At 42.7% G+C, this 72089-nt stretch overlaps 1 protein-coding gene across 1 annotated transcript; it reads left to right on the top strand.

The window, feature by feature from the left end:
• The first annotated feature begins 13008 nt into the window (after positions 1-13008).
• LOC124606107 (aminopeptidase N-like) lies at positions 13009-70115 on the top strand. The gene is made up of 10 exons (XM_047138072.1): positions 13009-13145; positions 21695-21890; positions 28210-28316; positions 38379-38528; positions 43412-43723; positions 55319-55502; positions 61362-61494; positions 69579-69597; positions 69640-69847; positions 70083-70115. The coding sequence occupies exons 1-10, from the start codon at positions 13009-13011 to the stop codon at positions 70113-70115; spliced, it is 1479 nt and encodes a 492-aa protein (XP_046994028.1).
• Positions 70116-72089: the final 1974 nt, after the last annotated feature.

Raw genomic sequence — 72089 nt, 5'->3', positions numbered from 1 at the left:
GGTTACCTTTTCCACATGCCCTTGCTACGATGGTGACAGCGAGGGAGCCCTCAGACACTCTCGAAGCAGGTTGTGCATGACACAGGAGAGCTGACGATCCCTCACCATCTCACCATCTCACCATCCACCCCCCCCCCCCCCTCCCTCCCCAAAACTATCACCATCACCGGCCCCCTCTAACGTAGGATTTAATGCTTTTGCTGCTGATTTTGATGATGATAATTCTACATATATGACCATCGACGGCATGGAAAAAATAAGATACGATTTCTGAAGTTCAGAAACGGCTCACAAACTAAAACTGAGAGACTGGAATGTGTGGGATATGTTCAAAAGCGAATGGTAGCCAGACTTCTCAGATTGAAGAAAGAAATGAAAGATAAGAAATTAGAAGATGGAAAGGCACTGACATTCTGACATATCACACTGCAAAGATCTTGTAGCAGAAGGCAGTTGAAAGCCGTACACCCACAAATATGATTTGCCACTTGCTATTTTAGATGTTATAAAACCAACTCTCAGGTACCCAACCAATCCTGAAATGCTGAAAAAATATGTACATGGGAAAAAAAACAGAATAAAAGTGAGAGATGCAATCAACTTATATGGGCTCGTTGTCCTAAAAATTATTTGTCTCCTCAGTTGTTGTGAAGATAGCTGCCTGATGACTGTCTAATGTTCAAAATAGTGTAAATGTAGATAGGATTAAGCACCTGTAGAGACTAGGATTCCATCCAGCTGCATTCCCACTGGAGATACTCAGAAGCATCGATGAAGTGCGACTGGACAAAGCTCAGCCAGCAGAAAAAAAAAAATTACAAAAGCTGGCTAGGCAAAGAGTACAGGGGAAGAGATCACTCCTGGAAGACGAGGAAGAGAATAAAGATTATGGATACGGAAAGCATTAGTCACTAGAGGCACAGCAAATACTGTCAAATATTGAAATAAAAACTTTAAATGCGAATTGATATAAACAGAGTTTTGTAGCTGTAATGTATCTTTTCTCAAGAACTGTAAGAGATAGCAACTTGAAACTTGGCATAGTTCTTAAGAATTACTTACTAGATAATCTTGTGCAGCACTTTACCATTATCTTTTATCTGAGAAAAGTCTCCTTCAAAATCTTATAAAAATAGAGCAGTCCCAGGAAACTGAAAACTGAAAAATTAATTTCAGAGAAACTTTAAACAAAAATCTGTTCCACGCGTTTTATTAGTCTCTTATGCAGATATGAACTGTGAAACTGCAGCTTTATCGCTTGATTAGTTTACAAGAAAAAATACATTACAGAAACAATGGTAATTAAAAATTCAGATCCTTATAAAATGTATGTTGATGCGCATTTCCAGACAAAAATTGCTCAGAACATCAAGCATTATGTTGTAGATAATAGTCTCAAGTCTTACTAGTTTAGCAGTTTTATGTTTGGTGATATGTATGTTTAAGTACAAGAATGCATTTTGCCCTGCGTCTGTCCTTAATGAAGTGATATCATAATAGCAGTATGCCAGTTTCAACTTTCCCTGTTATTTCCCTTTAACTTTATTCCTCCTACTTTTCAGAAACGTTTGTGAATCTTTGTCTAAAATATGTGCTTCCATGGGACTTAATATGGAAACTACTGTTCCAGCGAACGAATAGTCTGTGTCTTCCATGGTACGACTTGTAAGGTTGTTACCTGGTCAGTGACATGATAGGAATAACGGTTGCGATCTCCTTGGGTTCCTTGCATAGAGACGTGGGTATACAGGGATGGGCAAAAATGTTGAAACACTGCGAGAAATGCATACTTGAACATAAATGAAGATTCTCGCTAAGCCTCAAGGTTGCGTTGTTGTGTTTCATCACTAACGGCATCTGTGCAATGTCCTCAATATGCTGCCGGTGTCAGTCTTCGTCAGAACACAGTTATGTATGATTGTTAATGCATTATATCCGAGCTAAGGAATTCTGACGTAGGCAAATTGTTGGTGCTCATATGGTGTGTGCTTTCTGAACCAAGACAGCTGTAGTGTTTGATGTTTCAAGGAGCACTGTGTCGAAGATTTATACCACATACAAGGAAAGCGAAAAACATCATCCACTAAGTCACAATGCGGACGACATTCTGTCGAGTGATCGTGACGAAAGCTCGTTGAAGAGGACTATTAGAAAAATAAGAGGACGGCAGCTGCAAAAGTCACTGCAGTACTAAATGTCTCCCTTGCGAATGCTACCAGCACGGAAACAACTCTGAGGGTCTCCATGAGCTGGGAATAGCACGGCGAGCCGGAACTGCAAAACCACTCATCCACTCATCAGTGATGCAAATTCCCGTAACTGGAAAACATGCTGCCGAAGCCATAGAACTTGGACCACGGAGCAATGGGAGAACGTCTTTTGGTCAGATGTGTCTTGTTTCCCACTGTTTCCCACTTCTGACCGACATTACGTCGCAAGAATGAAACATGGCGGCGGTACAGTGGTGATTTAAGTAGCCATGTTGTGATGACCTATCGGCCCCATGAGTACACTGCAAGGCTTCATTACTACCAAGGATTGTGTGACCATTTTAGTTGATCAGGTCCACCTCATTGTACAACATTTGTGCTCCAAGACGTCAGGCTCCTGTTCACACACCTCGCATTGTCCAGGATTGGTTTTGTAAACTCAAGGATGAAATGTCGCGTCTCCCCTGACCACCACAGCGACGATATCTCAATGTTATTGAGCTTCTAGGTCTACTTTTGAGGCAAAGGTGTATGATTGTTATCGACCTGCATAACCCCTACCTAAACAAGCCACTGTCCTGCGGAAATAATGGTATAAGACTCCCTTGAAAACCATGCAGTATCCGTAGTTATCCATTCCGTGACGACTGGAAACGATTTTGAATGCCAACGGTTTTGCCTGCACTGTATTAGGCATGTTAATGTGTTATGTTTTTGGTGTTTCTACATTTTTATCCACACCGCGTAGTTCATGGGTAGTTGTTACATTGTGTAAGCGCTCAGAGTAGCCCAATTTCTGAGTTCTTTGCGAGAAACAGGTGTTTTCCATCACGATTAATATTCAGTCGCTATTGTTACTGTCTGATCAGGACGATGTTATCATTAGATCAGTCAGTAATGTTTTATTGTCAACAGTTGCTGATAAGGTATTTGACAGATCTTATTTCAACCGGAAGCAATCCAGATCGCTTCTTTTTTGTGGATTAATCTTGGTTGTCACACGTGACACTAGAGCTCTGTGGCCTTGTAAGTACTTCAGACGAAATTATCGGTTGCTTCTAGCGACTAATGTCTTGTTGTGTGTGACAGTGTACTGTTTTCTCACAAGTTCACTTCTTATCGATGTCAAGTGCAATCCCTTTGTGTATCACGGCACTTGCCCGTGATCATTGTAGGGCGTGTTTTGACTAGTGACTGATAGGTGTGTTCTCACAGGGGATAAAAAGTGGCCTGAAACGGACGAACGCTCATTCGTTCAGTGTCCAGACAATAGCAAAGGTGAGTTCCATCTTTAGAAGCTGAAGATTTCAGTAGTGTTGGGGTCTCCCTGAAGTGTATCTTAGAATTTTCTTCTCATCCAATCTGGCCGCTATCAGCAGTTACGTAGAGTTGTCTACACCGTTCACAGTGCCATAATCATGAGCTAATGAAACGTTTTCATTTATACGCTGCTAAGATATGGCACGAATTTTGCTTAAGTGTTAGACAAACAAAGGAAATTTGGCTTGCTGAAGCGACGCCGTAAATTTGAGCGAACTCTTTTTATAATTTCGAATTTATTCTACATTAACAGTTCCATAATTTGTTTATTCATAGAAATGCTTTTAACACTGCGCCCTCCACTACTCTATATCAGAATACTACCAAATATATCTGTCACTTTCTGCAAATATTTTTTAAGTTTTTGAAATGTCTTAAGCGTTTACCTTGACTCGTCGCTTCTTCTTATTCAATATGTATTTTTTATCGTACAACACAGATTTTTACTGAGTCACGTTAGACTTACTTGCAGCGGATTTAACACAATTATGGGTTTCAGTCTTATTTATTTGTTCTGTTACTTTATTTTGCAGACGTTGCAGTCTCAGTAGTAGGTATTCTTCTCTATGTCAGTCTGCTTTAAGTTATCACTTGTTCGGTAACACTTATGAAGGTGATAGTTTTGCCACGAGCTAAACTGAATAATGTTGAAGTCGTAGTGCTCCTGAAGTAATAACAACGCGTGCCTCTGGAAACATACAAACATTAGGGCATAGTGAAATCCTGACTTATCTAAAACATAAAAACTTATCTGATACATCATGACCCAAGCCTCAAACAGTTAGACAAAATGTGATGCTACCTAAATCATTGTACAACTGCTTTCGAAACCATACGACAAGACTCCTCTTACTTGCCTTACGTACATATCTTTAAAAATGCGTAACACTGTGTTGTCTGTAATAATGTTATTTTTATTTTGCTACCTGTTTCGGTTCTGAACCATGAAGGTGTCAATGTACCATCATATTTTAATCTTGTAACAGTTTATATTTTTTCTTGGCAGTTATGGTTTTCTGTGATAACTTACGTTAAAACATGTATGACATGTGATACATCTGTGAGAATTTTTTGCTGTTGATGATGGTCTAGAACCTAAATCGATTGCAAAATAAAAAATAACATTATTGCAGAGAGCACAGTGCTATGCATTTTTTAAAGTTTGTGCATGCTTTTGACCGTCGCCTAAGCAACATGCTTAAGTATATAATTTGTGTACAATACTACATTTCGGATGAGATTTAATAACAAAAATTAATGTATTAGTCTTTCTACCACTACTCATTCTATTACTGAAACATACTTTAAAAATCAACAAAAAAAATTATTTTAGTTATTTTATGCTGAACATGATAATGGAATGGTATTGAACTAAACAACAGTAGTAAACAAAAATACCTTCCACGCTACGGTTTCTACTCGTTTACTAATTAAAAACATCTGAAGAGAATATAAAAACCTGCCTGCAAAAAATAATTTTTATTTTGGTTAAACCGTTGTTAGATGCTTTATATTGTTAGGCAAATGATCAGTTGTTAGCACAACCTGAACATCCTTCTCAGCTCACAGTAGATTTAGTGATATTAATTGAAGGTAAGTTTTGAGCAGACTTTGTTCTCACTAATTGTTTTGTGCGATAAATTCTTATTTATAGGTTGCACTCTACCATGAGACAAAAGTGGGTGGAAATATGAGCTAATTTTTATTCGTTTCCTGAGTAACAGTGACCCGAAAATCATGAGTTGGTGAATTTATCTGTTTGAGAAGCTCAATATTATGTTCCTTCCAGTTCATTCAGCAATATGTAGGCCGAAAACGGTTGAAACTTATTGCTTTATTTACAGAGTCAGTTTCTTGTGCCAAATTAATTGTTGATGTCAGTTCATTTGTAGTACATAACTGAATATACTATTTTACTTGAAAATTAAGGAAGAATTTGATTGCATATCGACAATATGATAATTTGTTAAACAACACTGACAGTTTCTTTCAGTGCTCTTCCTATAACAGAGTTCTTCTTTGTGCTATCCGCAAAAAGTACTAAGTCGGCCTGATGTTCTTTGAACGGAGGGTCATTCACAGTCGAGGGTACTTCAGATAGTAAGTTATGCTTTATTATGGCAGGCCAAATAACTTTTATCGAATGCTGCACTATACTTCAGAAGGACACAGATACATAACACTATTTTTGAATATAGTCACCAGCTGTCTGTAAACAACGGCCGGAACGTTTGATCAATCGTTCAATTTCACAACGATAGAAAACCACTGTTTGGTCGCGTATCCGTTCTAGAACCGCTGTGGGAACACCCTCATATTTAGAAAAATCTCTTTCTGTCCCAGACGTTCTTTCAGCTTACAGAAAAGATGGAAATCGCGTGGCACAAGGTCTGGACTACCCGACCAGCAACACCCACGTCTAGGTCGATTGCACCAGTTCACTACAGCTGGACGCGACATTGCATTCCGCAGAATTTCACAGTGAGTCTATTTGGCATAATTGTACTGTCCTGCATATTTCAACTTCGAAGTACATTTTCAGTTGCCGCGCCATTTCGACCGCTCAATTTGATGCACTTGTTACCCGCACCGCAACAAAAGCATACCTGCAAGAAATGCGGAACACGTACTCCCTTCTCAGAATGCGTCACTCTCTTGGAACATTGGCTTTAGCGTAGGGCAACATTTGTAACATACAGTGATAAGACAAAACATTACGACCACTGCCCCACCGTTGGCTGCCGCCTGGTGGCGTTGCGGGCACATGGCGCGATAACGAAAGGACGTAAGCGGTTCAAATGGCTCTGAGCACTATGGGATTTAACTTCTAAGGTCATCAGTCCCCTAGAATTTAGAGCTACTTAAACCTAATTAACCTAAGGACATCACACACATCCATGCCCGAGGCAGGATTCGAACCTGCGACCGTAGCGGTCGCGCGGTTCCAGACTGTAGCGCCTAGAACCGCTCAGACACCCCGGCCGGCGACGTAAGCGGGGCAGACATGGACAGGAGATCACCCTAGCGAAGATATGGGCTGCAAATGGGGAAATGCATTGAGATAAGCGACTTTCAGAGAGGGTAGCCGGTGAACGAATATCTCGGAAACGGTGAAGCTGGTCGAATGTTCACGTGCTACTATCGTGAGCATCTACGGGCAGGGGCAGGACGGTGAAACTACCACTAGGCGCTAAATGGTCGGACGTCCACGACTCTTCACAGAACGTGTGTTTCGGAGGTTTCCCTGCTCTGTGGAGCAGGATAGATGGTGACCTGTGGAATCTCTGCCGAAAGAGCACAATGCTGGAGCACGCACAAATGTTTCGCAGCACACCGTTCATCGTACAGTGTTGAACATGGAGCTCCGCAGCAGACGACCCCTACATGTTTACATGTTGACCCGACGACATCGTCAGTTACGACTGCAGTGGGGTCGAAACCATAGGGAGCCGACCGTCGATCAATGGAAACATGTCGGTTGTTCGGGTGAATCACATTTTTACTACACTACGTCGATGGTTGTCTCCACAAACGCCCTCATCGAGGTGCACGGCACCTCGAAACTTGCAGCGGGATAAGGATTAAGGCTGGTGGGAGCGGTGTTATACTATAGGAGACATTTGCGTGGGAGCTGTGGTAGTAATCAAGACTCGCTGACATCTCCAAACCACCTGCATCCCTTCATTCTTGATGTCTTCCCAGACGGCGATGTCATCTTTCAGCGGTATAAATGTCGGCGTCTCGGAACCAGAGCCGAACTATCGTGGTTTGGCGTTGATGTCTCGGCGGCCAGACTCGGCTCGTGTAAATGCTGTGGGACCCATCTGGATCGCCATCGAGCGCCATCATCGCGTACTCAAATCAGCGGCCCGCTATTTACGCGAATTTCATGACTGTTTCCCTGTAGACCACCTGCTTTTATTTTTCCTAACAGATAAAAATCCTGAGGTGTTAACACTGATGAGCGTACAGTTAATTTTGCGATCTCATGATTTACAACTTTCTATTAATAATATTTGTAATTATCTGTATGGAATGGGCAGAACTCCAGTCATGTTGCCTTATGTTCCTTGGAATGTCTTCCAATATATTTTCAACACGACAGTAAGTCGTTCATGAGGCTTGTGACCACGTTGAAATATGTGAAATTCATAACCAGCGGTAGTAGGTCTCTAATAACAGTAAACAGTTATTTGATCTTCTTTATTACATTACGCGTTTCGAGCGTAGCCCATCATCAAATGATCCGTAAAAAAATATTTTATAAAACTATCATACGCACATAGTAATCCAGATCAAGACTTGATAGAGAAATAAATACACGTCACGCATTAGCACATAGATTCTACAAATGATATGTACCAAGTAACAAAGATGATGTAATAATTTTAAAAACGTTTAATGTGGCAGGTATAAAATCACAATTGTAAAGCACTAGTGCCAAGTGAACACGAGCAATGTCAATATGTCAGTGCGGATTTGAAGGAAATAGTACCTCCAAAAGTAAGACTAGTTTGTTTAGATTTACTCGTTTCATTTAATTGCGGAATGGCCTTATTAATTACGAAGAAAAAATCACACAAGGGTAATTGGCAAACAATAGATGAAAAAAATAACAAAAGTGGTAAACACACTGTTATATAAGCCACTACCGGATGAAGTTAAAAGCAAATGGCCTAATATAAAATGTAAAAACTTTTACGTAAAAATACACAGCAAAGTGATAAAAAGCAATAAACCGATGAAACATCATGATTCTGCTGAACATAAACGAACACAGTCGTATGTTGCCTCTGCATATGCACGGAGATGCGTTACAGCTAAACAGCTGAAGCATAATGCACGTTCAGAATAACAGTAACAATAACGACTGATGTAGGTGCATACCAGAAGGAATACTAGTAACAACAAAAGCAATAAATTACCAAACAGGATAGATAAACTGAGCAGACATTTTTATTAAAACTTAAACAATGCTATTAAAATATGATTTGCAACAGAACGGAAAGATTAATAAAGCTGAAATAAAAATTTCTTTCGTGGGATTATGCAGCGGTAGCGGCATTAGTCAGCATGCCATCTGTTGTGAGCAGTTCTTAATCTTAATTTCTGGAGGCAATATTTCCTTTAAATGTGTGACGTTGTTCTTGTTAACTTGATAGTAGTAGCTAATAACTGCGATTTTGTACCTGCAGTATAATGTGTGACATATATTTCTGTATGACGTTTGATCTGGAATACCATTTGCTTATGATTGTTGTATAAAATATTTTTTGATAGCTCATTTGATGACACGCTATGCCCGAAAGGCCTGATGTAATAAAGAACTTCAGTTAACATCTGTTGATATTTTTAGCGACCTACCAGCATTGGTTATAGTTTTCATGTCCTCCAATAGTTGCAGCAGCATGTCAGGTACGTACTGTAGGTACTTGCGGCTATTGAGAATTCCATCACTAAAACAGGGGCCAATGACGTGATTTTTGCACAGTGCACGCTACACTTTGACAGATCGGCGACGTTTCTTTATCAAAGTCTCTCAGCCAGAGTGGATTTTCTGCTAAACAGTGCTTATTATTTCGATGGATTTCCCCATGTTTTCTAATCGATGCTTCACCCGTTAGCAAAATCTTACATAGAAACAACTGATCATTTTGCTTTTTCCGCAGACAATATTCCGAGAACTATAACAGATTTTGAAAGTCTTTGCCACGGAGATGCTGATCGAGTGAAAAGTGGAGTTCAGTGCGGTACTCGCAAACGTTTCTTCGACTGATCTCACCAGCGCGTTGAAGCTGGCTCGTAAGGACATGTGAATTGTGTGTTACTGCTGCTAAAACTTTACTTACGTATCTGTCATAAGTTGCTGTTCATACGTCCAGTTTTTTGAATTTTTGTTTACAATGTTGCAAAGACAGATCCTAAGGGCTTCGCTAGACCAGGATATCTTTCGGCATACAACCGCACCACCTGTCTGAACAGTTAAAATCACCATCTTTGCATGCAACGCAATTTGCCCACGACTGAAGCAGAACTTTGGAAATGATAATCGCTATTCTGTTTACATGTAAGGCCACAACTGATTTGATAGCCCAATCCAGTACTGGTTCCCCGAGGATCAGTTTTTTTGTACAAGTTGTGTCTTATAGCAGCTATTGTGATTTCGTCAGCACTATGAAAATTATCAGTACCCTCTTAATACTTTCAGTGCTTTTAATAGAGAGAACAATATCGATTTCCTTATGGATTTTAATGATCCCTTAACGAAGAGGTGAGGGAAATTTCTTAAGAAAATATATTTGAAAATCTTAACCTCGTCAATTAATAAGTGCGAAGTTGTTTTATTGTAACCACTTCCAAGTTCCCCATTGTGGAAAAAGTATGAAGTGACAGCTGGTTGAACGTTATTACCGTTTTCGAGGCTTGGAACGGCTAGAAAATTTTCTAATTACCCTTAACCCTGTGCATGTGATTAGAAAATATTTTATCACGCTGTATCGAGAGTCTTTACCAGTAAAAGTAAGAGCGAGTGTAGCTACGTTGTGTATACAGGGTTCTTGCCAATCCGTTCTATTCTGTTAATTCAGTAAATATATCAGCACTCATGTATCTCTTTCCACATCACAAAAAAATACTTCTCCTCAGTTTAATTAAAGAAATTGTAACTTCCTGGTAAGTCCAGTACTTGCTCTTGTGCTTTATTTCACACAGGTTTACTTCGTTTACATGAACCATTCTAAAACTGCAACATGACAACCCAATCGTGAGTCAAATGAAGTAGAGCTTTTACGTGGACCTGAAAACCGATTGTGGTACATGAAATCCTGCAGCGAGAGCTGCATTCCAGTGTCTACTGTATGTTGGAGTACATGACCAAACAAACTCGTAATCGGTAAACTGGTATCCGAAATCCGAATTTAAGAGCTCCGAAACGACGCATAAAAATACATAAGTCGTGTTCCATGGATTCCGTGGAGAACAGTCTCTGTAACACGGAGGAAGTCAAGGGTATAAATTTTTAGATGCTGTACAATGAACATGTTCAACTTCATTTGATATCACAGAATAAAATTGCTAATGTTAATTAATATATAATCTAACACTATTTTAGGAGTTCTTGTGAATATACTCTTTAACGGAATAAGAGGAGTTGCTGATTCTTGTCTCCTAACTAATTCCTCTAATCTTCATTGCCTCGTTGCTTACGACTTCCTTTGTAAAAAGCTATTTCTTTGCTGTATTTTCTTTCTTCGAATTTTTAGTTATGCTACTCCTTTTTGTTTTTCGTTTTTAACTGTCGTGATATTGGTCTTATTTACATCAGACCATAACTGATAGTCTTCTAAAGTAATTGACAACTTATTCACCATTTTCTGCAGATTATTTTCGACGTCAGCAAGGCTGCACCGGCAACACTTTCCCTTCCACTGCGTACTCGTCATAAAAGAGCAGATGAAAAGGCAATATTTGATCAATAAAAATGTTGAAATAATCATCCTGGTCCATATTCACAGTATACTGAACGAGTGGGATGAAGTCCTAGTACAAAAAAAGCATCACAGAATCATCTCCAACTAGAACTACAGTCCCGACACAGTGCAGGTTAAACCCCACAATAGGACGCTGTTGCGCTGCACGCCTTATGTTATTTGAGAAACGGCAAAATCTTAACTCGTCCAACTACGTTACACACCTCCAGTCAGGTACTTTCCAGTTTCAGTGTTGTTTGGCCCACTGTGCAGCTGTGAGGGATGGCCTTTTAGGTTACCGGACTCCAGATGTCCATTGTTTGTAATTCATTTCGCAATGTTCGCTCGCAAACTGTTTGAGACGGACCTGCACTCATTGACAGCAACAATTCCTGTCGGTTGTGAAACAGGTAGTCATTTACAAGGCGCGGCACTGGAATCTGGCCCCTATTGATCCTTTTCGCAACCACTGTTCTTAATCTGTGTTGCATGATTGCTAATGATAAACCGTTCTTTGTAGCTACATGGAACAGTCCTCGCTGATGCACCAACCTATCGGGCAACTACATTCGCTATGTTGTCATGAGCACGTCCAAACACGATATTTCCTTTCTGCCATTGTGCTATGTCTCAACGTCGACCCATGTCACTGTTCTGATTCTATACACCCGATTTGTACATACACTATCTGATCAAAATATCCGGGCACCACTGTGTAACGCGGAACTGACCACTAGATGTCACGAGAAGCGGACCAGCCAGTATAAAAGTAGGCGTAAAGTGTAGTAGTATCAGCAAAGAAGCAATAACAGTAGAATGGTCGGTTATGACAGCTCAGTTACTTCGAAAGTGGGGTATGCATTTGATATCGCTTGAGTAACAAATCCATCAGGGACATTCAAACCTATCTAATGCTGCTCTAGTCGACTGTTGGTGAGGTGACTGTGAAACGCAAACGAGAAGAAACCACCGCAGGTAAACAAAGACCAGGCAGACCTCATATACTGACGGACAGTGACACTGTAGCACTGCGGAGGCTGGGTGAACAAAATCACATGATATCAGCAGATGGAATCACTCGCGAGGTCCAAAGTGCTACCACCAGTCTGGTGCGTAAAGAAGTAAAAGGAAGAACTAGAATGGTCGAGCAGCTACTTAGAAGCCACACATTTTGGCAGTCAGTTGCTAAACAGTGGGTGACTGGAAACGAGTGATTCGGAGTGAGGAGTCGCGCTCTATTGTCTAACAATCCGATAGTAGGGTTTAGGTTGGCGAATGCTAGGAGAACGTTACCTGCCATCTTGTGTGGTGCCAATGGTTAAGTGCTGAGGAGGAGACATTGTGGACGGGGGTGTTTCCCGTTGTTACTGTGTGGTCCTCTTATTCTGCTTGTTTGTACCAGATTGACAGTGCATTCTGTCGTAAAGCAGCATCCGTGAGCCAATGATTTGTGGACACTAACATTCTTGAAATGGACCAGCCTGCTCAGAGTCCCAGTCTGAATCCAATGGAACACCTTTTGAATGAGTTAGGATATCGAATTGGCTCCAGACCCCAGTGTCAACATCATTACTTTCTGTTGTTTTGGATCTTGAGGAATAACGGGCTGCCATTACGTCACAGACATTCAGACATCTCACTGGAAGTGTGCCCAGAAGTGTTCAAGACCTCATACAGGTTTATGGTAGACACATCTCATATTAATGTTCGCTAATAAGTGCCCAGATTTTTGTTATATGTGCGCACCAGCCCACAGCAGTGACTTAAGTTACCTTTGGAAACTCACATGACCGTCTCGTATCAGTTCTACACCATTTAGAGCATTCCTAAGAGATCAGAGTGCTCTTTTAAGGGTTAGGGTAACATTTCGTCCATAAAGCTTATGGTGATAAAGAACATTCGTGCCTTACCACTCTCCTCATTTTTGCTTTTTACTTATGCTTTCATTAGTTTACACAGGTATTGGTTGGTTTCCGAGTTTCTACATTACATCTCACCTTGGTGTCCAGATGAAAACAGTAGCGACAGCAGCTGCCGTGGCGCTGCTGGTGGCGCTGGCGTCGTCGCCAACGGACGCGCAGAGGCTGCCGGGAGAGAGTTTGCCTCGCTCCTACAAGGTCACGTTCGCGCCTAACCTCAACGAGGGGTAAGTTCTTGGCACTGTCGGTTTTCTTTTAAACTTCCTGACATGCTGGTTTTGGAAAGGAGTGAGCTTCCTGGATAAATTCCACTTTATTATTGGAGGTGCACATGCGTTTCTCTGCAGCTAATTCACATAAATATCCCATGTTTTCATTAGCTGGAAGTATTTAATTCATAGAACAGTCTTTCCTTAATTAGTCTGAGATACACTCTAAGATGAGGAAACCTACGTATCAGAAAGGAGTCATCCAAACAGGACAATAATCCGTAGATGTCGTGTACATTTAAGAACAAACAATGATTACAATTTTAGAAAAAATTGGATGATTTACTGAAGAGAAAAAGCTTCAGAAATTAAGCGATTCAATAATGAGTTGGTCCTTCTCCAGCCCTTGACAAAGAATTTATTCGTCTTGGCACTGATTGATAGATTTGTTGTCCTTCTGAGGGACACTGTGCCAACTTCTGTCCAATTGGCGAGTTAGATCGTCAAAATCTCGAGCTGGTTGGAGGGCCCTGCATATGATGCTCTAAAACTTCTGAATAGCGGAGAGATCTGGCGATCTTGCTGGCCAACACAGAGCAGTAGAAACTCTCGCCCTATCTGAGTGGGCATTATCTTACTGAACTGTAAGCCCAGGATAACTTGACATGAAGGGAAACAAAATGGGGTGTAGAATATCGTCGACACAGCACTGTGCTGTAAGGGTGATGCAAATGACAACCAAATGAGGCCTAACATGAAAAAAATGGCACCCCAAACCATCACTCCCGGTTTTTGGGCAGTATGGTGACGACTGACAGTCTGATTGGTAAGGCTGGTATCCCATCTCTGTACGGGGCATCTCCAGACACATCTTCGACCTGGAGTCTCACTGATTGGAATTGAATTGTCTACAGTGTTGAGTCCCACTTCGAAATGAACCCAGATGACCAATGGTGATGTGTCTGGGGATCCCCTGGATGTGTGTGAGTCTGTATGTCTGGGATCTCCTCCCATACCCCTGGATCGATTGCAACAAATTTGGCAAAGAAATAGGAAGCCTTGTGAGGATCATCACTACGGAGTTTATAATCTCTTAGCTTCAATAGGACCAGAAATGAAAACATATGTGTTTTTTTCCAGTGCCTAGCACCTAGGCTGTCCTGTAGGAAAGGTAGATTGAGCAGAAATAGTTTCAGCCCACCTTATCAACTTTCTTTGCAGGGCAGCCTACATGTGAGGGGCAGGATACTGTTTTTCCCATCCCCACATATAGGCTGCCCTGAATGGCAGGCATCCTGTGTTGGTGTAGTATTGGCCTGTCTTATCGATCTGCTTTACATGATGATGAGGACAAGAAATGGTTTTTGAGCCCTAAATAATAATAATAATGTCGCGTGATGAGGGCCTCCCGTTGGGTAGACCACTCGCCTGGTGCAAGTCTTCGGATTTGACGTCACTTCGGCGACTTGCGCGTCGATGGGGATGAAATGATGATGATTAGGACAACACAACACCCAGTCCCTGAGCGGAGAAAATCTCCAACCCAGCTGGGAATCGAACCCAGGCCCCTAGGATTGACAGTCTGTCGCGCTGACCACTCAACTACTGGGGGCGGACTTTGAGCCCTAAAATGTAGACTGCCCTGTATGAGAGATGTGTTGTGCTGGAATAGTATCAGCCTAGATGGAGGGATGGATAGGGAGGTATGGAGGCTGGAGGAGATGGATAGAGAGAAGGGGAAAGGAGATGAGGAGGGAGACATGGGCAGGAGATGGACAGAGAGTGGAGGCGGAGAAGATGGTCATCACGGAGAAGGAGCAGAGGAGATGGACATAGAAAAGGTGGGGCAGGAGTGGGCAGAGAAAGGAGGAGGTGGAGATGTATAGAGAGAGGGGGTGGAGGCTCAATACCATTTCTTCCAAATCCACCAGAAACAAACGCAAAATAATTTTATTTAAAAAAAGCGGATAAAGTGTCACTAGAAGCCTTCCTAAGAGACAATCTCCATTCCTTCCGAACTGACTATGCAAATGTAGACGAGATGTGTCTCAAATTCAAAGATATAGTAGCAACAGCAATTGAGAGATTCATACCTCATAAATTGGTAAGCGATGCAACTGATCCCCCGTGGTACACGAAACAGGTCCGAACTCTGTTGCAGAGGCAACGGAAAAAGCATGCGAAATTCAGAAGAACGCGAAATCCCGAAGATTGGCTAAAATTTACAGACGCGCGAAATTTGGCAAGGACGAGATGCCTTTAATAGGTTCCACAACGAAACATTGTCTCGAAATTTGGTAGAAAATCCGAAGAAATTCTGGTCGTATGTAAAGTACACAAGCGGCAAGACGCAGTCAATACCTTCGCTGCGCAGTGCCGATGGTACTGTTACCGACGACTGTGCCGCTAAAGCGGAGTTATTGAACGCAGTTTTCCGAAATTCCTTCACCAGGGAAGATGATTGGAATATTCCAGAATTTGAAACACGAACAGCTGCTAGCATGAGTTTCTTAGAAGTAGATACCTTAGGGGTTGCGAAGCAACTCAAATCGCTAGACACGGGCAAGTCTTCAGGTCCAGATTGTATACCGATTAGGTTCCTTTCAGATTACGCTGATACAACAGCTCCCTACTTAGCACTCATGTACAACCGCTCGCTCACCGATAGATCTGTACCTACAGATTGGAAAATTGCGCAGGTCGCACCAGTGTTTAAGAAGGGTAGTAGGAGTAATCCATCTAACTACAGACCTATATCATTGACGTCGGTTTGCAGTAGGGTTTTGGAGCATATACTGTATTCAAACATTATGAATCACCTCGAAGGGAACGATCTATTGATACGTAATCAGCATGGTTTCAGAAAACATCGTTCTTGTGCAACGCAGCTAGCTCTTTATTCGCACGAAGTAATGGCCGCTATCGACAGGGGATCTCAAGTTGATTCCGTATTTCTAGATTTCCGGAAAGCTTTTGACACCGTTCCTCACAAGCGGCTTCTAATCAAGCTGCGGGCCTTTGGGGTATCGTCTCAGTTGTGCGACTGGATTCGTGATTTCCTGTCAGGAAGGTCGCAGTTCGTAGTAATAGACGGCAAATCATCGAGTAAAACTGAAGTGATATCAGGTGTTCCCCAGGGAAGCGTCCTGGGACATCTGCTGTTCCTGATCTATATAAATGACCTGTGTGACAATCTGAGCAGTTCTCTTAGGTTGTTCACAGATGATGCTGTAATTTACCGTCTAGTAAGGTCATCCGAAGACCAGTATCAGGTGCAAAGCGATTTAGAGAAGATTGCTGTATGGTGTGGCAGGTGGCAGTTGACGCTAAATAACGAAAAGTGTGAAGTGATCCACATGAGTTCCAAAAGAAATCCGTTGGAATTCGATTACTCGATAAATAGTATAATTCTCAAGGCTGTCAATTCAACTAAGTACCTGGGTGTTAAAATTACGAACAACATCAGTTGGAAAGACCACATAGATAATATTGTGGGGAAGGCGAGCCAAAGGTTGCGTTTCATTGGCAGGGCACTTAGAAGATGCAACAAGTCCACTAAAGAGACAGCTTACACTACACTCGTTCGTCCTCTGTTAGAATATTGCTGCGCGGTGTGGGATGCTTACCAGGTGGGATTGACGGAGGACATCGAAAGGGTGCAAAAAAGGGCAGCTCGTTTTGTATTATCACGTAGTAGGGGAGAGAGTGTGGCAGATATGATACGCGAATTGGGATGGAAGTCATTACAGCAAAGACGTTTTTCGTCGCGGCGAGATCTATTTACGAAATTTCAGTCACCAACTTTCTCTTCCGAATGCGAAAATAGTTTGTTGAGCCCAACCTACATAGGTAGGAATGATCATCAAAATAAAATAAGAGAAATCAGAGCTCGAACAGAAAGGTTTAGGTGTTCGTTTTTCCCGCGCGCTGTTCGAGAGTGGAATAGTAGAGAGATAGTATGATTGTGGTTCGACGAACCCTCTGCCAAGCACTTAAATGTGAATTGCAGAGTAGTCATGTAGATGTAGATGTAGAAAGGGGGAGGAGGAGAGAGGGAGGAGGAGGAGGAGATACAGAGACAGAGGGGAGGAGATAGACGTGGATGGACAGTCATATGGAAGAAGAGGTGGCAATATAGAGGGGAGGGGGAGGAGTTCTTCCTGCATTATGGTCATCAATGATACTCTTTCATGCTCCTATAACATGTTTTCTACTACCATCCACTCACATTCCATTATTTCACATTTTGGTCAGTTGTTTCTTGCCATCCAGTAAATGACTTCATTGGTCCACCCTTCTCCACTGTATTTTCATTACTTTAATTCCAGTCACTTATCTGATTGATTTTTATCTGATTGATTTCTTGGTTTCATATGATTCTTGATAATTTCCAAAATTTTTCTCACCATTTCTGCTGAGCAATCCACGATATTTGAATAGTTTCTGCATTGCAAGTCGATGTCTCATTGACATAAGTCAAAACTTTTAATGATCGAAAACCGCAAATGTTATGTCCACACACATTGAAATCTTCCTTGAAAACTCTATTTAGTTAACGAAAAGTAGAGCAAAACAATTTTAGATTCTAGAATGAAATTTTCACTCTACAGCGGAGTGTGCGCTGATGTGAAACTTCCTGGCAGATTAAAACTGAGTGCCGGACCGAGACTCGAACTCGGGACCTTTACCTTTCGGGAGCAAGTGCTCTACCAACTGAGCTACCCAAGCGCGACTGACGCCCGGTCCTCACAGCTTTACTTCTGCCAGTACCTCGTCTCCTACCTTCCAAACTATACAGAAGCTCTCCTGCGAACCTTGCAGAACTAGCACTCCTGAAAGAAAGGATACTGCGGAGACATGGCTTAGCCACAGCCTGGGGGATGTTTCTAGAATGAAATTTTCACTATACAGCGGAGCGTGCGCTGATATGAAACGGGTGCTTGGGTAGCTCATTTGGTAGAGCACTTGCCCGCGAAAGGCAAAGGTCCCGAGTTCGAGACTCGGTCCGGCACACACTTTTAATCTACCAGGAAGTTTCAATTTTAGATTCCTTTTATTTATTTGCCTGTCCCTCCAGAGATATTCAACTATTTTAGATACAAAAACTCATCAACGTGCTTTATGACTTTCTTATTAATTTGTGTTTTTATAGATGCATTACTTATCAGTTACTTTAGTTCTATTATGATCGATTCTCTGGATTACTTTCAAATTTCATTGTCAAAGTTCATCTGGTGTAAAGCAGAACGTCTGGATACTGATTCGGGAGATTTAATATCTGTATGATTAACTTGTGTTCGGTGTCTGTTGTTGACAAAATGTTGTCTTAAAAATGCGTATGAAACTGCATTAAAAAGACGCAAGAGAGTGTTAAAAGAATCATCTCTGCTATTCAGTATGATACATGACTGTTGAAAGTAGCATAACTGTGGTGTCACCGCCAGACACCACACTTGCTAGGTGGTAGCCTTTAAATCGGCCGCGGTCCGTTAGTATACGTCGGACCCGCGTGTCGCTACTATCAGTGATTGCAGACCGAGCGCCGCCACACGGCAGGTCTAGAGAGACTTCCTAGCACTCGCCCCAGTTGTACAACCGACTTTGCTAGCGATGGTTCACTGACAAAATACGCTCTCATTTGCCGAGACGATAGTTAGCAAAGCGTTCAGCTACGTCATTTGCTACGACCTAGCAAGGCGCCATTATCAGTTGCTATTGATCTTGTGATGCATGTACCCCAGACCGACGTTCACCATTAATGGATTAAAGTTAAGTATTCCACCAGGTACGTCCGTTTTTCTAAATTCTAATTTCCTTGTCCTGTTCCAGACCTCACGCCAGCCTGCGTGAGCTAAAACGCGTGCCTTTCGGCTTCCTCTATTATTTAGGTGTTGGCTCTCCTGCCAACCCACAACAATAACTGATGAAACACACATCAGCGCTGTACAAACAAGAGTACTGAGTGCCATAAGCAGAGACACTGAATGAGATCACTTCTGTTGGAATTACATGATATAAAATTCACAAAAAATTGTAAATATATAGTTTGAGTGGAACATGCCTAAATGCACGTAAATAAGGACCCTATATTCATCTTATTTATTCAGCATTAGTGACAATTTAGGAAAAGTGAGTGTATCATGGTTGTTCATAAAGTAGTGACTAGAAAAAAAACAGTAAGTTTTGTTTCCTTCATGTAATGTTGAATGATTATTTGAATTCGTACAGATAAATTTCTTACATTATAGGATTTTGTGGCATTTTATGACTTTACCCAGTCAACACATTTTGAGATGTATGAACATATGTGTTCCGTCTTGGATGATGTATAGTATGAAGTATTCACTCTTCCCCCAGAAGAGTTATTAAGTTTCTTTAGATCCATGTAAAACGCAGGTCAGTTTTCATATGAAATATTATTAATTATTTTGTTGCTTTTTATTTTTATGTGCCGCTTCTATTATGGACTAGTTGTTGTCCAAGTTTATCAATATGTTATGTGAATGTCGGTCTCCTTTAAAAAGTTGACTGCCTTCTTAACAACATTCCCCAGGTGTGGCATGCTGGTATATTTTATATTTCCGTTACTATTTTCAAATTAGAATGTGTCCTAGGTTATGATATAATGTAGTTACGGAAAATATTATTTGGCTCTGCGACGGAGGAAACCTTGTAAAATGATAGAAAAGCTTAATGTTGTAACCAAAAGAGCTAAAAATGGAGCAACATGGTCGGAATAATACACTTCTTGTTATTTTATACACAATTACAGAATATGTGGATATACATTCATAAATGTTTTCGGATATAGACTGAGGTGACTAAAGTCATGAGATAGCATGTGGACACATCAGGTGACGGTAGTATCGCATACACAAGGTATAAAAGGGCTGTGCAATGGAGGAGCTGTCATATGTGCTCAGGTGATTCACATGAAAAGGTTTTCTACGTAATTGTGGCCGCAAGACGAGAATTAAATGATAGTTGCAGCTAGATGAATGGGACATTCTATTTCGGATATTGTTAGGAATTTAGTTTTCTGAAATCCACAGTGTGAAGAGTGCGCCGAGAATACCACATTTCAGGCATTACCTCCCACCACAGACAACACAGTGGCCGACGGCCTTCACTTAACGAGTGAGAGCAGGATCGTTTGCATAGAGTTTTCGGTTATAACATACTAGCAACACGGCCTGAAATAACCGCAAAAAATCATTGTGGGACGTACGAGGACTGTATACATTAGGACACTACGGCGAAATTTTGTGTTAATGGGCTATCGTAGCAGACGACCGACGTGTGTTCCTTTGCTAGCAGCACTTCGCTTTCAACACCTCTCGTGAGTTACTGACCATATCGGTTACACCCTAGACGACTAGAAAATCGTGGGCTGCCCAGGTGAATACTGACTGCAGTAGGTAATAATTAATGGTCGGGTTCGAGTGCGGCACGGATCCCACGAATTCATGAACCCATGTTGTCAAGAAGGCCCTGTGCAAGCTTGTGGTGGCTCAAAGATGGTGTGGGCTGCCTTTACATGGCACTGGCTGGGTCTTCTGGTCAAACTGATCCGATCACTGACTGGAAACGATAATATTGAGCAACTTGCATGCCGTTTGCAGACATTCATTGGCTTCATGTTCCCAGGCAACGATGGAATTTTTATGGATGACAGTGCTCCATGTCACCGGGCCACAATTGTCGGCGACTGGTTTGAGGAACTTTCTGGACAGTTCAAGCGAATTATTTGGCCACCCAGATCGGCCGACATGAATCCCATAGAACATTTATGGGTCATAATCGAGAGGTCACTTCATGCACAAAATCCTGCACCGGTAACACTTTGGCAATTATGAACAGTTGTACAGGCAGCATGGCCCAATATTTCTGCAGGGGACTTACAGCGACTTGTTGAATACAAACCGCTTCGAGTTGGTACAATGCGCCATGCGAAGGGAGGTCCGACACGATATTAGGAGGTATCCAATGATTTTTGACACCTCATTATACTTTGACCATCTTCCGATCAAATGCGTCACAGGAGGCACTTGGCCAACAACGCATTTACACCATACGTTTTCCTCAACTGAAAAAAAAACTGTTTAATTGCCAGCTGACGCCTACAACATATATAATCTGAAGATAATGACCAAACCACGGTATAACTATAGGCGTATTCCGCGACTGTGTCTAAAATGACAAATGTATGTAATTCATCAAAAACTTTTCTCCACAGGCAGAATGTCATTTTATTTTCAAAATTGTCTGAATCGCCATCATATATGAATGAAACTCAAGTTATTTGTGATGGAAGGTGGAGCTTACATATACTTTACATTAACTTACTACGCAGTGCAGTATTTTTTTCCTGCCTGAATCTATGTTGCTTTTAGAGCAACTACGTTACATGTCCCCGAAACCACTGAGGACGTCACTATGCTCTCAAAAAGAAAAGTTTATATTTTAAAGAATGGAGCTCTTTGTCTGTGCCAATTCACATTAGACGCCCGATTCTTGTTTTTTTTTTTTTTTTTTTTTTTTTTTTTTTTTTTTTTTTTTTTTTTTAGGGAACAACCGTTCAGATTTTACGGCTCTACCTTCATAGAGGTGGAAGTTGTGCGCGACACGCCCACACTCACGATGCACGCAGACGTCGACATAGTGACTGTGTCCGTCATGTTGACCAATGGTACCCTCATCGGCGCCAGTCACGAACCGCTGCAGGACGGCAGCAACTTCCTCGTCATCACCCTCCAAGAGCAGGTGAGTGTCTCCATAGGATTTACAAAAACAAACAGCTCTCTTACCTGTGCAGTTCAGCGAAAATTCAGTCCAGTATAGAAAATATTTGTTACTATGTAATTTCAGTTACTTTTACAGAACTTTAAAAATTTAGTTATTTCTCGTCTTCCATATGTACCCCTGAAGCGTGTTTGATTGGCGGTTTAGTTTGCGAAATAACGACGTAATCCAGGCTTCTATCGAACACCTGCGTTGAATTTTTTGCCTCTGGTATGATAAACAAACCAGCTGAAACATTCGGTGGGAAATTATTTTTAAGTATAGTACAAGTACGTACAGTACAAGGACGAAATTCAAACAACACTCCAAAACACAGACGATGACAAAGTAAGATGAAGTCGTGCGGCATGAATCGCTGGGAGACCCAATATGGCAATTTCAGCCACGTAACTGGAAATTTTTTCGCTATCCTTCGCGCACACAGGCAACTTTCCTTTGTGAAGTATGAGACCTGTGTGCGTACGAGCATCTGTTAGGTATAGGTCACTATAATGTATGTGTGTATGTGTGTGTGTGTGTGTGTGTGTGTGTGTGTGTGTGTGTGTGTGTAGTGTCATGTTCATGCTGGAGATATGTTCATGCTTTAGATGATGAGAGAAGAGAAAGGCTGAAACGCTGTGCCAGCACACAGCCCTCTCCTCTCGAAGAGAACCATGGGGGACCGCCGAACTTGTCGTCCCCGTTCGACGGACGGATCACCATCAAGGTCATATGCCCTCACTTCATGAGACAATGCGGAGAAGTTTGGCATCTAAACCAGGTTACTGGCCCAAAGCCTGATGATAGGGAACTTAACGCCACCACCTCTACTTCCCCCTGCTGGTGAAATACTGGCAGTAAAAATTTCCTCCACCACCAGTATTCGAACCGGTTTACCTGTGGCTCGAGTGCCAATGCGGAGTTTGTTTTTTTTTGTTTTTTTTTTTTTTTGTTATCTCATTTTCGTTCGTTGCATCTGCTTGGGGCGGACGTCGCAAGACACCCGTTTCAGTTCGTCGTTGATCCATTAACTTAGTTTTTCTTACTAAACCGGCACGCTGGGGTGTACAAGAAAATAGACTTCTCAATGGACGAAATATTCTTTCTTTTGCTTACGCCTTTTTCCCGCAGGTACGCAGGGTCGGCATGGTTAATCGGAATTGGCAATGTTAGATTAAAGGTGGCCGGATGCCCTTCCTGCCGCCACCCCGGACCTCCCGGGACGGAATTAGTGTACCCCAAATGACTGCGACTAGTGTAGTCCATGGAATAATGCGAAAGTGTCCATAGGTCTGCATGCCATGTAACTGAGGCGGGATGTGGGGACCAGCCCGGTATTCACCTAGGGGGATGTCGAAAACCGCCTAAAAACCACATCCAGGCTGGCCGGCACATCGACTGTCGCCGTTAATCTGCCGGGCGGATCTCAATGCACGAAATATGCACTGCAATAAAAAACTTAAAAACGGAAAATCTCCAGGGCATGACGGCACAGTTAATGAATTAATAAGATAGGTGGGCAAGAACAATATCAACAACTTAGTACTTTATTTTACAGTATTATGAAGGAAAGTAGTATACCGAGCTAATGGAAAGAAAGCATTGCAATTGCAGTATATAAAAAGGGAGATAAACAATTACCCTGCTGGATACCATCTAAGAACTGGTAACATGAGTAATCAGAGACACATAACAGAATGACATAAAAGTAAACGAAGAACAGCAAGGTTTCAGGAAAAACAGAGGCACAATAGATGATATTTACGTGCCAAGACAGATTGTCGGGAAATCCAGAGTTTGACAACTCTTATACAAGTCTCGCAAAATGGCCACAACGAGAAAATTCGAGAATTTATTCCCGCTTTCCACTCTTGAATGGATCAGGGAAGGGGGGATCAGTTAATGGTATCAGAAGTACCCTAGGCGAACACGATCAGGTGGCAAGCGGGTATTGATGGAGATGTAGAATAATCCAGCCTATAGTGTCAAAAGCCTTTGTTTAGATTAGAAAAAAAGATATAACTCACGTCTTAATCGACAAGACAGTGCGAGAGAGCATGGTCAAAATCATAGAAGATAGGTGCATGATGTACTACAATGAGAATTAAAACATGCGAATGATTGGCAGGTGAAAAATAATAATAGATGAAGGAAGCATGGAAGGAAAGTCATTAAGCCCACCCCAGTTTAATAATAGTTTTTATCATTGATGACGTAATAGAGAAAGCAGAATATTAAATGTATATATTATAGCCGTCCAGAGTAGCCGAGCGGTTCTAGGCGCTACAGTCTGGAACCGCGCGACCGCTACGGTCGCAGGTTCGAATCCTGCCTCGGGCATGGTTGTGTGTGATGTCCTTAGGTTAGATAGGTTTAAGTAGTTCTAAGTTCTAGGGGAGTGATGACCTCATAAGTTAAGTCCAATAGTGCTCAGATCCATTTGAACCATTTTTTTTTTGTATATATTATATACACTGAAGAGCCAAAGAACCTGGTATCCCTGCCCAGTATCGTGTAGGGCCCCCGCGAACACAAAGAAAAGCCGCAGCATGACGTGACATGAACAGAAGTAGTGCTGGAGGGAATTGATACCTTGAATAGTGCAGGGCTGTCCATAAATTCGTAAGAGTACGAGAGAGTGCAGATCTCTTCTGAACAGCACGTCTCAAGGCATCCCAGATATGCTCAATAATGTTCATGTCTGGGGAGTTTGGTGGCCAGCGGAACTGTTTAAATTCAAAGGAGCGTTCTTAGAGCCACTTTGCAGCAATTCTGGAAGTGTGGTGTGTCGCATTGTCCTTCTGTAATTTCCCAAGTCCGTCGGAACGCACAATGGACATGAGTATATGCAGATGATCAGACAGGGTGCTTACGTACGTGTCACCTGTCACAGTCTTATCTAGACGTATCAGGGGTCCGATATCACTCCAACTGCACGCGTCTCGCATAATTACAGAACCTCTACCAGCTTGAACAGTCCCCTGCTGACATGCAGGTCCATGGATTCATGAGGTTGACTCTATAGCCGTACAAGTCCACCCGTTCGATATAATTTGAAACGACACTCGTCCGTCCAGGCAACATGTTCCCAATCATCATTAGTCCAACGTCGGTGTTGACCGGCCCAGGCGAGGCGTGAACCTTTCTGTTATGTAGTCGTCAAGGGAACACGAGTGGGTCTTCGGCTCCGAAAGCCCATATCGATGAAGTTTCATTGAGTGTTTCGCACACTGATACTTGATGGCCCAACATTGAAATCTGCAGCAGTTTACCGAAGGGTTGCACTTCTGTCTCGTTAAACGATGCCGGCCGGAGTGGCCGTGCGGTTCTAGGCGCTACAGTCTGCAACCGAGCGATCGCTACGGTCGCAGGTTCGAATCCTGCCTCGGGCATTGATGTGTGTGATGTCCTTAGGTTAGTTAGGCTTAATTATTTCTATGTTCTAGGCGACTGATGACCTCAGAAATTAAGTCGCATAGTGCTCAGAGCCATTTCGTTAAGCGATTCTCTTCAGTCGTCGTCGTTCCCGGTCTTACATGATCTTTTTTCCGACAGCAGAGATGTCGGAGATCTGATGTTTTACCAGATTCTTTATATTCATGGTACACTCGCGAAATGGTCGTCCGGGAAAATCCTCACTTCATTGCTGCCTCGGAGATGTTGTGTCCCTTCATTCGTGCGCCGACTATAACACCACGTTCAAAGTCACTTAAATCTTGATAACCTACCATTGTAGCAGCAGTATCCGATCTAACAACTGTGCCAGACAATTTTCTTATACAGGCGTTGCCGACCGCAGCACCGTATTTTGCCCGGTTACGTACCCCTGTATTTGAATACCCATGCCTATATCAGTTTATTTGGCGCTTCAGTATATTATTTTAATGATGCTGTACTGATAGCAGATAATATGGATAATTTTCACTGGTTAATTCACCAATTCAGTAAAAGAGCTAAGCAGTATAACATGGAAATCTCATCTAAATATCAAAGAGTATGGTAACATCAAAATCATCTGTAGATTTAAATTAGAAGCACATGAAGTGTCAACTGAATAAGTGATGAGCTTTAATTATGTAGGGAGTTATCACCAGCCATAAAAACGTAACCACGAAAACGATTAAGCATGTGACAGAGGCCGTAAGGGTAGCCGGATGCCTGCAAAATACTGTATGGAGAAACAAATTTGTGCGCAAATGAGGGCAAAATAAAAATATATAAAAGCAATGAGGTGTCCTACTATGACCTATGCAGAAGAAACTACAGCGGAAACGACAAGATAAAAGTTTACAGCAGGGGAAGTGAAGGTACTAAAATACATCCAAGGAGTAACCATGTGAGACCATAGAACAAATATATCGATAAGGGATCTGTTTAAATGATGAAGACAAGATTAGAGGATTGGAAGGTTGATGTGGGAAGGATGGACCCCGAGAAACCAGTTAAAATTTGTAAGCGTGGACGACCGAAGTGGAAACGTCTACCCAAATGATCACTCAAAATATGGGATAACAGTTGGTCCAATACATCAGGGGAAACCCTAATCAGCAGAAGGAGATCCTGCTCCGCATTTAATACGCCTTATGGGTTAACGACGAGGGCTGGTAAGATAGGCAGTCTGGTTGTAGTTTATAGGAGGTTGCCGACAGCCACCTATATGAATACCAGGCTAGTATCGACGTCCTGCCTCAGTTACACGCTACGCAAACAATTGGTAAACGTCCTCACACTTTAATTTCAGATTCACTGTAGACGTAAACAGATGGGATGCACAAATTCGGTGCATGGGGTGGGGAGGGGGAGTGGGGGGGGGGGGCGGTCACGGCATTAGGAATGGCATCTGAATACCAACTGCCATTAAAACAGGCAGTAACACGTGGCTTATGACAAATGCAGGCCCCACTGAAAAACGGAAGCAGATGAGGAAGTGGGAAGAAGACAAATAAAGGAGATTGTGTCATACATGACATTACCAGACAACAACCGAACGAAGTGACGCAGTGGTTAGACACTGGACTCGCATTCGGGAGGACGACGGTTCAATCCCGCGTCCGGCCATCCTGATTTAGGTTTTCCGTGATTTCCCTAAATCGCTCCAGGCAAATGCCGGGATGGTTCCTTTCAAAGGGCACGGCCGACTTCCTTCCCTGTCCTTCCCTAATCCGATGAGACCGATGACCTCGCTGTCTGGCCTCCTTCCCCAAAACAACCAACCAACCAGACAACAGGAACAATACTAGGCGTGACGATGAGCAAAAGACTATTCATATATGATGAACACCATGAGAGCTCACTGCACACGACAACATCCACTCCGTTGTCAGCATCTTGACCTTCGAAACTTCTGAATGGCGTCTGGTGATCAGTCTGCTGTGAGTTATTAAATTACAACAAAAAAATGCGAACTAGAGAAAGATGTGTAAAAAGTGTAAACGTTACATAAAAACTTGAGAAAGAAAAGCTGACCACAGAGAAGCTGCAATATGACTTTATTTAGTATGTGAGTAGTTTCGGTAGTATTATCGTATAATGGTCGACGCAATCAAATTATACTGCTTGATAGTACGAGCCATTGTAATCTTATTCTACGATGGCAGTGTTTTACCCAGCGAAACAGTGTGATTTGATTGTATCGACCAGAAGAACATAATATTATCGAAACAAGTCGTTGAATAAGTGAAGTCTTCCATATTTACGTACTTCGAAGCTCAGAAGAACCAACTACTGAAAATATATGAAACAAATCACATTCATAATTGAGACTTATAATCTGGCAAGTAAGTTAATTTCAATGTCGAAGCACAAGAATAATAATTTACATCACCCTAATGATACAGCTAAGTGTACTTGATAAACTTTAAAATATATTTCAACTCAGTAATTTTTATTCCAAAAACGAATCTGTTTCTTAGCTGTAGACGCTCTCTGTTCTAGACGACACACAAACGGAATATAGCGTGACGCCAATATTTTGAAGTTCAAATTTCCTAATAATCGTTACCAAACGAAGCGACACAGTCATTAAAACGCTATGGTCGTAATCGTGGTACAAATCACTAGGTATCATTTATTTTTAGGTTTCCTGTGATTTCCTTATATAACCTCGGGAAAATGCTCTGATCTCTTGAAATATGCCACAAGTGCTCTATTCGTTGTTTTCCTCAAGCTGTGCTTTAACCTCTAACGACTGCCGTGTCGACCAGATTCTACGCTTCAACCTGCCTTACTTTCTGGCGATTACTAAGCTACGTGTTTGGACAGAGGGTGGAGATACCAACAAAATTTGTGGCTCTTGTCGCAGGTTTTTGCCGGTGACCGATTGACTGTGGCCCTCGAATTCGTTGGTGATGTTCGTGAGCGGTACAACGGCTTCTACCGCAGCTCGTACGAGCAAGATGGAGAGACCAGGTGAGTAGCAATTCGGCAAAAATTCTTTGAATGTTACACACTGCCGAAAAAACCTAGACGATGGAGTTCAAAGTGTACAGTACTTACAAATAAAACATACTGTCAGCAGATGTTTTATGGGAATAGTTATAGCGCGTCATTCAATAGCACAAAAGCATTAAAAAATTCTGCTGATTGTTACTGAACATGTGATGCTACTACCAGCCTAGTAGCAATTCGTTACCATGCATCCGGCCACTACGGCCGGCGGGCCTGTCTCATGAAGAGCCACATGAACTTGGTTAGCTTGAGCGAAGTTCCTTCAGACTGGTGCGGTGTGCGGCGTACTCCCCAGCAGTGAAACACAGAGTAAGAGCGGGTGTGTGGAGGACGCTGCGCTGCGCTCCCCATGTGGTGTTACTTTGCAGGTAATGTTCCTGATGCATATCTTCTGTCAAGCGTTTGTACATTGTAGTCGAAATAGTAAAGCACGATCAAACTTTGGTTTACTAGGCTTTGGGTTGGACACAGTGATTTAGATTTCGTCTTTTACAGGCGATGTTCAGCTCTTCTTGCCTCCTTATTGCGCACGTGGAAACCACAAACTTCCGTTTTATGCGGGTGGGTTTCAAGTGGTTGTCGTCATAGTAGATGATAAGGTCTTCGAGAGCACATTTTGATTTGGATTCTTCTTCTTCAAATGTCGTTCCCTGAGCAGCGACAGCTGTGTCATCTGTATAGATTTTTGTTCATTTACTCATTGATGTAAATTGTCTGATAGACAGCAAAGTTAAATTTGAAAACAAACTGCAAAAGTTTCTCTTTGAAAATTCCTTCTTTCCCGCAGTAGAATTTCTATTTTCGTAATGTGTAAAAGGTGGTGGGTGGGAAATACCAACTCATATCTGTATTTGAAAACCTTGTAAATCAGCATGTAGCCATATTTACGCATGAATGAGTAATGTGAATATAAAAAGATTTACTCCACATCATTACAATTAATCGTACAGACGATCAGACTAACTATTAATCAATGCTTTGGACCAGAAAGATGGCGCACATTTGGCGAATATCCCCCAGAGTAGTGCCGGAAGATTTTGTACAATGGCGGCGTATTGAACAGGAAAGGAGAGCGAGGTCTTCGAGTTCAAACTCGCTCATAAAGACAATATAAGGCCCTCATCTAGAAATCAACCTTAACCTTAATAGGAAAGTAAACACAGAAACGTTTTACTGTCGTTCGTGCATTAAGAAAGGTAAAATAGGGGGTTGGGGATGGGCTATTGTGTTCAGGTACCAACTGGATTGACAACGTAGGCTGGGGAGGTGGAGGCGGGTGCAAAGGTCTCTCTGAAGGCGCCGATGAAAACATTCCAACGTTCTTCGTGATCGCACATGAGGCACTTCTACACAGGCAGTGTGGTAACAACGGTTTCCATGAAAGATGAGCATTTCCTGGAAAAGATATGCAAGTTAATTGTGATGTAAAACACGAAATAGTAGCCGTTCTGTATAGTTTCCGTGGCGATTCACGAAAATTCCGTACGCACTTCTTGACATTCGGATAACATCTGCGTCGCGTCCCAAATCTTCACCAACGATTATAACTGTTGTCCGGGAAAGCGTAATTCCAGTAAGCAGATAAATTCTCTGTGTCCAGTAAATCTCGTGCAAATTGTTCTTACGGTTTCTCGCACTCTCAACGTACTTTTGTGCGATTTTATGATCACAGCTTGTTCATATGAAATTCGTTGATAATACACACAATTCTTAGCATGTTTCCTATGTTCACAAATTCATATCTACATGCGCATACATACACAAAATTCCACCGTATAGTGCATGGCGGAGGGTACCACGTACCACCACTAGTCATTTCCTTTCCTGTTCCACTCGCAAACAGAGCGAAGGGAAAGCAACTGGTTCTATGCCTCCGTACGCGCGCTAATTCTCTTAGCTTCATTGCCTTTACTCGCAGAGTACGTTTGCCACAGTAGAATACTCCTGCAATCAGCTTCAGATGCTGATTCTCTAAATTTTCTCAATAGTGTCTCGTGAGAAGAACGTTGTCTTCCCTAAAAAGATTCCCATTTGGGTCCTGGAAGTTTCTTCGTACACTCTCGTGTTGAGCGAACATAGCGGTAAAACATCAAGGAGTCCTCTTCTGAATTGCTTCGATGTCTTCCTTTAATCAGATCTGTTGCGGTTCCCAAACACCAAGCATTATTGAAGAAAACTTTTTCCACGTCATTTTGTATCCTCTTATAGACACTTAGCGACGATCCTTCGCGTACTCCACAGCCGCAGATCGCTGCTCAACCTGTCCGTCAGAGGGCAACGTAATCGTTTCGAGTACTTGAAAAGTCTTCTAACCGCTAAGACATATACATTCCGTATCCTCGTATCTTCGTTAATAGTCGTCAGTGGGGTACCGTATCAACTTTTTCCGGAAATCCAAGAATATGGAATCTGCCTGCTGCCCTTCATCTATGGTTCACAGGATATCACGTGAGAAAAGGGCAAGCTGAGTTTCGCACGAGCGATGGTTTCTAAATCTGTGAAAGAAGGGCAACCAACATTCAAGACTTCCTTGAAACCTCTTTCGAATTGATTACAATCTGCGGTTCGTTTGTTGGAACAGTGAAATACAAGTGTGTCATTAGTTGGGCAAGATCGGTTGCCAATTAACACGTACATGCTAATTGCCGAGGTGGAAACACACAGAGAGAAACCGAATTAGAGAAAATAACATTTTTACAGTTTCAATTGGATTGATACAGTATCCAGTTATTAAAGTGTAGTTAATCAGGAGTTTTCTACGATTACAAATGAAGTGCAAGATGCAGAAAGGGCACATGTAATAAAATTCGAAATTTTCGTTTCTTTGCCTCAACAGATAGCTGCAGTGTAACTCCATGCACTATGTAGAAGAATCAGACATATAACTACTGGAACATGCTTTCTCTGGTTGTTAATTACCTTGAAAGATGCCGAATGGACATATTTACAACAGCTGTTCCATTTCTGCACAATGGGGAATTGGCTATTTTTTTATGGAAAGCTTGATTGCATGCATGTCACTTCTGATTTTGTACCACTGTTCCTATTGTATGTTCACCATGAAGTAATTTGCAAGAGAACTCCTAGTGAAGTTTGCAGCGTTTTGTTGGACAACATTCACCAAAATAGTAAAGAGCAAAATGTGCAGCATCTAATATTGTTCAGTGACACATATACTGCGCAAAATGTAAAACATACACTGGTTCTGCCGGCCACTGTGGCCGAGCGGTTCTAGTCGCTTCATTCCGGAACCGCGGGGCTGCTACGGTCGCAGGTTCGAATCCTGCCTCGGACATGGATGTGAGTGATGTCCTTAGGTTAGTTAGGTTTAAGTAGTTCTAAGTCCAGGGAACTGATGACCTCAGATGTCAAATCCCATAGTGCTTAAAGCAATTTGAAGCATACACTGTTTCGTTTTCTGCTTAATACGGCTGGTAATAATACGTTAAAAGCTATAACCATTTTCCTCTACGAGGATATTACATTCTGCTCTAAGACAGAGACTCTGAGGCTATTAAACGGCTCATCATAAAGTGTGACAGAATGTGTACAGTAGAAGAATACTCTGAGATTATGAAAAAGGGCTGTGCGTCTTGACTTTTATCTATCAAAGTGGTGAATTTAGATGATATTCTATCTTTCAAGAAATGATGGACGACGCTTCATAAAAAGGTATGTCTGTCAGATGAGACAGCAGGAAGAAGTATTCCTGAGATAAATAAAAGTACTTCTCAGTTGTCATAATTGAAGCATACTGCATATGAATGCTGCTGAGTATATTGGTGGGCTAGTCAAGTACACATTCTGTCTTAAATGCAGCAACGCTCGTACTTCATGAGAAGCACACATCACCGGTATTGTTTCAATAAAGAAAGTGTAAGATCTGCAAAAACTTGCACAACACATTCTTGCAGAACACAGTGAGTTTTGTGACTTTTCAAATGGCCCATGACAAACATAGGAGAAGACGACAATAAATGAGAAGAAAAAATGGCCTTGATAACTCTTTCAATACTTTTGTCTGAAGATTCATACGTATTAGGTTTTCTCGCTTTCTAAGCCTATCGTATGAAGCCACATTATAAAAGCTTTCTCTGGCAGTTGTTATTCATTTCATTACAATTTTTGAAATTGTTATGATCGTAAAAGTGATACTTAGCAAAAAGGCCACGTGTACAACATACTGATGCACAATAATTGCCTTATATGTTACACGTCTGAGTAGTTCTCCTTTCATTATTGTGACAAAACATACTTGAAAAGCTACTGAAAAGTTTTAAGTGCAGAATTTGTGTTTCAAACATTCTGTGAAATTTTTTGGTGTCTCCTTTAACATTTAATTGAGATATCTTTAGCGTTTGCTTCTACAAATATGGTAACTCAAAATGGTTTGTCTTTGCTTGTGGCAGTTTGTGAAGTGTGGAATGGGCATAACTTTTTTTTCGCGTAAACGTGAGTCACTAGCCATGTGGATTCCACAGCAGAAAGTGTTCTGTATGCTTCCTCTCACGAAGCTGAAGTCAGTTACTGTGGTACAACGCGGTTTTTGCGTGAGTATGGACTGCGATCGTTCGGGAAACGGAGTTTTCGTTCGATATCGGGCGCCACGCAGTTTCAGAGGCTACTGTTGAATTAATCCGTAGCCCTAGTAAGTCAATCTGACAAGAACGCAGGCAGTTACAGTTACCTAGTTCGACAGTACACTACGTGGTGTGCACGAAAGGCTGCATCTACGGGCGTACAAACTGCAGCTTTGTCACAAAATCGATCCCTGCGTCAGGCCGCGACAGAAGCATTCACAGAGACCATTAAGACAGACAGGCATACCTCGACTTCGTTTATTTCTCATCTTCGTCTGTTCAACACTTCTGGCACAGTAAACATGCACAATTGACACACACGGGGAACTTAACCACCCCACGAAGTGTTTGAGTGCGAACTTGAATGTGAAGTATGGATTTTGAAGAGCAGGATTATAGGCCCATTCCTCTTCATGGAACGTACTGTTAACGCAACAACGTACGTAGACATGTTGGAGCTGTAAAATGTGCAACAAATTCCTCCTGATGTGACGAATTTCTTGGATCATGAGTTCCCAGATCTCTGGACTTGGAAAGGTAACTCATTGATTGCTTACCCCATTAGAAGTCCAGACAATACACCACTTGATTTTTTATGAGGGTTTATGAACAATCTAGAGTACTAGACATCAGTTCGTGATCTACCAGATATGGGCTATCGCATTCGCGCAGCTATTGCAGATGTTACGCTTGATACGCTTCAAAACGCTTGAAGAGAAGTGGAATACAGATTAGATGTCCATCGCGCCACTAAAGGTGCGCATATAGAGGTGTATTAGGTACGAGGAAAAAATGAGTTATCACGCTTGTAGAAACATACCGTCAATGAAAGTCTCAATCATTTCTCAAGTTATTACATATTATATTATCATATGTTTGACTTGGACACCCTGTATTTAAACAATAGCGCGTCCCTCTCCACTCCGTCATTGAAATCGCAAGCAGGATACTTCCACAAAAGTTTGGTATTCACTCCCTAGTTATTACAATCACCCTTGCATCAGAAAGCCTCGCTGTATTCTCCACCCAGTGGCAGTGTTATTCGGATGACGAAGTACAATGCCCCGCCGCTACGTCGGCTGGGCGGCTGGTCATTTCCCAGGCCTGTTCTCGCTCAGTTATATCCGTGCCGCCTCCAGTCCTGTCGCCATACGCGTGTACACACTAGATCTCCGCCAAGTCAGATATCTCGTCGAAGTCTCTGCGTCCAGTACAGTTTTCAGTCCATGGAAAATCCTTTGCCTACTAATCCCGGCTGTAAAATGACAAGTTGCCTTGGTATTGTTAATAATAGTCTTCTAGAATTGGTATACGTGTTCTCATTTTCTGCAAAGTTTTGTAGCACCATCGTGGGGCCACGCCGTAGTAATCCTCTTGCTTAGGTCCTCTCGACCGTGTGTTTTCTGCAGTGGTAGTTCTGCCGTTAATGTATTACCGAGGCAACTTCTTACAGCATTTCACCGTTACAGGCTTTTTAAGCAGCTAAACGATGCCGGTGGAAACATCGGCAACTCGTGCAGCCCACCTTATCTGCGAATTCCTACAGACTTTCTCGCAACAGGAACTAAAAGCAGAAAATACCCATTCTGATTATTTCCATTTTTCAACTAACATTCCCGCACACTAAAATGAGACATTAAACATTATTAACTTAAAAACACAAACATGGTCAAAAGTAATATTAGAGGGAGTTACTTTTCTTTTTCACGAGTAGTGTATCACTTTCCGCACTCACATTCTTCAGACCTTTCTTCTTCCTATCTTCTGAAGAACTAAAACCTTTCTCCTCTATTTAAGTTGTATTATTTAAAAAAAAACAGTAATCTACCTAAAACAAAAGTGGAACCCTTGTCCCACGCGGACAGGTGTTCCACAGACGGCGCCATCCAACCGCGACTCAAGACCCGTCCTTTCAGCTTTACGTCCGCCAGGTTAGAAAGGCATCGAGTCTTCTGCGTAAGCTTGGCGGATCCTCCAATAAATCCAGGCAGAAACCTGGTATTTCAGGTAACCAAATCGCTAACCATACAGTTGAAAGATCTAGATCATCCAGTGACAAACAACATACTTCCAAAATAAAACAAGAACTCGCGTCTGTAAAAGCTCAGTGCCCGAACGAATCCAATTTATCTTTACCATTTACAATAGCTGAATTGTATGAGGCCTTGAAACAAACTAAACATTGTAATGCACCTGGTCTGGATGATATACACCCGGAATTTATGATAAACATGGGTAATGGCTAAAAAAAAAAAAAATGGCAGGTCCGCTTCTTCTCCAACATCCTACATAGTAGATCATTCCCTAACGAGCTAAAGAGAACCAAAATAGCGGCACTTTTGAAATCAAATAAACCAGCTGACCACCCTCAAAGTTTCAGACCAGTTTCCCTCTTGAGCTGTACTTACAAACTCTCGGAGAAGCTCATCTATAATAGAATTAGCGGCTTCATTCTGGAGCGTATCCCAGCTGAGCAAGCTGGTTTTGGGCCACAGAGAAGTTGCTGCGACTAGGTACTGGCTCTAACAACTTTCATAGAGGTTGGTTTCCTAGAAAACTTGAAGACATCTGTCGCGTTCGTAGACCTAACCGTGGCATATGACACCGTATGGACAGAAGGGATGAGCCGCAATCCGCGGAAATGGGGCCTTGCTTAAGGAATACCGCAAACTACAGGATAACCTAGAATTACCCATCCAGGAAGTCATACCAAGTTTACGACGAAGTAGACTCCCTTCAAGAAACCCACCATTATGACAAGTAGAACAGCTAGGTGCCAGTGAACCGGGGTGAGAGACCTGTGGGACCAGAGCTATCAACTTACTGAAAATCGTGAAGAGCGTGAGTGGCTCTGAAAGTATGACTGTGATACTGCTGGCACAGAACTCGACAGGAAACTGTGGGTCAAACTGAACAGAGCTCGCACTGGGCATGGACGATGCGCAGACTCTCATTGAAGATGGGATGCTACAGAGCTTTTGTGACTGTGGAGCTCCGAACCAGACAATCAAGCATTAGAGATGAATTCCCCTTGAGTCCCTACCAGGGGAGTTAGAGAGACATCATGAAAGCTGATGATACGGCCCTTATATGGATTAGGAACCTAGATATTGACATTCAGTTTGTTTTATATGTAGTTTTGTAATTTGATATTCCTGTTATACAGGGTGTTACGAAAAGGTACGGCCAAACTTTCAGGAAACATTCCTCACCCACAAATAAAGAAAAGATGTTACGTGGACATGTGTCCGGAAACGCTTAATTTCCATGTTAGAGCTCATTTTAGTTTCGTCATTATGTACTGTACTTCCTCGATTCACCGCCAGTTGGCCCAATTGAAGGAAGGTAATGTTGACTTCGGTGTTTGTGTTGACATGCGACTCATTGCTCCACAGTACTAGCATCAAGCACATCAGTAAGTAGCATCAACAGGTTAGTGTTCATCACGAATGTGGTTTTGCAGTCAGTGCAATGTTTACAAATGCGGACTTGGCACATGCCCATTTGCCGCATGGATTAGCACGGGGCAATAGCCGTGGCGCGGTACGTTTGTATCGAACAGATTTCCAGAACGAAGGTGTCCCGACAGGAAGACGTTCGAACCAATTGATCGGTGTCTTAGGGAGCACGGAACATTCCAGCCTATGACTCGCGACTGGGGAAGACCTACAACGACGAGGACATCTGCAATGGACGAGGCAATTCTTTGTGCAGTTGACGATAACCCTAATGTCAGCGTCAGAGAAGTTGCTGCTGTACAAGGTAAAGTTCACCACGTCACTGTATGGAGAGTGATACGGGAGAACCAGTTGTTTCCGTACCATGTACAGCGTGTGCAGGAACTATCAGCAGGTAATTGGCCTCCACGGGTACACTTCTGCGAATGGTTCATCCAACAATGTGTCAATCCTCATTTCAGTGCAAATGTTCTCTGTACGGATGAGGCTTCATTCCAACGTGATCAAATTGTAAATTTTCACAATCAACATGTGTGGGCCGACGAGAATCCACACGCAATTGTGCAATCACGTCATCAACACAGATTTCCTGTGAACGTTTGGGCAGGCATTGTTGGTGATGTCTTGATTGGGCCCCATGTTCTTCCACCTACGCTCAATGGAGCACGTTATCATTATTTCATACGGGATACTCTACCTGTGCTGCTAGAATATGTGCCTTTACAAGTACGACACAACATGTGGTTCATGCACGATGGAGCTCCTGTACATTTCAGTCGAAGTGTTCGTACGCTTCTCAACAACAGATTCGGTGACCGATGGATTGGTAGAGGCGGACCAATTCCATGGCCTCCACGCTCTCCTGACCTCAACCCTCTTGACTTTCATTTATGGGGGCATTTGAAAGCTCTTGTCTACGCAACCCCGGTACCAAATGTAGAGACTCTTGGTGCTCGTATTGTGGACGGCTGTGATACAATACGCCATTCTCCAGGGCTGCATCAGCGCATCATGGATTCCATGCGACGGAGGGTGGATCCATGTATCCTCACTAACGGAGGACATTTTAAACAATTCCTGTAACAAAGTGTTTGAAGTCACGCTGGTACGTTCTGTTGCTGTGTGTTTCCATTCCATGATTAATGTGATTTGAAGAGAAGTAATAAAATGAGCTCTAACATGGAAAGTAAGCGCTTCCGGACACATGTCCACATAACAAATTTTCTTTCTTTGTGTGTGAGGAATGATTCCTGAAAGTTTGGCCGTATCTTTTTGTAACACCCTGTATACAGTCTCTCCTAGGAACGAAGGAAACTGCGGAGGCATGGCTTAGCCACTGCCTGGTGTTTCGGAGCCTGCACTGATATGAATCTTCGTAGCAATTTAAAAGTGTTTGCCAGCCCGTGAGTCCAACCTGGGAAACTTGCCTCTCCAATATCCTTTCTTCCAACCGCGCTAGTCCCTCAAGGTATGAAGGAGAATGTCTGTGAAATTTGGAATCTAGGAGATGAAGTATAGGTATGCAGGAAAACTTCTGTGAAGTTTGGAAGGTAGGAGATGAGATACTGGCGGAAATAAAGCTGTGAGGACTGGTCCTGAGTCGTGGTTAGATAGTTTAATAGATGGATTAATTGGCGGCAAAGGACAAGGGTCCCATGTTCGAGTCCCGGTCAACCAGTAAGTTTCAAATCAGCGTACACAGCTGCAGAGAGAAATTTCATTCTGGAAGTACTAAGCAGGTATGGATCTGAGATATACAGTACATATTTACCAGGTAGCTGTAATTCTGCTGCATTTAGATCTCCTACACTATTTCCTAAGGTTTCAAATAATCATCACGATTTTCCACTTGAATGCTTCAGTACTTCATCGCTACGGGAGAGAAATTGCAACTCATCGGCTTAGACAGCCTCGTCAACAGTTAGTTGTTTTCAAATATCAAGTTTGTAATATAATTACTTGCAGTGGACCAAATCCTGTTGCAGGTGGCTGGGAGTGACGCAGTTCGAGCGGAGGGGGGCGCGAAAGGCCATGCCATGTTACGACGAGCCGGCCATCAAGGCAACCTGGGAGTTTACCTTCCGCCCACAGCAAGGTTACAACGTGCTTTTCAACACTCCACTGATCAGCGCCACGTGAGTATATGTACAAATTGGCTTTCTTTCCGAGTTTTAAACGCAGTAAAAATGTCTTGCAACAGTGAGAAATGAAAGCTGTGGCAATTATATACAGAGGTGACAAAAGTCATGTGATACCGATACGTACGTATACAAATGGCGATAGTATCGCGTACACAAGGTGTAAAAGGGCAGTGCATTGGATGAGCTGTATTTTGAGCTCAGGTGATTCACATGAAAAGGTTTCCAACGTGATTATTGTCGCACGAGAAGAATTAACAGACTTTGAACGCGGAATGATAGTTGGAACTAGACGCATGGGCCTTTACATTTCGGAAATAGTTAGGGGATTCAATATGCCGAGATCTACAGTGTCAAGAGTGTGCCAAGAATACCTCATTTCTAGCATTGGCTCTCACCGTGGATAATGCAGTGGTCGACGGCCTAAACTAAACGACTGTGGGGGGCGGCGTTTGTGGAGAGTTGTCAGTGCTAACAGACAAGTAGCACTGTGTGAAATAATCACAGAAATCAATGTGGGACGTACGACGAATATATACGTTAGAACAGTGCGCCGAAATTTGGCGTTAATTTACGATGTGTGGCAATAGACGTTCGACGCCACTGTCTTTGCTAACAGCACATCGCCTGCAGCGCGTCTCCTTGACTCATGACCATATCGGTTGGACTCTACACTACTGAAAAACCTTGATCTGTTCAGATAATTCCAGATTTCAGTTGGTAAGAGCTGGTGGTATGGTGCGAGTGTGGCGCAGACTCCACAAAGCCACGGATCCAGGCTGTCGACAAAGCACTATGCAAGCTGCTGGTTGCTCCGTAATAGTGCGGGCTTTGTTTACATGGAACGCATTGGGTCCTCCGGTCCAGCTAAACCTGAAAGTGGTCATGTTTGACTACTTGGAGACCACTTGCAGCTATTCATTGACTTCATGTTCCCAAACAACGCTGGAAGTTTCATGGATGACATTGCGCCATGTTACCGGGCCACAATTGTTCGCGAGTGATTTGAATAACATTCTGGACAATGAAAGGGTATGATTTGGCCACCCACCTCGCCGAAATAGATCCCATCGAACATTTATCGGACACAATGGAGAGGTCAGTTCGAGCACAAAATCCTGCAGTGGCAACACTTCGTCAATTATGGATGGCTACAGAAGCAACATGGCTCAATATTTCTGTAGGGGACTTCCAAGATTTGCTGAGTCGATGACAAGTCGAGCTGCTGCGCTCCGCCAGGCAACACGAGGTTTCGACACGACGAGGTACACCATGACTTTTGTCACCTTAGTGTAATCTTAGTTAGCTCTCAACCCGTAACCTCAGATTCTTTAGAGATTCGAACTCCCATTTACAAAACAGCTTCAAACGAGTGCTGTTATATCTGCACGACAGCGCAGATTTCGACCGTATGCGCTGTGTGTCTTGATAGAAAACAAACTTGTTTCGCTTACGAAACACGCTGTTCACAACAGTAACGCCAATATTACTGTGGTGATGATGTTTGGTTTGTGGGGCGCAACTGTGCGGTCATCAGCGCCCATACACATTCCCAATCTAAACACAGTCCAATCTCGCCACTTTCATGAATGATGACGGAATGATGAGGACAACACAAATACCCAGTCCCGGGGCCAATAATACTCTTCACCCTCAAGCTTCCATACGGTATTCTGTCAAGGGTTTGTTTTTCCGGCGTGTTTATTGTAGGTTAACAGTGAGGTTTGCTGACGGAGAGTTGACCGACATGCCCCTCGCGTGTGGGTTCACAGAACGTAAGGGAAGAGCGGCACAGCGACTTTATGACGAACTCTTCATGCAGTGATGGCAACAACATCACAATAGGGATGGAAAAATCAAGCTTATTAAAACCTTACCGGTATATTAGTTCTGAATAACCGGTGTTTTTCGGTATTCGTTTGGACTCGGTTACAACAGGTACTTTTATCTTTTTTACTATGTAACGTTCTTTATATAACTGTAATGTTCCTTAATAAATTTATGGGTTTGTTTGCCAATGAGTATGAAATACGTAATGTTTGTGTTACGCAAATTTACTGTGTGTTGAGCAAATGGTGTGCTTAATCAGTTTTACTGTAATCCAAAAAAATTAAACAATTTAATCCGGCAAACCAATACGCAATGCTAATAACGAAATCAGTCCCTCTGAAATTTGCCGAGTCTCGTGAGCACCGAGTACTATGGCTCTGTACAATAAACTGACAAAATTCCTTGTGCAAACAAACAATGAAATAAAGTTTCTTTAACTCTAGAGTCGCAACAGATGTAATTTATATAAGACTTGACGTCCTCCCCCTTCACCTCTCGTAACGATTTTTGATGAATGCTTTCAACATCTCGACGTAATACCAATAGCTTCAACCAAGTATGTTTCCTTTTTTTCGCCAATTTTCTTCCAAATGCACGCACAATGTACACTACTGACCATTAAAATTGCTACACCAAGAAGAAATGCAGATGATTAACGGGAATTCATTGGACAAATATATTATACTAGAACTGACATGTGATTACATTTTCAAGCAATTTGGGTGCATAGACCATGAGAAATCAGTACCCAGAACAACAACCTCTGGCCGTAATAACGGCCTTGACACGCCTGGGCATTGAGTCAAACTGAGCTTTGATGGCGTGTACAGGTACAGCTGCCCATGCAGCTTCAGCGCGATACCACAGTTTATCAAGAGTAGTGACTGGCGTATTGTGACGAGCCAGTTGCTCGGCCACCATTGACCAGACGTTTTCAATTGGTGAGAGACGTGGAGGATGTCCTGGCCAGGGCAGCAGTCGAACATTTTCTGTATCCAGAAAGGCCGGTACAGGACCTGCAACATGCGGTCGTACATTATCCTGCTGAAATGTAGGGTTTCGCAGGGATCGAATGAAGGGTAGAGCCACGGGTCGTAACACATCTGAAATGTAACGTCCACTGTTCAAAGTGCCGTCAATGCGAACAAGAGGTGACCGAGACGTGTAGCCAATGGCGCCCCACACCATCACGCCGGGTGATACGCCAGTATGTCGATGACGAATACACGCCTCCAGTGTTCACCGCGAAGTCGCCAAACACGGATGCGACCATCATGATGCTGTAAACAGAATCTGGATTCATCGGAAAAAAATGACGTTTTGCCATTCGTGCACCCAGGTTAGTCGAGTACACCACCGCAGTCACTCCTGTCTGTGATGCAGCGTCAAGGGTAACCGCAGCCATGGTCTCCGAGCTGATAGTCCATGCTGCTGCAAACGTCGTAGAACTGTTCGTGCAGATGGTTGTTGCCTTGCAAACGTCCCCATCTGTTGACTCAGGGATCGAGACGTGGCTCCACGATCCGTAACAGCCATGAGGATAAGATGCCTGTCATCTCGACTGCTAGTGATACGACGCCATTGGGATCCAGCACGGCGTTGCGTATTACCCTCCTGAAACCACCGATTCCATATTCTGCTAACGGTCATTGGATGTCGACCAATGCGAGCAGCAATGTCGCGATAAGATAAACCGCAATAGCGATAGGCTACAATCCGACCTTTATCAAAATCGGAAACGTGATGGTACGCATTTCTCCTCCTTACACGAGGCATCACAACAACGTTTCACCAGGCAACGCCGGTCAACTACTGTTAGTGTATGAGAAATCGGTTGGAAACGTTCGTCATGTCAACACGTTGTAGGTGTCGCCACCGGCGCCAACCTTGTGTGAATGCTCTGAAAAGCTAATCATTTCCATATCACAGCATCTTCTTCCAGTCGGTTAAATTTCGCGTCTGTAGGACGTCATCTTCGTGGTGTAGCAATTTTAATGGCCAGTAGCGTAATTGTGGCATAAGCAACTGCATCGCATAATAACAAACTACTGTTGTCCGACATTTTGAATTTTGCGCGAAAAATATGACTGCAATGTAATATCCCTTTTTAGTGCCACGTCAAAGATCTTTGTCAAAGAAACTTAAAAAATATTCGATCATATTTCTTTGTCAAAGAAATATAACAACGTAATACCGGCCTAAAAGTATTCCATGAGGCATGTCATTGTAATTTATTACTTCTTTACTACTCACTGTATTCGCGACACATTTTGCAGACAGAATGCACATACACCACTGAATGTAGTTCAACATTGTATCATTGTACGTCACAGTTTAGGAGGCATGACGTCCAACGAGATGCGTGAACACTGCTACAACGTGCATGACTTTTAAATTTATTACTTTGTTGCTACTAACTCCATTCGCAGCACATTGGGCAGACAGTATTCACATACGACGCTGAATCTACCTACAAAATTATGTCATTGTACGACTCATTATTCAGATGCTGCGTGCCATGCACAGCTGTAACCGGGGAACGCCGGGTTTCTCTGCTAGTAGCAATGAAAGACCGAAAATCGATTATTTCATAAATCAGTTATTTTGAGCTGGTTTAACACTCGGCTTAAACTGGAGACGGAAAAATTCGGTGTTACCGAAAACGGTCTGTTTCAGCGATAACCACCATCCGTACAGTTTAGTGTACGTGTTTCGTCTGAGAACTGTTGCGTAACTCCGTGTTTTGTATTATTTTGCTTGTTGCGTAGTACATGCTTTTTCGCTGTTGTGAAGATATTACCACTAAAACTTAGGTAACTGAGGTAATAACCTGAATTAATAGCAATTACTTTGTTACGCTGAGACGAGATACAGGTGGGCACAGGTAGACAAACACACTATTTACGGTATTTTACAAAATGTTCGTCTCACTTCTGCTTTCACCCATCTGTTAATAATGACGCCAGGACAATCTTACGTAGCAAACTTGGAGTAATTTTTGTCAGTTGGTGCACATATTTAGTGATTAACGCAAACTCTTCCTCTTGTAGTGACGACGAAGATGGAAGGCGCACCCTGACCTTCGAGCAGACGCCGGTGATGAGCGCCTTCCTGCTAGCTTGGGTCGTGTCCGACTTCGTAGGCGTGCAGTCGCCGCTGGAGTCCAACACGACTGTCTGGACGAGCAGGGACACGGCGGCACAGGCAGAATACGCCAGTGTGATGGGGCCACGCACCGTCCGCTCCATGGAGCAGCTAGTGCGTGTTCCGTACAACCACGGCAACCTCACCAAGATGGACCACGTCGCTGTGCCGGACACATTCGTTGCCGCCATGGAGAACTGGGGGCTGATCACTTACAAGTGAGTGGCTGCGAACTTACGATAATCATCTGCCTAGGCCGCCTCCGATTAAACTAACACAGGAAATTTTATCAGAATTTGCCACTGTACTCAAAGCGTATATTTCGGTGGTTTTATCCAAAGGGCTAGGGCGGTCAACTGACAAAGATACGCTGTCGAGTTTCGTTACTAACATATGAGGGTGAGTCAAATGGAAACCTTAAATATTTTTTAAAATATTATTGTACCGAAGTGGTACAAAGCTGTACCACTTTTCAATATAATCTCCCCCATGCTTAATGCAAGTCCTCCAGTGCTTAAAAAGTGCATAAATTCCTTTAGAAAAAAATTCTTTTGGTAGTTCGCGCAACCACTCATGCACCGCGTGGCGTACCTCTACATCAGAACCGAACTTCTTTCCTCCCATTGCGTCTTTGAGTGATCCAAACATATGGAAATCACTTGGGGCAAGGTCTGGTGAGTATGGTGGATGAGGAAGACACTCAAAATGCAGATCTGTGATTGTTGCAACTGTTGTACGGGCAGTGTGGGGCCTTGCATTGTCATGTTGCAAAAGGACACTTGCTGACAACAATCCACGTCGCTTTGATTTGATTGCAGGCCTCAGATGATGTTATAGGAGATCTGTGTATGATGCACTGGTGACAGTGGTTCCTCTAGGCATATAATGCTCCAAAATGACTACTTTTTCGTCCCAAAAGAGAGTCAGCATAACCCTCCCTGCTGATGGTTCTGTTCGAAACTTCGTTGGTTTTGGTGATGAGGAGTGGCGCCATTCCTTGCTCTCTCTCTTCGTTTCCGGTTGGTGGAAGTGAACCCAGGTTTCGTCCCCAGTAACGATTCTTGCAAGGAAGCCATCACCTTCTCGTTCAAAGCGGCGAAGAAGTTCTTCACAAGCATCAACACGTCGTTCTCTCATTTCAGGAGTCAGCTGCCGTGGCACCCATCTTGCAGACACTTTGTGAAACTTAAGCACATCACGCACAATGTGGTGTGCTGACCCATGATCAATCTACAAACTTGCTGCAATGTTATTCAGTGTCACTCGATGGTTTTCCTTCACTATGGCTTCAACTGTTGCAATGTTCTGTGGAGTCACAACTCGTTGTGCCTGACCTGGACGAGGACCATCTTCCACTGCGAACTTACTACTCCATTCGTAGACTTGCTGCTGTGACAAACATCGATCTCGGTACCGAACCTTCATTCGTCGATGAATTTCAATAGGTTTCACACCTTCACTACGCAAAAACCGAATAACAGAACGCTGTTCTTCCCTGGTGCAAGTCGCAATTGGGGCGGCCATGTTTATACTGATACTGCATCTGCACTATGCTGCCACCTACAGGCCATTCTGCACACTGTTTGTAGCACTCTTACCAATTTACAGGATAACGACGCGAAATTTCTATTTGTTATAACAAATTTAAGGTTTTCATTTGACTCACCCTCGTACACTGAGGTGACGAAGGTCACGAATAGGTCACGAATGGTGATATGCACAGACACAGATGGCGGTAATATCTCGTACACAAGGTATAAAATGGCAGTACATTGGCACAGCTGTCATTTGTACTTAGATGATTAATATGAAAAGGTTTCAGAAGCGATTAGGGCCGCAAGGCTTTGAACGCAGAATCATAGTTGGAGCTTGGCATACAGGACATTCCGCTTCGGTAATCCTTCCGAGATCCACAGTAACAAGAGTGTGCCGAGAATACCAAATGTTAGGCATTTCCTCTCACCACAGACAACGCAGTGGCCGACGACCTTCACTTAACAACCGAGAGCAGCGGCGTTTGCGTAGAGTTGTCAGTGCTAACGCACAACCAGCACTGCGTCAAGAAACCGCAAAAATAAATGTGGGACGTACGACGAACGTAGCCGTTAGAACAGTGCGGCGAAATTTGGCGTTAGTTGGCTACAGGCAGCAGACGACCGACGCATGTGCCTTTGCTAACAGCACGACATTGCCTGCAGCGCCTCTCCTGGGTTCGTGACCATATCGGTTGGACCCTAGAACACTGGGAAACCGTGGCCTGTTCAGATGAGTTCCGATTTCAATTGGTAATAACTGATGGTATGATTCGACTGTGGCGCAAAGTCATGGAGCCGAGTTGTCAACAAGGCACTGTGCAAACTGGTGGTGGGTACAATAATGGTGTGGACTTACATGGAATGGACTGGGTCCTCTGACCCAACTGAACCTTCATTGATTCTAAATGGTTCTTAAGTAGTCTTGGAGACCATTTGCAGCTACTCGTGGACTTCATGTTCCCAAACGACGAAGGAATTTTTATGGATGAAAAATTGGCCAATGAAAAATTGGAAACGTAATGGTACGCATTTCTCCTCCTTAAACGAAGCATACCAACAACGTTTCACCAGGCAACGCCGGCAACTACTGTTTGTGTATGAGAAATCGGTTGGAAACTTTCCTCATGTCAGCACGTTGTAGGTGTCGCCACCGGCGCCAACCTTGTGTGAATGCTCTGAAAAGCTAATCATTTGCATATCACAGCATCTTCTTCCTGTCGGTTAAATTTCGCGTCTGTAGCACGTCATCTTCGTGGTGTAGCAATTTTAATGGCCATGTATGACAAGACATATTTTCCCAGGGAAGACAATGACTGTATTATGGCCGAATCTGATCTCTGAGGATCGCTTCGTACACAACGTTCGTGCCGCACACCGGTAGCACGTGGAGGTCTGCAGTCTGTACGACGATTATTTATGATGGTGTTGCGACACCATTCGCGTCATATATTCACCACAGAGACTCACAAACGATCCATAAATCTCAAGATTTCCGGAAACTGGAGTTCACCATTTTTTGCAGCTGGATTAAAGTACTCTCTTTGTTCGCGACAGCGGTGAATGAACTTTTAAAGTAGCCCGTCAGCGCGCTTACTTCACTCGTGCATCACAAAAAAATGTTCAAATGAGTGTGAAATCTCATGGGACTTAACTACTATGGTCATCAGTCCCTAATCTTACACACTACTTAACCTAAATTATCCCAAGGACAAACACACACACCCATGCCCGAGCGAGGACTCGAACCTCAGTCGGACCAGCCGCACAGTCCATGACTGCAGCGCCTTAGACCACTCGGCTAATTCCGCGCGGCGTGCATCACAAAAGGGCGTAAAACATGAGATACGCTCTACAAACGATACATCCAAGAGTTGGTTATAAAGTCACTCGACAGTGCATGATTAGTGTTTCCCATTATGTTCATTTCCTATTCAGAAAACAACTAAATATTTGAATAAATAATGGTAGTGCTTCATTGTATTTAAAACAGTCTCATTTGAATAAGGACATCAACTCAAATGCTCAAACTATACAACTTGTCTGTTTGTTTGATCATTTATTTCGCTTGATCTTTATTTAATTCTACTTTCCACTACCATTCCATTCTCCTGTTTCATTAATTGTAACTGGTGGGATTGACATATGTTTTAGGCGACCAATTCATATCTAGAGGGTTGAACTACAAAATTTTCTGTTCTTACTGTATGCTCGATCATTTGGTTTCATCTGGACTGAAAATAAGGAAAACATATACGTGATATACAGTGTCGTACAAGTGGTACACAGTATGACTCTCTCCCACAGTTTGAATTTCCATCATCAACACAAAAGCAGTGCGATGACATTGAAGAAAGACATACTAAGATATTAAGTTCCTAAAACTGGAATATTACCTGAAAATATCTAATACATGTGCTTTCTTTGTACAAGATTTTCTCCCTCTCTTTCGTATTCACGGTTCAATAGCAGCTAAGGCGGACTCGTAGTCCGACTGTCTCACCTGTTCAAACAGGCTTAGTATACCATCCTTAAAATTAAATAAAACAGTTGACAGTCATCATTATCAATAAATACACCTCTGTTATGATTTGCAGCATTAGCTCTCATGAGATAAGTCATGGAATATCTCTTAATAACGTGTCAGACCTCCTTTTGTCCGTCGAAGTGCCACAACTCAACGTGGCATGGACTCACCAGGTCGCTGGATGCCCCATGCAGAAATATTGAGCCTTGCTGCCTCTCTATCCGTCCATAATTGCGAAAGTGCTGACGGTGAAGAATTTTGTGAACGAACTGACCTGACGATTATGTCCCATGAATGTTAGATGGGATTCAAGTTGGGTGATCTGAATGGCTAAGTAATTCGCTCGGATTGTCCAGAACGTTCTACAAACCAATCGCGACAACTGCGGCATGGTAACGCGGTGCATTATCATCCATAAAAATTCAGTAGTTGTTTATATTGAAGAGAATATATATAGAAGAGAATGTTGATGAAGATGAAATAGGAGATATGATACAGCGTGAAGAGTTTGACAGAGCAGTGAAAGACCTGAGTCGAAACAAGGCGCCGGGAGTAGACAGCATTGCACTAGAACTACTGACGGCCTTGCGAGAGCCAGGCCTAACAAAACTCTACCATCTAGTGAGCAAGATGTATGAGACAGGCGAAATACCCTCGGATTTCAAGAAGAATATAATAATTCCAATCCCAAAGAAAGCAGGTGTTGACAGATGTGAATATTACCGAACTATCAGTTTAATAAGCCACAGCTGCAAAATACTAACGCGAATTCTTAACAGACGAATGGAAAAACTGGTAGAAGCCGACCTCGGGGAAGATCAGTTTGGATTCCGTAGAAATGTTGGAACCCGTGAGACAATACTGACCCTACGACTTATCTTAGAAGAAAGATTAAGGAAAGGCAAACCTACGTTTCTAGCATTTGTAAACTTAGAGAAAGCTTTTGACAATGTTGATTGGAATACTCTCGTTCAAATTCCGAGGGTGGCAGGGGTAAAATACAGGGAGCGAAAGGCTATTTACAATTTGTACAGAAAGCAGATGGCAGCTATAAGAGTCGAGGGGCACGAAAGGGAAGCAGTGGTTGGGAAGAGAGTGAGACAATATTGTAGCCTCTCCCCGATGTTATTCAATCTGTATATTGAGCAAGCAGTGAAGGAAACAAAAGAAAAATTCGGAGTAGATATTAAAATCCATGGTGAAGAAATAAAAACTTTTAGGTTCGCCGATGACATTGTAATTCTGTCAGAGACAGCAAAGGACTTGGAAGAGCAGCTGAACGGAATGGACAGTGTGTAGAAAGGACCGTATAAGATGAACATCAACAAAAGCAAAACGAGAATAATGGAATGTAGTCAAATTAAATCGGGCGATTCTGCGGGAATTAGATTAGGAGATGAGACGCTGAAAGTAGTAAATGAGTTTTGCTATTTGGGGAGCAAAATAACTATCGATGGTCGAAGTAGAGAGGATATAAAATGTAGACTGGCAATGGCAAGGAAAGCGTTTCTGAAGAAGAGGAATTTGGTTACATCAAGTATAGATTTAAGTGTCAGGAAGTCGTTTCTGAAAGTATTTGTATGGAGTGTAGCCATGTATGGAAGTGAAACGTGGGCAATAAATAGTTTAGACAAAAAGAGAATAGAAGCTACAGAAGAATGCTGAAGATTAGATGGGTAGATCACATAATGAGGAGGTATTGAATAGAATTGGAGAGAAGAGAAATTGGTGGCACACAACTTGACTAGAGAAAGGGCATATTCTGAGGCATCAAGAGATCACCAATTTAGTATTGAAGGGCAGCGTGGAGGGTAAAAATCGTAGAGGGAGACCAAGAGATGAATACACTAAACAGATTCAGAAGGATGTAGGTTGCAGTAGGTACTGGGAGATGAAGATGCTTGCACAGGATAGAGTTGCATGGAGAGCTGCATCAAACCAGTATCTGGACTGAAGACCACAACAACATGTGTCTGCACGACATTTACCTCTTACCACCTGAAATTGGCACTCATTTGACAAGGCCACGGTTTCCCAGTCGTCTAGGGTCGAACCGATACGGTCAGAAGCCCAGGAGAGGCGCTGCAGGCGATATCGTGATGTTAGCAACGGCATTCGCGTCGGTCATCTGCTGCCACAACCCATTAAAGGCAAATTTAGCCGCTCTGTCCAAACAGACGCGTTTATCGTACGACCCATTTGAGTTCCGCGCTGTTTCATGCAGTGCTGCCTGTCTGTTAGCACTGACAATAATACGCAAACGACCTGCTCTTGGTAGTTAAGTGAAGGCCATCGGCCAATGCGTTGTCCTTAGTGAGAGGTAATCTCTGCAATTTGTCATTCTCGGCACACTCTTGACACTGTGGATCTCGGAGCATTAAATTGCCTAACGGTTTCCGAAACGGAATGTCCCATGCGTCTAGCTCCAACTACTATCCCGCGTTCAAAGCCTGTTCATTCATGTCGTGCGGCCATTATTACGTTGGAATCCTTTTCACAGGTATCGCCTCACTACAAATGACAGCTCCGCCAATGCATTGACCTTTTATGCCATGTGTATGCGATACTACCGCCATCTGTATATGTACATATTGCTGTCGCATAACTTTTGTCACTTCAGTGGAAATCATTTAGAAATGCAACTAAAAGGAAGTACGGGGGTGCAAAAGAAAATTGGCTACAGGAAATATGTGAAGAAATCTAAATGAAAACTGTCGTTGCACGGACAGATTCAGCACACAGAAAGGACAAAATAACTTTTGGAGAACGTAAAAGGTAAGGCGTCAACATTAAGAGAGCAAGAGGAATACCATTCTTAAACCGAGAGGAGAGAACTGATTTGTCAAAGCAGTGTACTAAGGACGCCTACAGAGACGAAGAACTGTCTGATAATGTATATGAAATGGCTATCGAGATAAAGAGAACAAGGATTCCAGAGTTAGAGTGAGAGATGTGTGAGAATTATGATCAGACAATACAGAAAGTGCAAATAACATTCCTTCAGAATTTCTCAAATAATTCGTGAAGGTGCAACCAAAAATTTTCCAAGTTAGTGTGTTGAAACTGTGATACGGATGACATAGCATCGGACTTATGGAAGAATACCATCCACACATTTTCAAAGACAACTAGGGCAGATCAACGCGAGAACTATCGTACAGTCAGCTTGACATCTATTGCACCCGGTTTGCTGGCCATAATGATACACAGAGGATTAAAGAAACTGAAAATGTGTTAGACGATGATCAGTTTGGGTTTATAAATAGTAAATCCACCACATAGACAGTTCTGACGTTCCGCTTGATAATGAGGACAAGACACATTCCCAGAATTAGCTGACGGAAAAAGCAATCGAGAACGTCAAATGCTGCAAGATGAATTTACAGAGAAATAGGTATAAATTGTAGGTAAAGACAGATAATATACAACGATAAAACATGTACGAGAACCAAGAGGGATCAATGATAATGGAAGGCCAAAAGAGTAGCGCTCGGTTTGAAAAAGAGAATAAGGCGAGGATGCAGTCTCTCTGTTCTGCTCTTCAACCTGTTTAACGAAGAAGCAATGAAGAAAATAAAAGAAAGGAGCAGTGATGAGCTTAGCAAATGTCATTGCTGTCCTCTATGATAATGGGTAAAATTACGGAGTCTGTTTAATGGAATGAACTGAACACAGAATATGGACTAAAAGTGTATTAAAGAAAGACGAATGTATTGAGGAACAGCAGAAATTACGTTTCTCACAAACTTAACATCTGAAGTGCGGATCACGCAATAGACCCAGTAAAAGAATTCTGCAACCTTGGAAGCGAAATAACACTTGGCAGATGAGGAGAAGGGCACAAGAAATAGACTAGCACTATCAAACAGAGCATTCCTCCTTAAAAGAAGGCTGCTAGTATCAAAAATCGCAATTGGCTAGAGACAGAAATGTAAATTAAATGGACTAATAAGACAAGAAATGAGGTACGCCACAGAGTCGGTGAGGAAAGGAACATGTGGCAAGTGATGATTAGAAGTTATAGAATAAAGTGACGATTATTAATGCTGAAGATCTGATTTCAGGCAGATACGGTCAGTGACACCCATAACCGTGGGTTTGATTACCACAGGTTTGGTTCTGTTGGAGGTGCCTTCGCCTTTCTCCGCCCTTTGAAGGGACTTGCCCAGCCTGTTGGACGTGGACTACCAACCACCGTGCAACGCGATATTTTTCACATTGTGAAAGTTTAAACAACTGATAAGTCATAGACAAAAACCCTACGACGAGCAGTGACTGAACCACCTAGCCATCCAGAAGTCGACCTTGATTGTACGCGAGTGCAGGCTTTCTCGGGGAATTTCATACATGAAGTCTTCACGGGTTGTCAGCCGAGTAGCATCGTCGTCTTCATGCGAAGATGATGGAGACGCATTCCATCGAAAAGTTGTTACGAGACGACGATGCTACTCGGCTGACAACCCGTGAAGACTTCATATATTCAACCTTGATTGTTTTCCAAAATCCCTTACATACAATTTTCCTGTCATCACCTGAAATAGAAGCAAATAAAATAAAGTCGCAAACTTCATTCTCGTCTACATCTACATGATTACTCTGAAATTCACTACTAAGTGTCCGACAGAGAGTTCATCGAACCACTTTCCAGCCATTTCTCTACCGTAGACTCTCGAACAGCGCGCGGGAAGGACGAACACATAAATCTTTCCGTGCTTGCTCTGATATCTCTTATATTATTATTATGATCTTTCCTCCGTATGTAAATGGCGTCAACAAAATATTTTCACTCTCTGAGGACAAAGTTGGTGAATCAAATTTCATGATAAGAATCTGCCTTTGCTTTAATAACGGCCACCCCAATTCGTGCACCATGTCCGCGCCACTATCTCCCCTATTTTGCGACAGTACAAAACGAGCTGCCCTTCTTTGAATTTTCTCGATGTCCTCCGTCCGTCCTATCTGATGGTGGTCCCACACCGCACATCAATACTCCAGAAGAGGGAGGACAAGCGTAGTGCAAGCAGTCTCTTTAGTAGACCTGTTGCATTTTCTAAGTGTTCTATCAATAAAACGCAGTCTTTGGTTTGCTTTCGCCACTACATTATCTATGCGATGGTTCCAATTTAAGTTACTCATAGTTGTAATCCCCAAGTATTTAGTTGAATTTACATCCTTTAGATTTGTGTGATATGTCCTGTAACCGAAATTTAGGAATTCGTTGTAGTACTCGTGTGGATGACTTCACGCTTTTCATTATTTAGAGTCAATTGCCTCTTTTCGCACCATACAGATATTTTGTCTAAATCGTTTTGCAATTTGTTTTGATCACCTGATGACTTTATAAGACGGTAAATTACAGCATCATCTGCAAACAACCTACGAGGGCTGCTCACATTGTCTCCTACGCCGTTTATCTATACCAGGAACAGCAACAGCAGAGGACCTACGACACTTCCTCGGGGAACGCCAGATATTACTTCTGTTTTACTCGATGACTTACTACGAACTGTAACCTTTCTAACAGGAAATCACGATTCCAGCCACACAACTGAGACTATACTCAGAAGGCACGCAATTTGATTGGAAGTCGCTTGTGAAGAACGGTGTGAAAAGCCTTTTGGAAATCTAAAAACATGGAATCAATTTGACATCCCTTGTCGATAGCGTTCATTACTCCGTGAGAATAAAGAGCTATTTAAGTTTCACAAGAACGATGTTTTCTGAACCCGTGTAGGCTATTTGTTAATAAATCGTTCATTTCGAGGTAACCCATAATATTCGAACACAGTATATGTTATAAAATCCCATCGCAAATCGACTTTAGCAGTATTCGACCGTAATTCAGCAGATTAATCCTATTTCCTTTCTTCGGTATTGGTGTGAGTTGTGCAGTATAAGTTTTGTTACCTTGTAAATTAATTTTAACGTTTCTTGGTGGTATATTAGTCCTATTTATTTATATTACAAGAATTGCATCAAACGAAATATTTTTGCTGACGCATAAATTAATTTCAGTTGTACTTTTAAATTTTACCGCTGTAGTGAGCCAGCTATCAAAGTTTCATCTTATAAATAAATTTTGTTATTTGAGAATGGTGTAGAGACAGTGACGCAAAAACAGATTTGACGCCAGTTGCCATTACTCTGTACTCAACGGTCACACTCAGTCTGATGGTAATAGCTGCCGCCCGCAAACTTTCCAGTTAAGTTACTTTCGCTATCATAAGAAAAACAGGGGTTTAGAATTGACGTGGGCTAAACAACCGGAGATCTTGCGTTGTCCTCTTTGTACTAGCGGATTATTAGTTTATTTAATTTTCATAGCGAATTAAATTTTTTTGTCTAGCTCGTACATTTCATGAAAATATAATTGAAACTTACGTGTTGAAGTCAAGGGCAACAAGTCATCTGCATGATACGAATTTTTGAACTGAATGACTCGTTATTTACTGACGATGGTGGTAATATGATTATGAAAAAATTTTGTGAAACAACGTTTTCATCTTTACAGATTATTCATTTACTTGCGCAGGTTAATTGACAAACGGTTCTGTCATTCTTATTTAGCTCTAGTCGGAACCAGTGATCTATCTTCAAAGAGACAAGCTTCAGGGCAGGTAACTTTAACTCTACTGCGAACTACATATTTCGTGAAGCTATTGTCCGAATGCTTTTAACTATGAGCGACCGACGAGATACCACCGCAATCCAACTGCTCAAGCCTCGAAGTTAGAATAAAAATTAAAAATTTTTAAATTCTTTTTTGCCATCATCGAGCATTTGACATGCTATTCATGTTGTGATAGTTGGGCGTTGGGGTTGTTTTTGGGGGAGGAGACCAGACAGCAAGGTCATCGGTCTCATCAGGTTAGGTAGGGAAGGACGGGGAAGGAAGTCAGCCGTGCCCTTTCAAAGGAACCAGCCCGGCATTTGCCTGGAGCGATTTAGGGTTGGTTGGTTGGTTGTTTTCGGGAAGCAGACCAGACAGCGAGGTCATCGGTCTCATCGGATTAGGGAAGGATGGGGAAGGAAGTCGGCCGTGCCCTTTCAGAGGAACCATCCCAGCATGTACCTGGAGTGATTTAGGGAAGTCACGGAAAACCTAAATCTGGATGCCCGGATGCGGGATTCAACCGTCTTCCTGCCGAATGCAAGTCCAGTGAGCTAACATTATGCGCCACCTCGCTCGGTGTGATAGTAAAAAGTAATAATACGCAATAAAACATATCATAATATTGTAACACAACAACAGAGATAAATAAAAAGAGACTGATATATATACAAATATAACAAAGAGTAAAAGTTAGAATGTGAGGTTTTTCTTTTGCATAATCATAGTAAGTAAATTTTGCATAACATTCCTGAAGAATTTTTGTAAGCTATATATACAGCTATGATGCATCTTTGTCAACCATTTTTTACATGAATTATAATAATGAAATGACTGCCTATATATGCAGCTCTCCTGATTTTCTTTTGTATAGAGTGAACAGTGATGGGACTGTCGTTACACTCACTTTCTTGAAAAGTGTTGTACAGGACATACGGTTTTACAAAGGCCTGCTATACATTCTACTGCCTTCTTTGCCACTTAAACACTCTTTTTGCTTGAGAGGTGTTGCACCAGAGCAGTACGCAGTACTATGTAATGTGGCTATGAAAAAATGCCTAGTACCTAAGCATCATGTTTTCAAGTACACATACTTTACGTTTGCCTCAGCAGTGTCTTGACTACCATTAAATTATTTGTACAGTCAGCAGTTCCTGCTGGCCCTGGACAACTACACCTCGGAGGCGACTAAGGAACGGGTGCTGACCTCCATCCAGCACGAGGTGGCTCATCAGTGGTTCGGTGACCTGGTCAGCCCCAACTGGTGGTCCGTGCTTTGGCTTAGTGAAGGTTTAGCCACGTTCTTCGAAAGCTTTGCTTCTGCACTCGTAAGTTGGCAACAAAAATGGTTCATGTTACAGTTTCTTCTCAGCAAAAAACTAAAGGTGTGCCTTTATGTCGGTGATACGTACATTAAGACAAGTAGCCTATTACGAGCTTTGCGTGTCTCAGACCTTACTGAATAAATACGCATTATCTAATCAAAAGCATCCGGACACCTACCAGTGGAAATATGGAATATATTCACCCTTCGCCTTTATGACGACATGGACTGTGCGTGGGACTCTTTTAATGATTTGTCTAAATGTCTGTGGGAGAATGGATGGCCATTCTTCCTCAAGAGTGGAAGTGGAGAAAGTGATGATGGACGCTGGGACCCAGAACGGAGCCGATGCACATCTCAGAGGTTTTAGATTGGATCCAGGTTGGGGCTCTGAAGACGTCAGTCCATTTCAGGAATCCCACTGCCCCACAAACCATTGTCTCACTGATGCTGTTTTATGACTGGGCACGGTGACATACTGAGAGAAACGATCGTTTCCGGACTGTTCCTCTACTGTGCGCAGTACGCATTGCTGTAAAATGTATTCATATTTTTTCGCATTTAGCGTTTTCCTAAGCGCAATAAAGGGACCGCATTCTAAACACGAAAAACACCACCCATTCCGGACTTAGCTGTTGGTACTACACATGTTGCCAGTAACGTTCACAAGACATTCGCTAATCCCAAGTCCTCCAATTGGATTTCCACAGAGTGTAGGTGATTCATCACTCAAAATAACTCGTTTCCATTAATCCACTGTTCATTGGCGAGTCTCTTCATGCAACCTCAAGCGCGGCATAGCGTTAACTACACAAATGCGTGGCTTATAAGGAGCTGTTCGACCAGTTCACCCCATTCTTTTAAACTCCCTACACGCAGTCATTGTGCTAGATGGATTGCTGGTAGTACTTTGGAATACACGATTGAGCTGATTCCATGTGATTTTTTACAAACACCATCCTCGAAGTTCGAAGATTCCTGTCCACCAATATAAGACGTCTGCCTGGTCTCACTTTAACTGTGTCGTTTCTTCTCGTTTCCAATTCGCAATCACACCACCGGCAGTAGACATGGACAGCTTTCGATGGGTTTAAAAGTCCTTGGTGAATTTGTTATTAAGGTGACATCCAATGGCTAGTTGCGCCACTGAGTTCTCTCTAGCGACACATTCTGCTACTCCCGCCTCCTTTTTATGCGACGGACCAACTGCTCGTGAGATCCAATGGTCAGTTCCACTGAATACAGTGGTGTCCGGATACTTTTGATCAGATATTGTTAACATCTGCAGCCATTTTCCTCAGTTGCTAATAATAGCTTCAATTATGTTTTATCATAAATATGATATTGATAGGCGATGATAATGCAGTTAATATCAGCAACTGTTTTTTCTCAGCTGCTAATAATAACTTCAATTATCATAGTTATAAGAAATGTGACAGCCCTTCCCGTGACTTTTTCTCACTCATATGTAACTAGGTTGTACATCTTAGACGAACCAGAATGAAAAAATACACTATGTGATCAAAAGTATCCGGACACCTGACTGAAAATGACTTACAAGTCTGTGGCGCCCTCCATCGGTAATGCTGGAATTCAATATGGTGTTGGCTCATCCTTAGCCTTGATGACAGCTTCCACTCTCGCAGGCATACGTTCAATCAGGTGCCTCTTTAACTGTCGGCGGTCTCTGTCAGTCATCGGACGAGGTCGGTAAGTACGGTTTTGGCTGTACGTGTCCCTTCACGTTTCGACTTAACTTGCTATTGTGCTGTAAGTGTCACGCTTCCACTTCACTATCACACCGGATATAGAGGATCTAGGGATGTTTAGGAGTGTGGAAATCTCGCGTACAAACGTGTGACACAAGTGACGCCCAATCACCTGACCATGTTCGATGTCTAATGACTACTGAGGTCTCGGATATGGAATGGATCACGAGAATCTGTGTTAGTGAGGAAGAAAGATTGCAGGGTTTGAAAGGTGAACCGATTTGCTACACTGCTAATGCTGACACGTAGATTTAGAAATGAGGTCAGTCTGTTGTCAATTTCTTGTTACAGTATCGTTAGTGCAATACGCTCTGTTACGGCGGGAAGATAGAGTTCATTGTGAGTGAAAAGAATATTTCGTTTATACTGGAAATGCCACAAACCTATGTTGTATAAAAGATGACGGAACGATAACTCTGAGCAATCGATAGAGCAACAGCCCTTTATACAGCTGGCATGTGGTGCTAAATACGCAGATCAGCAAGAAATCTACAAGGTGACGCCACGACATTGAGATGACGGATTTACTTCGGACTTTGTGCACCTTTAGTAGGCCATTAAAACAACATAATGTGCAAGAAGTAAGTTGCACCTCTCTGGCAATACCGAGAAAATCGCAAGAGAGGTTTTACGCGTCTATTGTGTAACTGATGCGAAGATGCAGGCTGTAAGACGCCATTATGGTCAAGTGGTTAGCGTTCGCGCTAAGGAAGAAGGGTTATGGATGAGGCGATGATTCGAATACTGATACCACTCATTAGTAATCACTGGTCACATTATACAATTTATACGACGTTTGAGAGGTAATATAATGAAAAAAATCCCACAAACATTTTCATGAAGCTTTAATGAATTTCATATGTTATTTCTCTGTTTACTATTTTAATTAATTTTTCAAGGACGGGGGTAGACTTGGAAAGCCCAAGTCAAACCTCGATAAAAAATGATGCGAATGACCTTATTCAGTAATACAATAAGTCACACTATGCTAGACCACAAGAGTAATGTACAATTACTCGTGGGATGTGCTCTTGATATTATACTTTGCATGACGATATTTCTCATACAGACGTGGACAACGCAAATTGAAACGGTGTTAGTACATCGAATGAAATCAGTTATCCTACATTACAGGGACTGTTCAGATTTTCTAAGGTAAAACACACGTTGTTGACATTTTGAAAAATTTCTTTCTTCCGAGAGCACAGATTAAAAAATAAGTTTGAGCTAGAGTCGAGGCATCGCCTCAGACACGTTTGTCTTAGGAAGCTCGAACAATAAATATCTGACCACCATAAAAGCTAACGTGCGGTACCTACTAACAGATATACAGGGTGGTCCATTGATAGTGACCGGGCCAAATATCTCACGAAATAAGCATCAAACGAAAAAACTACAAAGAACGAAACTTGTCTAGCTTAACGGGGGAAACCAGATGGCGCTATGGTTCGCCCGCTAGATGGCGCTGCCATAGGTCAAACGGATATCAACTGCGTTTTTTAAAATAGGAACCCCCATTTTTATTACATATTCGTGTAGTACGTAAAGAAATATGAATGCTTTAGTTGGACCACTTTTTTCGCTTTGTGACAGATGGCACTGTAATAGTCACTAACGTATAAGTACGTGGTATCACGTAACATTGCTTCGTGATACATTATACGTGTTAAAATGGACCGTTTACCAATTGCGGAAAATGTCGTCATGTTGATGAAGCGCTATTATGATCAAAATGCCCAACGGGCGTGTGCTATGTATACTGCTCGGTATTCTGGACGACATCATCCAAGTGTCTGGACCGTTCGCCGAATAGTTACGCTATTTAAGGAAACAGGAAGTGTTCAGCCACATGTGAAACGTCAACCACGACCTGCAACAAATGATGATGCCCAAGTAGGTGTTTTAGCTGTTGTCGCGGCTAATCCGCACATCAGTAGCAGACAAATTGGGCGAGAATCGGGAATCTCAAAAACGTCGGTGTTGAGAATGCTACATCAACATGGGTTGCACCCGCACCATATTTCTATGCACCAGGAATTGCATGGCGACGACTTTGAATGTCGTGTACAGAAATTACGAGACGATGACAGATTTTTTGCACGCGTTCTATTTAGCGACGAAACGTCATTCACCAACAGCGGTAACGTAAACCGGCATAATATGCACTATTGGGCAACGGAAAATCTACGATGGCTGCGACAAGTGGAACATCAGCGACCTTCGCGGGTTAATTTATGGTGCGGCATTATGGGAGGAAGGATATTGGCCCCCATTTTAGCTATGGCAATCTAAATCGTACAATGTATGCTGATTTCCTACGTAATGTTCTACCGATGTTACTACAAGATGTTTCACTGCATGACAGAATGGCGATGTACTTCCAATATGATGGATGTCCGGCACATAGCTCGCGTGCGGCTGAAGCGGTACTGAATAGCATATTTCATGACAGGTGGATTGGTCGTCGAAGCACCGTCCCCGGATTTCTTTCTGTGGGGAAAGTTGAAGAATATATATGCTATCGTGATCCACCGACAACGCCTGACAACATGCGTCTGCGCATTGTCAGTGCATGTGCTAACATTACGGAAGGAGAACTACTCGCTGTTGAGACGAATGTCGTTACACGTATTGCCAAATGCATTGAGGTTGACGGACATCCTTTTGAGCATTTATTGCATTAATGTGGTGTTTACAGGTAATCACGCTGTAACAGCATGCGTTCTCAGAAATGATAAGTTCAGAAAGGTACATGAATCACATTGGAACAACCGAAATAAAATGTTCAAACGTACCTACGTTCTGTATTTTATTTTAAAAAACCTACCTGTTACCAACTGTTCTTCTAAAATCGTGAGCCATATGTTTGTGACTATTACAGCGCCATCTGTCACAAAGCGAAAATAGTGGTCCAACTAAAACATTCATATTTCTTTACGTACTACACGAATATGTAATAAAAATGGGGGATCCTATTTAAAAAAAAAAAAAACGCAGTTGAGATCCGTTTGACCTATGGCAGCGCCATCTAGCGGGCCAGCCATAGCGCATCTGGTTTCCCCCTTCAAGCTAGACAAGTTTCGTTCTCTGTAGGTTTTTCGTTTGACACACATTTCGTGAGAAATTTGGCCCGGTCGCGATCAACGGACCTTTCTGTATACATCAAATTTCATTAAGTAATATATACTCTGAGAATCTGTGCTTAGTATACTTAATTCCTTGAACATGTTTTTGCAGAACGTTTTTGAATCCACATGAAAATTAATTCGAAAAACTAAATTGACTAGAAAAGTTGCCCTAAAATGTGACACATGACATGGAACGAAAATAAGCAAAGTGTGCTAGGTTTTTAAACTTTTCATAACTTACCTCCATGACGTCTACATTACAAGTACTGAGCTATTTATACGATTTAGCAGCTCTCTTAAATGCTACTCCCAGCGGAATTGATGATCAGTCTGTAATCTCTGTAATTTAACTCTGTCAACCCACATCCTTTTATTTGATGCATATACCAGGTTCAGCACCGAATGTAATGAAATTTTTAAAGCTTAATGGTGCTGAATTTCCTATTATCATTTGACAACGTCCATTACATTTTCGTTTGTAGCTCTTTTAAAAACTACGTTTTACTTGCTATTTATCTCAATAGTTATCTGCAAACAAAAAATACATGCACAAGAAGGGGCAATGGGTCTAAAATACAACCTAGGGAGATACCATGAAAGACTTTTGGTAGTTTAATATATTGGATGTACGCAGCGACACGTTGTGTTCCCTGTTAAAAAGCTACATTATCTGTTTTACTGCTGTGTCTGAGCCATAACGTTCTAATTTACTTATTATGACGTGATTGAGCTGAAAAATGCTCATGCCATATAAACTTCGCAAATTGTAAGCGATCTTGTCCTTGTACAAGTTAAGTCCGAGGGATCGAATGTAATTTTCATTTCATATTGTCACAGGTGTATCAAGGAAGCAATACAAAAGGAAAGAGTCGATTAACAGAATACAAATACTTTAACAGCGTAGATACTATCCATTTTACTGTGCCTTTGGTTGTCTCACTGATAGGCTCTCTCATTTATTATCAGTTGGAGCCCACGTGGCGAATCGATGAAGCGTTCGTGGTTTCAACCTTGCTTAGGCAAGCGATTGCCTACGATGAAGATCCTTCTGCAGCACCCATCACCAGCGAGGATGCTGGCATCAACATCTATTATAAAGGTATTCGCCTTTACTTAGGTATTTTTTACCAGTTAGCATCTGTGTTATTACAATTACTCTTTATTTATTGTTTGTTGGTAATGATGTTATTCCTTTCAGTAAGTGCGCGTAATTTTGAAAGAGCGTCCGTGGCGCAATACGCACACTTCAGATTTTTGCGACATATTGATTCTTCAACGCGACGTATAATTTCACCACTTTTGGTGAATGGACAATTGATCACAGTCCCAGATCAAGTCTGTAACATTTACTTTAGCTCGTCAGTTTTTGTTAAGGGACACGAGGTTCACAATGACTAATGAGACCAGGTAGGAAAATCACATGTATGATTTGCAATATCATGTCCTGTGGCCCTCCAATAACAATCAGATATATTCCAGGTTTCGAGCACTGGAGTGGAAACATACAACGTTATCAGTCACCTGTTAACATCCAGGTTACTCTTCCCAAATTCCTCGGTAATTTCAGAAAAGAGGAAGATCCTGGGATATGAGTTCAAAGATGTGAAGCTTAAGAAGTCAAAATAAAACCAAACACTTCAGAATGCTTGGAAACAATACGATTTATTGCCCCTCAAATAAGGCAAGAGGTCCGTTTTTTGGGTTAGTACTTCCCCCATCTATCGACACCTTCATCTTGCACAGAACTGTTGATTAATAATAACTGCAGATTGGTTTAAATCACTTTGAGAGTCACATCTGCTGATCAGTTACTACGAAAAAGCTGCCGCTGCAAAACTATTTTCGCCTGGTCTAAACGCTGAATTTAGAACTTCTGATAAAACTTAGAGTCGAAGTTCCATTGGATCTGCCTTCTTTCCTCGATGTAGGTCTGCGACAATTTCAGAGCACTCTCAAAATTTGTTCTTTTAGGCTTTTTAGCCATTCCGCGCTGTAGCTACGGAATGCTTGGCTTCTTCCTCGACCAGGGGCGTTCTCCTTGATTCAGGCCGCGCTTCAGCTAATAACAACACCATACATTGAAGGATTTCCTGGTGAGTCTTCCGGACTGTATGACCATTATCCAAGAACCTTTTCCGTACCTGATGTTTCATCCAGGGCTGCGCTGGACGTCTACAAAGGAACTCCTGGAGATAGTGACTCTTGTCGACCGATGAGTCGGACGTGGAGAGTGGCTTAAATACTATGTAAATGGGCGTAGTCTACTTTACACGTTATCAGTAAAAATAATCCTTGTCAGACATAAAACTTAACTATAGATTCTCGCCTGTCAAGGATAAATCTTATCTGTCGATTTTGCAGCGTCGCTGTGAATATACCACTAAGTTTCGTGGCTTCTTCTTTTCAGTTAAAATTATCCCCATGCTTACACATTTCGATGCCTTTCTATACAGCCGTGGATGATAGTTTGTCATTGTAGATAATTTTATTTATCAGAAAACTTCATTTAATAGTTAGAGCAGCAGTTCTCTGTGACAGGTAGAATGGCCACCAGACTGCGTTAGTGTTGTTTGTATTCATCGTTGTTACCGTGCCTGGTGGAGAATTTAAGGCGTATGAACAGTGTCAGTTGATGAGTGATCACTGTGTAGGACACGGATGATTTGTTGAAGAGCGTTCTCTTCTACAGCTGCGTTTTCTCTTTCCCTAGTCGCCCTGCCACAAACTCGTGTAAGGCAGCGTTATCAGCACAGTTTTGAAGGGACCTCATTGTGTGTCTCTATTTGGCCGGCTGGCCGAGTCGTACAGTATCCAGATTTGCAGGACATTCGGATGTGAATGTGTGAGAACATGAAAGTAGGCATACTCGCGCGCAAGGCTCCGATCGACCACATTTGACCACTACAAGGGAGGATCGCGTTATTGCGCACCAGGCACATCGTAAGCCCATCATATCTGTACCTCCAATAAGAGAAAAAGTAGTGGACTCCCTCCAACATTCTGTGCCGTCCCACACCAACGGTCGAAGACTAGTTGAAGTCGTATTAGGGAATTAGTGACATGTGTAGGCTGCAGTTAATAGCACAATACAAACGGCTGTATTTGGAACGGTACCATGACCGGGAGGCACGGACTGTTGGTGAATGGCACTACATTATGTTCAGCGATGAATCCCAGTTCTGCACTACCCCTCTTGACCACTGTCTGCGAGTAGGGCGGCGATTTGGAAAGAAGTCACATTCGTCCAATGTTTTGGAGAGGCACAGCGGTATTTCTCCTGGCATCATGGGATAGGGAGCCATCGGATGTGACTTCAGGTCATGTCTGGTAGTGTTTGAGAGAACTCTGACAGCAGGATTCGTTACGGATGTCTTCCATCCTCATGTGTTACATCTCATATGGCAGTATCGCGATGCCATTCGTTAACAGGACAATGCTTGTCAAACACACGGTCTCTATGAACTGTCTTCGTGACGCTGAGGTACTCCCATAGACAGTTAAATCGACAGATCCGTCTCCTATAGAACATGAGGGACCAGCTCGGACGTAAACTCCGTACCAGTGCCAGTGTCTGGGATATAAAGGACCAGTTACAGCCGTTATAGACCAGCTTGCCTTAGGAGTGGATACAACGGCTTTACACCGTTCCCAGTCAAATCACTGCATGCATCCACGGCAGAAGGCTGCGATGCCATACTCATAAGGGGATTCGTACTGCCAATTGTTTGAAAATTTGACCTGGTATTGTAACCACTGAAATAACATCACATACCCTCTCAACTGGTGAGGCATAATTCCCGTCTTCCTTTCCGGGTGCTTAGCTTTTTCTGTCGGGCAGTGTACTGTCAACTTTGAAAGCAGCTGCACCAGCGCATGAGCGTATTTTAGTGGTTGTGTCTCCGGCTGCAGGTCTGTAGACGAGTGATGTGACGTCATTGAGGACACCTGCTGCACTGCTTTAGTGTATATTCGTAGTTCTGAGGATAAACACATTAATATTACCTAATTACAACATTCATATTACAGACCTGGAAATAAATAATTGTGTCTGTAAGGTATATGGTCCGTCGATGTCAGTAAAAATTTAATTGCAGATTAGTTTATGGATTCATATTTCTTATGATGGTGCTAAACAACTTTTATTTCGTTTGTTCCTTTTTCTTTATTTTAAAACTCTATTTAAAATAGTAATGCAAGTTCCGAATGAACAAAAATCTATCAATGTGTGTTTCTGACAGGTGGTTCGATCGTCAGAATGATGCAGCATTTTATCGGCACTGATGCGTTCTACGACGGCCTCCATAATTATCTTTTACAGAAGTAAGTACTTAAAGTAATAGAACATTAGAATTTTCTTGTAAATTGAGAGCAAAATGTCACGCGGAGTGGCCTCGTGGTTTGAGGCGTCCTGTCACGGACTGCGCGGCCGCTCCCGCCGGAGGTTCGAGTCCTCCCTCGGGCATGGGTGTCTGTGTTGTTCTTGGCATAAGTTAGTTTAAGTTAGGTTAAATAGTGTGTAAGTCTAGGGACCGATGACCTAAGCAGTTTGGTTCCTTAGGAATTCACACACATTTGAACACATTTTTGAGAACAAAATTTTCTTTATGTGACGGTTTTGTAAGAAGGAGACATACGCAGGCATTTAAATATTCGAAAAAGCACGGAACAGTAGACTGCAATATTGATCTGCTGGACGGATACGGGCAGGAAATAACTGCAAAGCTAAACTGAACTTCCTTACACAGGAACACTTAAAACAGAAAATCTCTCGTAAATTGACACAACTCTGTTTTGAACATAGTCGCTGTCAAAAAGTGGCGCAGAACACTCACGCAGCTAAAAGAAAAGTACAGCCCAATTAGACGGAACAAGTTCATGAAAATAGTGGTTCATGTAAACATATAATTCTTTAAAACCTTCTCGTTCCAAACACTTAACATCTGCGGGTCTTAGACCGGAGACATAAGATCATTGTCTCTACAAGTTGATTTATCGAAGAAACAAAATAAATTTACAGGAATTTTACTTTTACCATTTTTCTGGGCTAAGGTTACATAGAATAAAATGGAAACAAAAATGAAAAATGAACAACAGATATTTGAATGTCCAATGTGCAAACTGATATCATTTACAGTATTGTCATTTCGAAATTTTCTTTGTGGAAGACTATCTTCGCTACTGAATGAAGGACTTTTAAATAATTGTTTTTCGTGTCTTATATTTTTTAAGCATTCTCAATAGCATGCAATACATGATTCGGGTTATACGATAAATGCGTGGAGCGTTATACTGAAGCAGATTTTGACTTGTTTTGTATGGTGTTTTTAAGTTGTACGCACCTTTTGGTGGATGTTTCTCTTTTTTTAAATATTGATCACCCTACGACATGTGCCGGACTTGTCGGTCAACTGATAGTGCTACTCACTAGTTTCACATTCTGTAGTTTCCAATGTCACATACGTATACGTAAGTCCCTATTTTATGACTCTTTGGAGATATATATATATATATATATATATATATATATATATATATATATATATATATATATATATGATATACTGGGAAAGGGCGGGGCGAGAAGGAATGATCGACTGGAGGATGTCGAGGGGGGCGGTCGTACAGTTAGTTCCTTTTGGTTCTCGTGTGTCCTAGCGCGTCTGTCTCTGTGTACTTCCTACCTTTTTTCGTTGCTGGCTTATTCATTTGGGTGTACCTGTGTCTGTGCTGAGAGGGAAAAGACTTAGTATGGATCTTGATATCTTTTATTGCCGCTTGTGCAGTTAACTTTACTAACGACGGCTTGAAACAGGCAGCTCGAGCATGTTTCTATTCTAGTTTTTTAGTACAACCTATCGATCTGTATGCTGTGGCACACACATAGACAGTGCCAGTTGCCTAAAACTTGTACCTTCTTTATTTCGTGAACTGTCCAAGCTACCGCAAACAGGTTGCCGGCTCATGGTATTACGCCCAATGCCATGAAATTTTGTTGCTTGTGTATTAGACTCAACTCTTGTATCAGCCGAGATGCAGAAACAAATACAGTTTATAAATTAATCGATACAATTTTAACTGCGTTTGACGCTTATAAAAAGAGGGGTACAGTGGTATAATGATTCTTAATATTGGCTCTAAGACGTTTCGCAGAAATATATGAGGAAAAAACCTAAAATGAAAGGCAGTGCGTTCGGCATCGACTGTTGTGTAAGCACTGCCAAGTGCGGCTCCCGCGCCAGGCTCTGTCATTGTTTCGAGCCTTTCGACTCTTCACTTGCTGCCACAAAAGCTGTTTACTAATACATGAGTATGGAAATATATTTATAATACTTTCCCGAGGCTTGTTCTGATATGCTAGAAGTTAGCGCGTAGGTCCAGTCACGACATTCGAAGTTGTATCTTTGTCGTATCAAGTTGAGTCATGAGGACTTAACGTTTAATCTTATTGGCGTAGGTCTGTCGCCTTACTGCACATACCGACAAACCCTGGCCTGAGGCCCCTTTTGGCGGAGTTTAGGTCGCAACAGCCGATTCCGGCGGCCTAGTAATTTTGACTCATTTTTCCGATACCACTGTGAAAAGCTTTAATGTCAACTTCAATAACAGTTATACCACTGTAACCGTTCTTTTAAAACCTTTAGAATGGGCGCCTTACTGTCTGGTATGAGCAGTCAACAAAATTAGGTCATCTCAGCGTACTATTGTGTGCCGAAATCCTAGATTCGGTATTTTCGATGGTTCCGAAATAAAAGGGACTCACGTTTCAGGTTGTTCACACGAAGTGCTAGACGTACGCAATCTGGTCAAAGGAATCCGGGCACCAATTGGTGGGCAGTAATACGGGATGTTTCCACCCTCCACCGCTGTGACGGCTTCAGTTCTGCTGGGGACACATTCTATTAGGTGCCTGAATGTCTGTGGAGAAATTGCAACCCATTCCTCCACAGGAGCCGAAACCAGGGAAGGTAGTGATGTTGGAGGATGGGGCCTAGAGCGACGTCGACACTTTTCATCCTAAGGCTGTTCTATTCGCTTCAGGTCCGGACTCTGGGCAGACCAGTCCATTTCAGGAATGTTACTGTCCACAAACCTTTATGGCAGAGTGCATTGTCATGTTGATATAACAACTATCCAGAATGAGATTTTCACTCTGCAGCGGAGTGTGCGCTGATATTAAACTTCATGTGTGCCACACTGAGACTCGAACTCAGGAGCTTTTGCCAAGTGCTCTACCGTCTGAGCTACCCAAGCACGACCCACGACTCACGAACCGTCGTTATAGCTTTATTTCTGATAGTACCCCCTCTCCTACCTTCCAAACTTCACAGGTCTCCTGCGAACCTTGCAGAACCAGCACTCCTGGAACAAAGGATATTGCGGGCACATGGCTTAGCCACAGCCTGGAGGGTGCTTCCAGAATGAGATTTTCACTCTGCAGCGGAGTGTGCGCTGACATGAAACTTCCTGGCAGATTGAAACTGTGGTAGGGCACTTGCCCGCGAAAGGCGAAGGTCGCTAGTTCGAGTCACGATGCGGCAAACAGTTTTAATCAGCCAGGAAGTTTCATATCAGCGCACACTCCGCCGTAGAGTGAAAATCTCATTCTGGAAACATCCCCCAGGCTGTGGCTAAGCCATGTCTCCGCAATATCCTTTCTTCCAGGAGTGCTAGTTTTGCAAGTTTCACAGGAGAGACCTTCTGTGAAGTTTGGAAGGCAGGAGAAGAGGTACTGGCAGAAATACAGCTGAGAGGACGGGTCGTGAGTCGTGCTTCGGTAGCTCAGTCGCCGGCACGGTGGCTCAGCGTGTTCGGTCAGAGGACTGCTCGCCCTCTGTAATAAAAAAACTGAGTAAAGGAATCAACGATCAACTTGAACGGATGTCTTGTGACGTCTGCCCAGACCAAACTCAACGAACAATGCCGAACAAAATGAAAAAAAAGACGGTAGGGTACTTGCCCGCGAAAGGCAAAGGTCCGGAGTTCGAATCTCGGTCCGGCACACAATTTTTATTCTGGCAGGATGCTTTGTATCATAATTATCTTTTGCGAACAGTTCCTCTGTTGCACACACTACACAGTGATGCGAAATTTGTTCATTTTCTTCCGTATTTAGCGTTTTCCTAAGCACAATACGAGGACCACATCCTGGCCAACATACTGTTGGCACTACACATAGTGGTAGGTAACGTTCTCCAACTACGCGCCCATCCGAAACCATTCCATCGGATTGCCAGAGGGTACAGCGTGATTAATCATTGCAAATCACTCGTTTCTAGTTATAAGCTGGCCAGTGGCGTCGCTCTTTACACCATCTCAAGCATCGCTTAGCACTGACTACAGAAGTGTGTGCCTCATGAGGAGCTGCTCGAGCACTATACCCCATTCTTTTTATCTCTCTAAGCACAGTCATTGTGCTAGCTGGACGGCTGGTAGCACTTTGCAATGAAGAGTGATCCTTTCGCCGATTTCTTGCCATTTTTTTACAACCATCCTCCGCAATATTCGACGGTCCCTATCCACCAGTACATGAGATCTGTCTGGTGCTGCCGGCTGGGGTGGCAGAGCGGTTCTAGGCGCTACAGTCTGTAACCGCGCTGCTGCTACGGTCGCAGGTTCGAATCCTGCCTCTGGCATGGATGTGTGTGATGTCCTTGGGTTAGTTAAGTTTACGTAGTTCTAAGTCTAGGGGACTGATGACCTTAGAAGTTAAGTCCCATAGTGCTCAGAGCCATTCGAACCATTTTTTGTCTGGTGCTGGTTTCTTCTTGTTTCCACTTACAGGCACATCAGCAACCTTCAGAGGGTTTAAATGTCCCTGATTATACTGTTACTCAGGTAACATCCCGTGGCTAGTCCACGTTCGAAGCCACTGGGCTCTCCTAACCGACCCATTCTGCTGTTACTGCGCCATCATAGTATCCCATTCAACGAAACATCGTCGATATGGGCTTTCAGAGCCGAAGGCTCACTCATGTATCCTTGATGACTGCACGACAAAAAGCTTTACACCTCGTCTGGGCCCGTCAACACCGACATTGGACCTAAACTGTGGTGACATCTAGCGAACAATTCCGCATTACATACGAGTGTCCTCATACGTTTGATGAAATAGCGTATATTACGCTCCCAAAATAAGTGGTGCTCAATACATCTGGTTACTATTTGAAGCTCTTTCTTTTCCAGACACAAATACGGACCTTACGTGAGCGAAAAATCAATGTTCTTAACTTATAATTGTCACGAGGTGCATAAACGACACTACTGCTCACAGCCAGTTCAGCAACGCCACGGATGACATCCTATTTGCGGCGATGGACGCGGTGGCGTCCTCGTCGGACCTGCCTTCCGACGCGACTGTGTCATCAGTGATGCTGCCGTGGGCGCGGCAGGCCGGCTTCCCCCTCATCACCGTCACCAGGAACTACTCGGACGGCTCCGCTGTCGTCACGCAGGTGGGCATTACTTGCAAGTTGTATACGTTTCCACAGTGGCGTAGTAAGAGTGACGTTTCCTTGGGCGTACCATATCCACGTGCCACAGCTTTTCATTTCAGCAAACTACATTCGTCACACGAAACTTAGTTATCAGCGGAAGGAACAGTCAGAAGGCAATAACGTTTGGCAAGCAGGTCACACAAAAAGACTACAGTTAGACTGATTTAGGACTAATTTTTACTGAGTTTCACAGACAAACACAATAAACATCACTGGTGTACAGTAGCAGTACTGTCGAAATCAATCTTCTAGACTAATCGACAAATAAGACATCTGGATGCAGCAATCATAATTTATTTGCTTCTTTAAAAGTTTCGAGGATTTTGCTCCTCCAAGTATGCTATCCTGTCTTTCCTAATAAATAAAAATAAATTTTTAATAATAACAAGTTTTTAAATCGGACGAAAAAGAATAAAGTAATTTCTGCTAGCCCCATACAGATTCCCACCCAATACAGACAGTCCCGAAAATTCGTACTTGTGAATTCTTAGTAGCTGTGACAACACTTGTAAGATTTATAATGGAAAAATTCCCAAGTTTGCCACAGCTATAAAAAATTCACAAGTAAAATTTTTCAAGATTGTCTGTATGGGATTGGGAATCTGTATAAGGCAGGGAGAAATTGTTTTACCGTTTTCAGTCCGATTTTTAAAAAATCTTACTTCAAAAATTTATTTTTATTTAAATAATTATTTGGTATCTAATCGCACTACGTCTGTGGTATTTTATTTATTTATTTTCTTTAACTGTGCCGGTCCAAAAGTTCATGAAGCCGTCCACGTTTCTACTGTGGGTTTTTAGGATTGGCTTTGCGTAGTTCTAGCAGCGTAACTGACGGTACCTCGTGGCATCCACAGAACCGTTGGCTGGTGCCTGCTGATCCCAGCGACGAGACGACGTGGACGGTGCCCGTGACGTACACGTCCAAGTCGGAGGCCGCCTTCTCCACCAGCACGAGGCTGTGGCTGACCGACACGACGTCGCGGCTGGACAACGTCGCCGACGCCGCAGCAGACGACTGGGTCATCTTCAACCTCAACGTCGTTGGTAAGTGACCAGCGGCGTTCCAGTTACAAACAAAATTGGAGACCACCACCGCACACTACGTACAACGTAAACTGTGAAAATGAAACAAAAGATCACTACGTTAGCCTCGAAACTAGTCCTGCGAGTAAACTGTACTATTTCTGAGCTGGAATACGTGCAAAATCTTATCTGAAATGTTAACGTTTAATTAAGCACCAATGGGCTTCATGGATTTCGGAAGCAGTTTAGTGCAAATCTGAGCGAGAGTGTACTACGGCTGTGAGGAATGAAACCTCCGTTGCGCTGCAAATAGTTAAAGAAAATTTTCTAGAACAATCTTGAAAGTACACCTTTGTATTACTGTCCTATATAAATCAAATTGAAACATTAGATATATTTCTTAACATGCTAGCGAACTCCCTCTGCTTAAAAACCGAGCGAGGTGGCGCATTCGGGAGGACGAGGGTTCAATCCCGTCTCTGGCCATCTTGATTTAGGTTTTCCGTGATTACCCTAAATCGCTTCAGGCAAATTCCGGGATGGTTCCTTTGAAAGGGCACGGCCGATTTCCTTCCCCATCCTTCCCTCACCCGAGCTTGCGCTCCGTCTCTAATGACCTCGTTGTCGACGGGACGTTAAACACTAATCTCCTCCTCCTCCTCTGCTTAAAAATTCAGCCGCCTGAGTTTCCGGCCAGCTCGATGAAGTATCCAGAAGCTCTCTCCGGAATCAATGTTGGGAGCCAAGCCTCTAATTCGTGTGTAGAACTAGTTAATTGCTTTGAACCTAACTCTGGGCTGCAGGGAAAATATTCAGAATAGTCCAATTTGAACTACTGCAACAGTTCTTGCGTAAGCCAGGCAAACTGTTTTCTGCGTGGGACCTGTACACAGGAGACTGTGTCGTCTGTTTTGAATGTCTAGTCTCAGTTTTGTTACTCTCACACTACCACGCGTAACATATTCTACATCTATATAAACATTCCGTAAACAACCGCGTAGTGCGTGATGGAGGGTACCTTGTACCGCTAATAGTCCTTTCCCGTTCCGCCCGCAGATAGAGGGAGCGGAGAACAACTGTCTATATGCCTCCATACGATCTCTAATTTCTCTTATCTGATCGACGTGATCCTTACGTTAAACGTACGCTGGCAGCATTAGGGTCATTCTACAGT

This window comes from Schistocerca americana, chromosome 3 (assembly GCF_021461395.2).
Source record: "Schistocerca americana isolate TAMUIC-IGC-003095 chromosome 3, iqSchAmer2.1, whole genome shotgun sequence".
In the NCBI taxonomy this organism is placed as follows: Eukaryota; Metazoa; Arthropoda; class Insecta; order Orthoptera; family Acrididae; genus Schistocerca; species Schistocerca americana.
The sequence above is the reverse complement of the archived record's forward strand: the minus strand, read 5'-3'. Positions and strand labels throughout refer to the sequence as shown.

What these genes read in the sequence shown, in the direction of transcription:
- LOC124606107 (XM_047138072.1), top strand. Translation starts at nt 13,009, where the DNA reads ATGAAAACAGTAGCGACAGCAGCTGCCGTGGCGCTGCTGGTGGCGCTG. An exon ending in TCATCACCCTCCAAGAGCAG is followed by an intron (nt 21,891 to 28,209) that starts GTGAGTGTCTCC and finishes CTCTTGTCGCAG; the next exon opens with GTTTTTGCCGGTGACCGATT. An exon ending in AAAGCTTTGCTTCTGCACTC is followed by an intron (nt 55,503 to 61,361) that starts GTAAGTTGGCAA and finishes ATTTATTATCAG; the next exon opens with TTGGAGCCCACGTGGCGAAT.